The sequence below is a fragment of the Ranitomeya variabilis genome, chromosome 8 (genome assembly GCF_051348905.1).
Source record: "Ranitomeya variabilis isolate aRanVar5 chromosome 8, aRanVar5.hap1, whole genome shotgun sequence".
Classification (NCBI taxonomy): domain Eukaryota; kingdom Metazoa; phylum Chordata; class Amphibia; order Anura; family Dendrobatidae; genus Ranitomeya; species Ranitomeya variabilis.
The window spans coordinates 63,946,783-64,001,052 of record NC_135239.1 but is presented as its reverse complement, the minus strand read 5'-3'; the positions used below and the strand labels follow the sequence as shown (position 1 = coordinate 64,001,052).

The following is a 54,270-nucleotide window of genomic DNA, read 5'->3' as shown; positions in this document are numbered from 1 at the left end:
CAAATGCCAATCGTCCTGCATGGTGTTGGGCTGTGAGCACAACCCCCATCTGTGGACATCGAACACTCAGACCATCCTCATGGAGTCGGTTTCTAACAGTTTGTGCAGACACATGCACATTTGTGGCCTGCTGGAGGTCATTTTGCAGGGCTCTGGCAGTGCTCCTCCTGTTCCTCCTTGCACAAAGGTGGAGGTAGCGGTCCTGCTGCTGGGTTGTTGCCCTCCTACGGCCCCATCCATGTCTCCTGGTGTACTGGCCTGTCTCCTGGTAGCGCTTCCAGTCTCTGGACACTACGCTGACAGACAGCAAACCTTGCCACAGATCGCATTGATGTGCCATCCTGGATGGGCTGCACTACCTGAGCCACTTGTGTGGGTTGTAGAGTCCGTCTCATGCTACCACGAGTGTGAAAGCACAACCAACATTCAAAAGTGACCAAAATATCAGCCAGAAAGCATTGGTACTGAGATGTGGTCTGTGGTCCCCACCTGCAGAACCACTCCTTTATTGAGTGTGTCTTGATAATTGCCAATAATTGCCATCTGTTGTCTATTCCATTTGCACAACGGCATGTGAAATTGATTGTCAAACAGTGTTGCTTCCTAAGTGGATAGTTTGATTTACTTGGAGTTATATTCTGTTGTTTGTGTTCCCTTTTAGTTTTTTGAGCAGTGTATATTGGTTTAGTTCCCCCTTTGCCGCTATAATGGTTTCCAATCTTCTTGAAATGTTTTCTACAATATTTTGGAGGTGACTGTGGGAATTTTTGACTAGTCATTCAGAAGAGTATTTTTGGGGCCAGACATTGATGTTGGACATCCCAATGATGTTCGATGGGATTGAGGTTTTAAAAATGCCTTTTGAATTGATGTCTTCATAAATCAGCAGCGCAAGAGAGATCCACAAAACTCACATATGGATATTCGTTGGTTCTTGACAACCCGTGGATCCGCAGCAGCTGAACATCAAACTTAAAGCGCTTACTACTACAGATCAGGTTGGCACAATCTGACTAAAAATATTTTTTAACGTTGGATAAAACTCTTTGTGCTACTTTCTCCCTAGTGTTTTACGATGGCATTGAGGTCAGAGCTAAGTTTGGCCAGTCAAATTCTTCCATACCAACCCTTCCCTTGCTTTATGTATCTGGGCACAGTACAAAGCTGCCATCCCTCTAATTTGTCACTTCACTAGAAGTAATGGCCTAGGCCAACCCCTTTAAAATAGCCTAATAACATCTAATTTTACATGTTTTAATCTTAGAGGTGGCACGATGCAGTCAGGTAACATTCCCCTGGCATTTGCCAAGTCCAGACTTGGCCATCAGTCTGTCAGATGGAGAAGTGTGATTCATCTCTCCACAGAACACGTTTCCTCTACTCCAAAGTCCTGTGGCTGCCTGCTTTACTCCACGCAATCTGAAATTACTCATTACGCTTGTTGATGTTAGGCCATGAGCAGATAATGTCTCTCATGCTGAATGCTCCTAGAACCTGCAAAAAATGAACATAATGCACAGCAATGTCAAAGTGACATTTCTGTGCACACATTCTGTCTTATGTCACCTCTTTTACCTCGTTTAGGACCCATAAACCTTGAAGTGGTTGAGAAGAAACATTGGGCAGCTATGTTTGGAAACAGCCCTCTCTATTTTACCTCAGTATTTGTAAGCCAAAATCAGGAGTGGGTGATGTATAATAGAAATACGTCACCACTTGTGTAGTTATTATACTTTTCCTCTGATTGTTCCACTCCTGATTTTAGCTTACAATTACTGAGGTAAAAAATTCTCCAAATACTCATGTGCACATGGCCTAAAGCAAGGAGGCACTTCGCCGCAGGAAAAACTGAAGAGACGCATCAAGTAAATGACCACTGACATGTTCCTTACGGCTAAGTTCACACTGGGCCTATTTGCTGCTTTTTCTTTCTGCAGCAAAACCTTAGTGGCAGGAAAGAAGCTGCAGCAAAATGCAGGTTTTGGTGTGGGTTTTTTTTCATTCAATTCAATAGATGAAAAACGCTGAAAGAAGTGACATGCTGTATGTCCAAAAAAACAAGCAAAGCACAAAATATTGACAAAAAACAAACTGTGTGCCTTAGATTTGAGAGCTGGTGCTGTCAAATACGGCTGAAAATTAGCATTAAAAAAACAGCAAAAACGCCCATTGTGAAATTAGCCTTAGGCTGGTTTCACGTTTGCGGTTGTGTCCACAGCGTTTCTGACTCATACGTGCATGCGTTCGCCCACGTTTGCTTACGCATGCATTTTTTCGCGGTGTGCGGCTGGGCACGGCTGACGCACCATGTTAGAATTTTTTGGGCGTCAAATTTCCGTTGCCATACGCATGCGGACGCTTGCAGAAGGAAAACAACGCATTATAGTCTATAGGAACGCAAGGACATGCGTTCGCTTGCATTTGCACAAGGGTCTACATACAGAAATCCCATGAGTCACACCCATTGGGCGTGGCTTGTGCCAAGGAAATTCTCCTCGAAAAAATGTTTTCATAACAAACGCATGCACATAAACAACGCGAACGCATGCAAATGTTGCGGGGTTTTTTATCCGTCATGCGTAAGTTGATGCAGATAAAAAAACGCAGCGTTATCATGTGTTTGCATGCGTTTTGCTATGCGGTTGCGTATGAAACGCTGCGGACTCAACCGCAAATGTGAACCTAGCCTTAGTGGTTTCACTTTGGAAAACTCGGCGATTCCACAGCCGTCTTTAGGGTGCCGTGTGCACATACTCTAGGCATGCGGGTTCTCTGCCATGGAAACTCGTGTCATGAAGCTCCGGACACACAGGTTTTCCTTCTGATGTTATTGCCAGAGGAGGTTGTAAGGCTGTGTGCGCACCTTGAGGTTTTTATGTGTTTCCGCCATGTTTTTGCTGTAGCGGAAACACTTAAAAAAACGCATTCCCATGCAATCCTATAGGATTCCGCAGTTGCTGTGCCCATGCTGAGGATTTTCCAGCTGCGGAATCGCATAGCTGTAAAATCCGCAGCATGTTCATTATTTCTGCAGAATTGCAGCGATTTGGCCGCCATAGGATTGCACTGAAACACTCACTTTACGCATGTGGCTATGCCCACCATGCTTAAAGTGAGCGCTTCATGTGCGGATGGTACCCAGGATCTGGAGGAGAGAAGACCCTCCTTCAGGCCCTGGGATCCATATTCATGTAAAAAGAAAAGAAAAAATAGGGATACACTTACCATCTGATGGCCCCCGGAGTCCTCCCGGCTCTCAGCGGTGCCCGCGGCGGCTCCGTTCCCAGGGATGCATTGCGCGAATCACCTGAGATGACGTCGCGGTCACATGACGTCACAAAGTTCCTTCGCGCAAAGCATCCCTGGGAACGGAACCTACCGGGAGCGCCGCTGAGGAGATCGGTCGGATGGTGAGAATAACCATATTTTTGTATTTTTTTTTGTTTTTAACATTCTATCTTTTACTATTGATGCTGCATCGACAACATCAATAGTAAAACGTTGGTCACACTTGTCAAGCACTATGCTTGTGTGACCAACCTGTCAATCACTTTTCCAAGCGATGCTTCAAATCGCTTGTAAAGCGCAAGCATTCTGCAAGCTAAAAATGCTTGAGTTTGAGTTTTTACCCGCGGCAGGGAATTGTGGAAATGCTGTGGACATTTCCACCGCAGCATTTCTCCAACGTGGACATTTCCACCGCAGCATTTCTGCAACGTGGGCACATAGCCTTACTCTGTAAATGTACTTGGTCTCCACTTCGTGACTCTTCGATAATACCATTTAGGCTATGTGCCCACGTTGCGTTTTTTAAGCAGTTTTGCTGTTATTTTCCGCTGTGGAAATGGTTAAAAAAACGCTTACAAACAGCATCCCATTCATTCATGCTGCGTTTTTTTTCCACGGCGGAAACCGTTCAGAAGTATGCGCTCGCCAATCACCCCATGTTAAGTTTACAATACATTGTGGCAGCGATCATGGACCTGGACATTACTCATTGTGATCTGAAATGCTTATGGCTGTAATGGGGAAGTGTATGAGACTGCCCAATTATTCCATACACCACCTTTTACCTAATTACTACCCAGAAAACTATGCATCTCATTTTTCAGACCTGCTACTGTCTCTTCTTCAAAAATAAAGGAGCTGAATAGTAAAATTTGGAGAGCCTGTGCACAAAAGGTGACTATTACAGATAATTTGCACCTTTTTTTTTTTTTTTTTTTTTAATAAAGTGTTTTGTAAATAAAATGTTTACTTAGTCACATTTGCTTTTTTTTAGCATGTGTAAAGTGTACAAAAACACAAAATAAATATTTATTTTTTTAAGTGTACTTTGTGGGTTTAATCCACTCATTACATCTCAGTGATGAAACTCCTAAGTGCTTCAAAATGCAGTTGTGTTCCTCCCAGTAATACATGCTGGGCATGAAGTTTTTTTTTGGTCCAGGAAGCTTCTGCTGCCTCCACCAGCTCTCATGTGTCAACATCACAATTCTGTTGTAATTTTCTCCTTATATGGTTTCCTCCCGGTGACTATAGATGCTTTTTTCCTCTCTATACATGCAAATCAATGTATGATGTAACCAGTGAGGAGAAGAACATAAACACTGCATCAGCCATTAGAAAGTAGGTTAAAGAACCTGTCCCAATCCTTTGTTTTTTATTAGCCGACCTGTGTAAATCTGTGTGGGTGTGTAAAGTAAGGGCTCATTCCCAAATCAGATTTTTCCATGTACGAGAAAAACAGACCAATTATTCTGATTAGTGTTGTCTAAGTATCATCTGTCTTTCTTGTATGTGGAAAAATAAAAAAAAAATTCTCCACCAACTCTATTGCACTTTGACAGTCTGTGAAAATGGTTTTTTTTACAGACTCATTTACTTGCATTGCCAATTTTGATCCAACACATTGATCGAAATTGGACTTGTGACTGGCCCCATACACTATCACGGCTCATTAAGGTAATGAATATTCACTCCACGCCTAGGGGAGCGGAGAGAGGTGAATATTCATTACCTTATTGAGCGGGGTACACGTGATCGCTCGACCGGAAGAGCTGCTGGCATGGAACAAGATGCAGCGAGGGCGCACAGCGAAGGTAAGTAGGATGTGTGCTGGAAGCCTGCGGCTGTAACTGTACGCGCTATAAAAGAAATGAATATTCATTGCCAGCGCAGTGAATATTCATTTCTATTTAGCAGTGGGCACAGGCTTTAGTCGCAGCTGCCGGCTCCTGCCTCTGTGACCCACTGCTCCGCCACTCCCCCTCCCCCGCCATCTTTCTGGGACAATGACTTGTGTATAAGCCGAGGGGGGTGTTTTCAGCACAAAAAATGTGCTGAAAAACTCCGCTTATACACGAGTATACAGTGGGGCAAAAAAGTATTTAGTCAGTCAGCAATAGTGCAAGTTCCACCACTTAAAAAGATGAGAGGCGTCTGTAATTTACATCATAGGTAGACCTCAACTATGGGAGACAAACTGAGAGAAAAAAATCCAGAAAATCACATTGTCTGTTTTTTTATCATTTTATTTGCATTTTATGGTGGAAAATAAGTATTTGGTCAGAAACAAAATTTAATCTCAATACTTTGTAATATATCCTTTGTTGGCAATGACAGAGGTCAAACGTTTTCTGTAAGTCTTCACAAGGTTGCCACACACTGTTGTTGGTATTTTGGCCCATTCCTCCATGCAGATCTCCTCTAGAGCAGTGATGTTTTTGGCTTTTCGCTTGGTAACATGGACTTTCAACTCCCTCCAAAGGTTTTCTATATGGTTGAGATCTGGAGACTGGCTAGGCCACTCCAGGACCTTGAAATGCTTCTTACGAAGCCACTCCTTCGTTGCCCTGGCGGTGTGCTTTGGATCATTGTCATGTTGAAAGACCCAGCCACGTTTCAACTTCAATGCCCTTGCTGATGGAAGGAGGTTTGCACTCAAAATCTCACGATACATGGCCCCATTCATTCTTTCATGTACCCGGATCAGTCGTCCTGGCCCCTTTGCAGAGAAACAGCCCCAAAGCATGATGTTTCCACCACCATGCTTTACAGTAGGTATGGTGTTTGATGGATGCAACTCGGTATTCTTTTTCCTCCAAACACGACAAGTTGTGTTTCTGCCAAACAATTCCAGTTTGGTTTCATCAGACCATAGGACATTCTCCCAAAACTCCTCTGGATCATCCAAATGCTCTCTAGCAAACTTCAGACGGGCCCGGACATGTACTGGCTTAAGCAGTGGGACACATCTGGCACTGCAGGATCTGAGTCCATAGTGGCGTAGTGTGTTACTTATGGTAGGCCTTGTTACATTGGTCCCAGCTCTCTGCAGTTCATTCACTAGGTCCCCCCGCATGGTTCTGGGATTTTTGCTCACCGTTCTTGTGATCATTCTGACCCCACGGGGTGGGATTTTGCGTGGAGCCCCAGATCGAGGGAAATTATCAGTGGTCTTGAATGTCTTCCATTTTCTAATTATTGCTCCCACTGTTGATTTCTTCACTCCAAGCTGGTTGGCTATTCCAGATTCAGTCTTCCCAGCCTGGTGCAGGGCTACAATTTTGTTTCTGGTGTCCTTTGACAGCTCTTTGGTCTTCACCATAGTGGAGTTTGGAGTCCGACTGTTTGAGGGTGTGCACAGGTGTCTTTTTATACTGATAACAAGTTTAAACAGGTGCCATTACTACAGGTAATGAGGGGAGGAAAGAGGAGACTCTTAAAGAAGAAGTTACAGGTCTGTGAGAGCCAGAAATCTTGATTGTTTGTTTCTGACCAAATACTTATTTTCCACCATAATATGCAAATAAAATGATAAAAAAACAGACAATGTGATTTTCTGGATTTTTTTTTCTCAGTTTGTCTCCCATAGTTGAGGTCTACCTATGATGTAAATTACAGACGCCTCTCATCTTTTTAAGTGGTGGAACTTGCACTATTGCTGACTGAATAAATACTTTTTTGCCCCACTGTATACGGTAAGTATTTGATCCCTTGCTGATTTTGTAAGTTTGCCCTCTGACAAAGACATGAACAGTCTATAATTTTAAGGGTAGGTTAACTTTAACATTGAGAGATAGAGTATCAAAAATAAAATCCAGAAAATCACATTGTATAAATATATTTGTACTTTGCAGTTAGAAATAAGTATTTGATCCCCTACCAAACAATAAGAGTTCGGGCTCCTACAGACCAGTTAGAGGCTCCTAATCAACTCGTTACCTGCATTAAAGACAGCTGTCTTAGGCTATGTGCACACAATGCAGATTTAGTGCAGATCTGCAGTGTTTTTTTCTGCTGCAAAAACGCTGCAGAACTGCACTGTGATTTACAGTACAATGTAAATTAATTGAAAAAAAAAAAAAAAGCTGTGCACATCGTGCAGAAAAATCCGTGCAGAAACGCTGCAGATTTCAAAGAAGTTCATGTCACTTCTTTTGTGTGTTTCTGCAGCGTTTCTGCACCCCTCCATTAATAGAAATCGGCACAAAAACTGCATAAAAACGCATCAAAACCGCGCAAAAAAACGCATCAAAAATGCAGCTGCGGATTCTGCCAGGAGATGCAGATTTTGTGCAGAAAATTCTGCACCAATTCTGCACCAATTCTGCATTGTGTGCACACAGCCTTACATAGTCACCTTTATAAAAGACTCCTGTCCGCAGACTCAATTAATCAGTCAGACTCTAATCTCTAAAAAATGGGCAAGACCAAAGAGCTTTATAAGGATGTCAGGGACAAGATCATGGACCTGCACAAAGCTGGAATGGGCTACAAAACCATAAGTAAGATGCTGGGTGAGAAGTAGGCAGCTGTTGGTGCAATAGTAAGAAAATGGGAGAAATACAAATGACTGTCAATCAACATCGATCTGGGGCACCATGTAAAATCTCACCACATGGGGTATCCTTGATCATGAGGAAGGTGAGAGGTCAGCCAAAACTGCACAGGGGGGACTTGTTAATGATCTCAAGGCAGCTGGGCCCACAGTCACCAAGAAAACCACTGGTAACACATTACACCATAAAGGTTTGAAATCCTGCAGAGCCGGCAAGGTCCCTCTGCTAAAGAAGGCACATGTTCAGGCCCGTCTGAAGTTTGCCAATGGATACCTGGATGATTCTGTAAGTGATTGGGAGAAGGTGCTGTGATCAAATGAGACAAAAATTGAGGTCTTTGGCATTAACTCAACTCGCTGTGTTTGGAGGAAGAGAAATCCTGCCTATGACCCAAAAAATACTGTCAAGAATGGAGGTAGAAACATTATGTTTTGGGGGTGTTTCTCTGCTAAGGGCACAGGACTACTTCACCGCATCAATGGGAGAATGGATGGAGCCGTGTACCGTAAAATCCTGAGTGACAACCTCCTTCCTTCCGTCAGGACATTAAAAATGGGTCGTAGCTGGGTTTTGCAGCAAGACAATGACCCAAATCATACAGCCAAGGCAACAAAGGAGTGACTCAAAAGGCACATTAAGGTCATGGAGTGGCCTAGCCAGTCTCCAGACCTTAATCCCATAGAAATCTTATGGAGGGAGTTGAAGCTCCGAGTTGCCAAGCGACAGACTTAAAATCTTAATGATTTAGAGATGATCTGCAAAGAGGAGTGGACCAAAATTCCCCCTTGACATATGCGCAAACCTCATCATCAACTACAAAAAATGTCTGACTGCTGTGCTTGCCAACAAGGGTTTTGCCACCAAGTATTGAGTCTTGTTTGCCAGAGGAATCAAATACTTATTTCTCACTGCAAAATGAAAATACATTTTTATATAATTTATACAATGTGATTTTCTGGATTTTATTTTTGATATTCTATCTCTCAATTATAGACCGTGCTCATTTCTATTAAACCATGCTTGTTTTCCCATGACAATTGCCCACCAAAATTAATACCCTTTCTGGCCTTTGTTTATACCAAAATCTTGCAAAAATACATGAACATACCTGTAAGTTTTTTTTTCTTTTTTATAAAATCAACTTCTCAGTTTTGTTTTTTAATTAGTTTATAGGAAACAATAAATCTTCTGCATCACCGCACATATCTTACAAGTGAAGAAAGGAACTTCAGGAAACCAGTGGAATATACCTCCCCAAAAAAAAAAAATAACCAAGCCCCAAACCGGTTTCTTACACTGCCACACCCAGATTTACGTAATGCAGAGAGAAAATTAACTTTCAAAGCAGAAGAGTAGGAAGATGTTCAGGGATCATGCAAGCTGCCGTCTATCTCCTGAGTGTAGTATCAATGTACTGGACTTTACAGGTAGTATCAAGTGTGCAGCTCCGAGATCATGGCTATGAGAATGTGATTATTGCTATTCACGCACAAGTGCAAGAAAATCCACAAATTATCACAGTAATTAAGGTAAGGAGCAGAAGATTCTGTCATTATCCAGTCACTGCACTTAAGATGTCAACCTGATCCAGTGTATGCAGAATGTACATTTCTAAAACTTTGAACCTTTGAGTGAAACTTTTGAAATTCAACTTTCCAATTGCACCAAATTTTGGGAAAAATATTATTTTGTGTTAAATCAATTTGCTACAAATGTAAAGCACTGCAAAAACTCCCATTTTATTTATTATTACTTTTGTCAGATTCAAGTTATTTCTGTGACCATTTTGGGTTTTTCTGTCATTAAGTGAGGGGTACCAACAATACCACGTGTGTAAACTGTATTGGGTGTGTTTATGTATATGTGTGAAATATGTACTACATGTTTAATGTATGTGTATATTTTTGTGTAATATGTATACTCAGCATGTATAGTTGTGCTCAAAAGTTTACATACCCCGGCAGAATTTTTGCTTTCTTGGCATTTTTTTTAGAGAACATGAATGATAACACCAAAACTTTTTCTGCACTCATGGTTAGTGGTTGGGTGAAGCCATTTATTGTCAAACTGCTATGTTTTCTCTTTTTAAATCATAATGACAACCCAAAACATCCAAATGATACTGATCAAAAGTTGAAAAGGGTGAAACTCTGTCAAAGGAGCACTGAAAGGAAACTCTGACACCAGAATGGGGTTAAGCCACAGCGCGTTTCAACGGAAGTACCGTCTTCATCAGGTATACATTTATTGGTAACAATAAGGAGGCAGTATATAAATACAAAACAACCAGTCACAACACTATTAAAATTACATATGCAAATTATTTAAAACAACAGTCACATATAACACAGCCTGTCACAAAATATGGCCATGAACTTGTATTGAACACATTTGGAAACCTGTAAGGTAAATGCAATGGAATCCTAATTAAACAAAGCAATATAAACAAAGCAATATAAAAAATAATAAAAATGAATAAATAAATAGTAAAAAATAAGAACAATAAAGGAAAATAAAAAATAAATAGAAGAAATAAAATAATGTTTATCTGGTCACTTTTTCTATCATAAGATTCAGTCCCTCGGGGGCCAAAGTGCCGAGCTTAAATATCTTGAATCTTATTCAAAGAAATGCCACCCCACACCATTACTGACCCACTGCCAAACCGGTCACACTGAAGGATGTTGCAGGCACCAGATCGCTCTCCAAGGCATCTCCAGACTATGCCACATGTGCTCAGTGTGAACCTGCTTTCATTGGTGAAGAGCACAGGGCGCTAGTGGCGAAGTTGCCAATCCTGGTGTTCTGTGGCAAATGCCAAGCGTCCTGCATGGTGTTGGGCTGTGAGCACAACCCCATCTGTGGACGTCAGGCACTCAGACCATCCTCATGGAGTTGGTTTCTAACCATTTGTGCAGATGCACATTTGGGGCCTGCTGGAGGTCATTTTGCAGGGCTCTGGCAGTGCTCCTCCTGTTCCTTCTTGCACAAAGGCTGAGGTAGCGGTCCTGCGGCTGGGTTGTTACCCTCCTACGGCCCCCTACACGTCTCCTGGTGTACTGGCCTGTCTCCTGGTAGCGCCTCCAGCCTCTGGACACTATGCTGATGGAGCGCCCCCAAGGGCAGTGGGGTACTCGGTACCGGGCCCTTCGGTTCTCAAGGGGGATGTCACGGTGGCTGACCCGGTCCGTGGGATGTCCGTTGTAAATGGGGAAAGGTCTTTAAAGGGGAAATGTTTATGTTCATGACGCCACCTGTGGTATTCGGTCAGGGTGACCGATGCTGCTTACGGGTCCACTGGGGTGATGTTATGGCAGCCAGATGGTATACCATCCCACAGGTGAAGTGTATCCCCAGGGCTTCCCAGTGTGTAGATGGTGAATGATGTGAGGCGCAGTGAAAAACAAGGACACAAGGTTGCAGTCTCTTTACCTTTTTACTGAAGGCTTCAGCATCCACAGTCCAGAGTACCAGATCACAGGGCAGGCAGAGTCCGGCCGGTCTGAAGGCAAATCCAGAGTCCCCTTATCCAGGTGGAAATCAGTAGCCTTCCTCTAGCGCCTGGATGTTGTAGTACCTTACTGCTGAGCCTCTCATAAAGTCCTCACAACTGTTGTAGATGTTCTAGATGTTATGTTTTTCTCTCTGTCCCCCAGATGGATAGGAACAACCCGTATGACTGATGGCCTGAGGCTTTTTACAGGGACTCTAGCACGCCCCAGCCACCACAAGTTGCCACCGTGCCTCCTGGGTATAGGTCGGGCAGGTAACGTGGAATTATCTGTCCTGCCGGTCTCTGGAGCAAGGCTTGGAGACTGTTGCTCCCTCGGTGTTCTGGCTACCGGATCCTGCGCCTCAGAAGGAGGCAGCCTTTTTCAGGGCAGAACTCCTTCTGGTTTCCTCTCCTTTTGCTATGACTTCGTTTCTCACCCTCTACAATACAATTCGCTGTTCTCGTCTCTTTCTTAGGATGCTGCCGCATGCCGGGTTGACACAGCTCCGTGGCCTTCTGTCTAGGCCTCTGTCAGGATCCCACCCCTGTCAGGGCCAACTCTGTCTGCCTGACAGGTACTGCCTGGGTGAAGCCCAGTCAGCTTCTGCCTAACTTCCTATCCAGACCACCAGTTTTACCTAATTATGAAGAGTGCCCTAATAGATAGGAGCATAGCTCCCCCTTGTGGACTGGAGTGTGAAGTGTGTTGTATGGTTTGTGATACCTGGTAAAGAGATCTCCTTTATTGCCTCCCCCGATGGAAGAATGACATTACTGCAACGACCAGGACCCTGGGGCACTGCACTGACACACAGCAAACCTTCTTGCCACAGCTCACATTGATGTGCCATCCTGGATGAGCGGCACTACCTGAGCCACTTGGGTGGGTTGTATCTGTCTCATGCTACCACGAGTGTGAAAGCACAACCAACATTCAAAAGTGACCAAAACATCAGCCAGAAAGCATTGGTACTGAGATGTTGTCTGTGGTCCCCACCTGCAGAACCGCTCCTTTATTGTGTCTTGATAATTGCCAATAATTATCATCTGTTGTCTATTCCATTTGCACAACAGCATGTGAAATTGATTGTCAATCTGTGTTGCTTCCTAAGTGGACAGTTTGTTGTCACAGAAGTTTGATTTACTTGGAGTTATATTCTGTTGTTTAAGTGTTCCCTTTATTTTTTTGAGCAGTGTATGTTTTTGTGGAACAGGGAGAAGCATAGTTTCAGAGTAAAATATTGAAGGATGCAATGTCACAGTTGAGCTCTGACTGATACTGCCATGGTTCAAGCAGCATGAATCAGATGATCGGTTCATACAAATATTTTTGTGTTCTACCTCCAACTTTAAAGATACTTAAATTTTTAGTTCTGAGTCTGACAATTAGGCTAATATCACAGGAGCGTATATTCTCACATTCAAGAGATTCGGGCCAATTGTGCAAATCACACTCTGATCAGACTCTGCTGAGCGTTTGATCAGAGTTTGATCATAGTGTGATCTGATCCTCTAACAAGAGGAGAAAAAAAATTCTCTATTCGATCAGTCTGTGAAAATCAGAATGCACTCAGATGTTATCCGAATGCAGTCCAAGCTTTCCATGGACTCACTGACTTTCTTGGCCGAGTGCTATTTGAATATTGGATCAAACTCAGGCATGCAGCGATTTTTCTTCCCCCCGAGCTGACTCTGAGGGAAAAAAAAATCAGACTTTTGCATGACCCCATAGAGCAATGATTTTTCAGATTGCACACAAACCAATAATACGGCCATCTGCACGAGCTCTTAGATATACTATGACCTTAATTAGAATTTTCCACCTAAAAATAAAATGGCATTCACACTTGGAGGTGCACATTTGTTCATGATTTCTTCTGTTTTGAGGATCTGATTTCCGAGGCCTCGCTTTACCTTTTCAATGCCACAAAGAGAAGATTCTTTTACAGAGAGGTAACGATTCTTATACCACGTACATGGCAATCCTTACATTTTCAACGACCGCGATATGAAGAACATCAAAAGGTATTTTGCTGTTATGTTTTTCCCTTTCTCTTATGTTGTATAATGTAAATTGGAGCATGTATTACCGTACTAGGCTTTTTTCGAAAATGCGAACGTTAATGAACACTTGCATGATCACCACTTCATTCAACTGCGATTGTGGAGGAAGAGTGGCTCAAGACCTACAGCTCTGACAAAAATTAAGAGACCACTGCACAGTTTTATAAAATCAGCTTCTATACAAGTCTGACAGCCATTCGATTCCAGTGTCAGTTGAATTCCAACCAGAGTACACCTCATTCTACTTAATGTGCTTCTGATTAGGTGATCACCTGAACCAAATCTTATTTAACGAAGGAAAGTATAAAAAAAACCCTGCTGTGGTGTTCACAATTCTCAATATTCGCAATAGGACAAGCTGGATGGCAAAACAAGTGCTAGTAATATCCCAAAAGTAATAGGAATGAAAAAATAACTTTTAACCATGCCAAAAGAGTTGAAAAGAAAAGTCTTGAGTGAGGAAAAGAAGGGCTCAATTCTGGCTTTACTAGCAGAGGAATACAGTGAGCATCATGTTGCCTTCATCCTTAACATTTAAGACGGCAGTCCATTACAACAAGGTCAAGCAGCAGACATTGGGGACAACAAAGCTACAGACTGGCAGAGGGCAAAAATGACTCTCCACTGACCCGGATGACCATCATCTTATTCGAATGTCACTCAGCAACCGCAGGATGACATCAAGTGACCTACAAAAGAAATGGCAAATGGCAGGTGGGGTGAAGTGCATGGCAAGAACAGTTTGTAACAGGATCCTAGAGGCAGGACTCAAGTCTTGCAAAGCTAGAAAAAAGCTTGTCATCAATGAGAAGCAAGGGAGAGTGTTGTGAATTCTGTTTGTGGGCTCCCCCGGTGGTGTTTTATGGTAGTGCCACTTATTTGCCTTCTTCTATCCTTGATCACCTGTTGACACCCATTAGGGGAGTTTCCTATTTAAGGCTGCTTGGCTGCTGGTCCGATGCCGGCCAACAATGTATCAGTAGCATTCTGTTGCATTCTCCTGCCTCAAGATCCTGTTCAGCTAAGTTGAATTTTGTTTCTAGTTAATGCTATTTTTGTCCAGCTATTTGCAATGTGACTCTCTGTAGCTGGAAGCTCTCGTGGACTGAAATTGCCACTCCAGTGGCATGAGTTGTCACTGGAGTTTTAAAGTAATTTCAGGATGGTGTTTTTGAGTAGTGTTTTGAAGTTGACCGTGAAGTGACTCTTTCCTGTACTTCTGCTATCTAGTAAGCGGACCTCACTGTGCTAAATCTGCTGTTCATCCTACGTGTGTCTTTTCCTCTTGACTCACCGTCAATATCTGTGGGAGGCTGCTATCTCCTTTTGGGGTTCATCTCTGGAGGTAAGGCAGGCCTGTATATTCCTCTGATAGGGGTAGTTAGATCTCCGGCTGGCGCGTGGTGTCTAGGGCATCGTAGGAAACACTCCCCGGCTACTTCCAGTGTTGTGTCAGGTTCAGGTCACGGTCACTTTAGTTCCCATCACCCGAGAGCTAGTCCGTTGGTATTTTGATTTCCCTGCCATTGGGAAAATCATAACAGTTTGGCCGGCCCACATGTGTTAAAACTATGCACTAAAGCAGGAAAGGATATGAAAAGGTTTTTTTTTCCTTCTGTGTTTGGAAAGTGCACCTTAGTGCTTATTTGTACTCCTTGCTTAAACTGCAGTCTTCGGCCTTTTTTTTTTTTTTCCTCTCCTCTTAATCTCTGAATGGCTTTGGTTACACCTGTTTGAATCATGGATCCACAGAGTTTGGTTGCAGGTCTGAATAACTTGGCTACAAAGGTCCAGAACTTACAAGATTTTGTTTTACGTGCTCCAATGTCTGAACCTAAGATCCCTATGCCTGAATTTTTTACCGGAGACAGATCCCGTTTTTTGAATTTCAGAGAGAATTGTAAATTGTTTTTGTCTCTGAGATCTCACTCTGCTGGTGATCCTGCGCAACAGGTTAAAATTGTTATTTCTCTATTGCGGGGTGACCCACAAAGTTGGGCATTTGCATTGTCGCCAGGGGATCCTGCGTTATTAAATGTAGATGCGTTTTTTCTGGCTTTGGGGTTGCTTTATGAAGAACCTAATTTAGAGATTTTGGCTGAGAAAGCCTTGATAGCTCTTTCCCAAGGGCAAGATGAAGCTGAGATATACTGCCAAAAATTTCGTAAATGGTCGGTGCTTACTAAATGGAATGAGTGCGCTCTAGCAGCTAATTTCAGAGAAGGTCTCTCTGATGCCGTGAAGGATGTCATGGTGGGGTTCCCTGTGCCTACAGGTCTGAATGATGCCATGAAATTGGCTATCCAGATTGATCGGCGTTTACGGGAGCGCAAATCTGTGCACCATATGGCGGTATCTTCTGAGCAAAAATCTGTGCACCATATGGCGGTATCTTTTGAGCAAAAACCTGTGCACCATATGGCGGTATCTTCTGAGCAAAAACCTGTGCATCATTTGGCGGTGACCTCTGAAAAGGCACCAGAGCATATGCAATGCGATAGTGTATTGTCTAGAGGCGAATTACAGGCGCAAAAATGGGTTGTTCTTCTATTGTGGAGATCCAGCTCATGTTATATCAGCATGCTCTAAACGCATAAAGAAGGTTGATAAAAAGGTTGATAAATCTTTTTCTATGGGTACCTTGCAGTCTAAATTTCTTTTGTCTGTGACATTGATTTGTACTTTATCATCTGTTACTGTGGATGCTTATGTGGATTCTGGCGCCGCTCTGAGTCTCATGGATTGGTCCTTTGCCAAGCGTTGTGGGTTTGATTTAGAGCCTTTGGAGGTTTCTATTCCCTTAAAGGGTATTGATTCTACACCTTTGGCTAGCAATAAACCACAATATTGGACACAAGTGACTATGCATCTGTCCCCAGACCATCAGGAGATTATTCGTTTCCTTGTGTTATATAATCTACATGACGTATTAGTACTTGGATTACCATGGTTACAAATTCATAATCCAGTCTTGGACTGGAGATCAATGTCTGTGCTGAGCTGGGGATGTCGGGGGATTCATGGGGATGCACCTTTGGTTCCCATTTCTTCATCTACTCCCTCTGAGATCCCAGCATTTCTGTCAGATTTTTATGATGTCTTTCAGGAGCCTAAAACTGATTCTCTCCCCCCTCACAGAGAGTGTGACTGCGCTATTGAGTTGATTCCCGGTAGTAAATTTCCTAAGGGTCGCTTGTTTAATTTGTCTGTACCTGAACATACTGCTATGCGGGAGTATATCAGAGAATCTTTGGAAAAGGGTCATATTCGCCCCTCTTTGTCTCCACTGGGGGCAGGGTTTTTCTTTGTGGGTAAAAAGGATGGTTCATTGAGACCTTGTATCGACTATCGACTTCTGAATAAGATTACAGTTAAATACCAGTACCCGTTACCTTTACTGACTGATCTTTTTGCTCGCATAAAGGGGGCGAAGTGGTTCACTAAGATCGATCTACGTGGTGCGTATAATTTGGTGCGGATTAAGCAGGGGGATGAGTGGAAGACCGCATTTAATACGCCTGAAGGCCATTTTGAGTATTTGGTAATGCCTTTCGGTCTCGCGAATGCCCCTTCCGTTTTTCAGTCCTTTATGCACGATATTTTCCGTGAATATCTGGATAAATTTATGATTGTGTATTTGGATGATATTTTGATTTTTTCGGAGGACTGGGAATCTCATGTTCAACAGGTCAGGAGAGTTTTTCAGGTTTTACGAGCTAATTCTCTATTTGTGAAGGGCTCAAAGTGTATTTTTGGGGTTCAGAGAATTTCCTTTCTGGGATATATTTTTTCCCCTTCATCTATGGAGATGGACCCTGTTAAGGTTCAGGCTATTTGTGATTGGATACAACCTACTTCTCTAAAGAGTCTTCAGAAATTCTTGGGATTTGCTAATTTCTATCGCCGATTCATAGCGGGTTTTTCTGCCATTGCTAAACCTTTGACTGATTTGACCAAGAAGGGTGCTGATGTTGCTAATTGGTCCTCTGCGGCTGTGGAGGCCTTTCGGGAGCTTAAGCGCCGCTTTTCTTCTGCTCCTGTGTTGCGCCAGCCTGATGTTTCGCTCCCGTTCCAGGTTGAAGTAGATGCTTCCGAGATCGGAGCAGGTGCAGTTTTGTCGCAGAAAGGTCCTGACTGCTCAGTGATGAGACCATGTGCGTTTTTCTCTCTAAAGTTTTCGCCCGCTGAGCGAAATTATGATGTTGGAAATCGGGAGCTCTTGGCCATGAAGTGGGCATTTGAGGAGTGGCGTCATTGGCTTGAGGGTGCTAGACACCAGGTGGTGGTCTTGACTGACCATAAAAATCTAATTTATCTTGAGTCAGCCAGGCGTCTGAATCCTAGACAGGCGCGCTGGTCGTTGTTTTTCTCTCGATTTAACTTTGTGGTTTCATATCTGCCTGGGTCTAAGAATGTGAGGGCGGATGCCCTCTCTAGGAGTTTTGAGCCTGACTCGCCTGGTGATTCCGAACCTACTGGCATCCTGAAGGATGGGGTGATATTGTCAGCTGTCTCCCCAGACCTGCGGCGCTCTTTGCAGGAGTTTCAGGTGGATAGGCCTGATCGCTGTCCGCCTGGTAGACTGTTTGTCCCTGATGACTGGACCAGTAGAGTTATTTCGGAGGTTCACTCTTCCGCGTTGGCAGGTCATCCTGGAATTTTTGGCACCAGGGATCTGGTGTCTAGGTCCTTCTGGTGGCCTTCCTTGTCTCGAGATGTACGTATTTTTGTGCAGTCTTGTGATGTTTGTGCTCGGGCTAAGCCCTGCTGTTCCCGGGCCAGCGGGTTGTTGTTGCCCTTGCCTATTCCTAAGAGGCCTTGGACGCACATCTCTATGGACTTTATTTCTGACCTTCCTGTTTCTCGTAGGATGTCCGTCATCTGGGTGGTGTGTGACCGTTTTTCCAAGATGGTTCACTTGGTACCTTTGCCCAAATTGCCCTCCTCCTCTGAGCTGGTCCCTCTATTTTTTCAGAATGTTGTGCGTTTGCATGGTATTCCTGAGAATATAGTGTCTGACAGGGGTACTCAGTTTGTGTCTAGATTTTGGCGGGCGTTCTGTGCCAGGATGGGCATCGACTTGTCTTTTTCGTCTGCATTCCATCCTCAGACTAATGGCCAGACTGAGCGTACTAATCAGACCTTGGAGACTTACTTGAGGTGTTTTGTGTCCGCTGATCAGGACGATTGGCTTGATTTTTTGCCATTGGCAGAGTTTGCCCTTAACAATCGGGCCAGTTCTGCCACTTTGGTTTCTCCATTTTTTTGTAATTCAGGGTTTCACCCTCGCTTTTCGTCCGGTCAATTGGAGTCTTCGGATTGTCCTGGAGTAGATGCTGTGGTTGATAGAATGCATCAGATTTGGGGACAGGTTGTGGACAATCTGAAGTTGTCCCAGGAGAAGACTCAACAGTTCACTAATCGTCATCGGCGTGTCGGTCCTCGTCTTTGTGTTGGGGACCTGGTTTGGTTGTCTTCTCGATTTGTTCCTATGAAGGTCTCGTCTCCTAAGTTTAAGCCTCGGTTTATCGGCCCTTATAGGATTCTGGAGGTTCTCAATCCTGTGTCCTTTCGTTTGGACCTCCCAGCATCTTTTACTATTCATAATGTTTTTCATCGGTCATTATTGCGGAGGTATGAGGTGCCGGTTGTTCCGTCTGCTGATCCTCCTGCTCCTGTGCTGGTTGAGGGTGAGTTGGAGTATGTGGTGGAAAAGATCTTGGACTCCCGTGTTTCCAGACGGAAACTTCAGTATCTGGTTAAGTGGAAAGGCTATGGTCAGGAGGATAATTCTTGGGTGACAGCATCTGATGTTCATGCTCCTGATTTGGTTCGTGCATTTCATAGTGCTCATCCTGATCGCCCTGGTGGTTCTGGTGAGGATTCGGTGCCCCCTCCTTAAGGGGGGGGTACTGTTGTGAATTCTGTTTGTGGGCTCCCCCGGTGATGTTTTATGGTAGTGCCACTTATTTGCCTTCTTCTATCCTTGATCACCTGTTGACACCCATTAGGGGAGTTTCCTATTTAAGGCTGCTTGGCTGCTGGTCCGATGCCGGCCAACAATGTATCAGTAGCATTCTGTTGCATTCTCCTGCCTCAAGATCCTGTTCAGCTAAGTTGAATTTTGTTTCTAGTTAATGCTATTTTTGTCCAGCTATTTGCAATGTGACTCTCTGTAGCTGGAAGCTCTCGTGGACTGAAATTGCCACTCCAGTGGCATGAGTTGTCACTGGAGTTTTAAAGTAATTTCAGGATGGTGTTTTTGAGTAGTGTTTTGAAGTTGACCGTGAAGTGACTCTTTCCTGTACTTCTGCTATCTAGTAAGCGGACCTCACTGTGCTAAATCTGCTGTTCATCCTACGTGTGTCTTTTCCTCTTGACTCACCGTCAATATCTGTGGGAGGCTGCTATCTCCTTTTGGGGTTCATCTCTGGAGGTAAGGCAGGCCTGTATATTCCTCTGATAGGGGTAGTTAGATCTCCGGCTGGCGCGTGGTGTCTAGGGCATCGTAGGAAACACTCCCCGGCTACTTCCAGTGTTGTGTCAGGTTCAGGTCACGGTCACTTTAGTTCCCATCACCCGAGAGCTAGTCCGTTGGTATTTTGATTTCCCTGCCATTGGGAAAATCATAACAGTTTGGCCGGCCCACATGTGTTAAAACTATGCACTAAAGCAGGAAAGGATATGAAAAGGTTTTTTTTTCCTTCTGTGTTTGGAAAGTGCACCTTAGTGCTTATTTGTACTCCTTGCTTAAACTGCAGTCTTCGGCCTTTTTTTTTTTTTTCCTCTCCTCTTAATCTCTGAATGGCTTTGGTTACACCTGTTTGAATCATGGATCCACAGAGTTTGGTTGCAGGTCTGAATAACTTGGCTACAAAGGTCCAGAACTTACAAGATTTTGTTTTACGTGCTCCAATGTCTGAACCTAAGATCCCTATGCCTGAATTTTTTACCGGAGACAGATCCCGTTTTTTGAATTTCAGAGAGAATTGTAAATTGTTTTTGTCTCTGAGATCTCACTCTGCTGGTGATCCTGCGCAACAGGTTAAAATTGTTATTTCTCTATTGCGGGGTGACCCACAAAGTTGGGCATTTGCATTGTCGCCAGGGGATCCTGCGTTATTAAATGTAGATGCGTTTTTTCTGGCTTTGGGGTTGCTTTATGAAGAACCTAATTTAGAGATTTTGGCTGAGAAAGCCTTGATAGCTCTTTCCCAAGGGCAAGATGAAGCTGAGATATACTGCCAAAAATTTCGTAAATGGTCGGTGCTTACTAAATGGAATGAGTGCGCTCTAGCAGCTAATTTCAGAGAAGGTCTCTCTGATGCCGTGAAGGATGTCATGGTGGGGTTCCCTGTGCCTACAGGTCTGAATGATGCCATGAAATTGGCTATCCAGATTGATCGGCGTTTACGGGAGCGCAAATCTGTGCACCATATGGCGGTATCTTCTGAGCAAAAATCTGTGCACCATATGGCGGTATCTTTTGAGCAAAAACCTGTGCACCATATGGCGGTATCTTCTGAGCAAAAACCTGTGCATCATTTGGCGGTGACCTCTGAAAAGGCACCAGAGCATATGCAATGCGATAGTGTATTGTCTAGAGGCGAATTACAGGCGCAAAAATGGGTTGTTCTTCTATTGTGGAGATCCAGCTCATGTTATATCAGCATGCTCTAAACGCATAAAGAAGGTTGATAAAAAGGTTGATAAATCTTTTTCTATGGGTACCTTGCAGTCTAAATTTCTTTTGTCTGTGACATTGATTTGTACTTTATCATCTGTTACTGTGGATGCTTATGTGGATTCTGGCGCCGCTCTGAGTCTCATGGATTGGTCCTTTGCCAAGCGTTGTGGGTTTGATTTAGAGCCTTTGGAGGTTTCTATTCCCTTAAAGGGTATTGATTCTACACCTTTGGCTAGCAATAAACCACAATATTGGACACAAGTGACTATGCATCTGTCCCCAGACCATCAGGAGATTATTCGTTTCCTTGTGTTATATAATCTACATGACGTATTAGTACTTGGATTACCATGGTTACAAATTCATAATCCAGTCTTGGACTGGAGATCAATGTCTGTGCTGAGCTGGGGATGTCGGGGGATTCATGGGGATGCACCTTTGGTTCCCATTTCTTCATCTACTCCCTCTGAGATCCCAGCATTTCTGTCAGATTTTTATGATGTCTTTCAGGAGCCTAAAACTGATTCTCTCCCCCCTCACAGAGAGTGTGACTGCGCTATTGAGTTGATTCCCGGTAGTAAATTTCCTAAGGGTCGCTTGTTTAATTTGTCTGTACCTGAACATACTGCTATGCGGGAGTATATCAGAGAATCTTTGGAAAAGGGTCATATTCGCCCCTCTTTGTCTCCACTGGGGGCAGGGTTTTTCTTTGTGGGTAAAAAGGATGGTTCATTGAGACCTTGTATCGACTATCGACTTCTGAATAAGATTACAGTTAAATACCAGTACCCGTTACCTTTACTGACTGATCTTTTTGCTCGCATAAAGGGGGCGAAGTGGTTCACTAAGATCGATCTACGTGGTGCGTATAATTTGGTGCGGATTAAGCAGGGGGATGAGTGGAAGACCGCATTTAATACGCCTGAAGGCCATTTTGAGTATTTGGTAATGCCTTTCGGTCTCGCGAATGCCCCTTCCGTTTTTCAGTCCTTTATGCACGATATTTTCCGTGAATATCTGGATAAATTTATGATTGTGTATTTGGATGATATTTTGATTTTTTCGGAGGACTGGGAATCTCATGTTCAACAGGTCAGGAGAGTTTTTCAGGTTTTACGAGCTAATTCTCTATTTGTGAAGGGCTCAAAGTGTATTTTTGGGGTTCAGAGAATTTCCTTTCTGGGATATATTTTTTCCCCTTCATCTATGGAGATGGACCCTGTTAAGGTTCAGGCTATTTGTGATTGGATACAACCTACTTCTCTAAAGAGTCTTCAGAAATTCTTGGGATTTGCTAATTTCTATCGCCGATTCATAGCGGGTTTTTCTGCCATTGCTAAACCTTTGACTGATTTGACCAAGAAGGGTGCTGATGTTGCTAATTGGTCCTCTGCGGCTGTGGAGGCCTTTCGGGAGCTTAAGCGCCGCTTTTCTTCTGCTCCTGTGTTGCGCCAGCCTGATGTTTCGCTCCCGTTCCAGGTTGAAGTAGATGCTTCCGAGATCGGAGCAGGTGCAGTTTTGTCGCAGAAAGGTCCTGACTGCTCAGTGATGAGACCATGTGCGTTTTTCTCTCGAAAGTTTTCGCCCGCTGAGCGAAATTATGATGTTGGAAATCGGGAGCTCTTGGCCATGAAGTGGGCATTTGAGGAGTGGCGTCATTGGCTTGAGGGTGCTAGACACCAGGTGGTGGTCTTGACTGACCATAAAAATCTAATTTATCTTGAGTCAGCCAGGCGTCTGAATCCTAGACAGGCGCGCTGGTCGTTGTTTTTCTCTCGATTTAACTTTGTGGTTTCATATCTGCCTGGGTCTAAGAATGTGAGGGCGGATGCCCTCTCTAGGAGTTTTGAGCCTGACTCGCCTGGTGATTCCGAACCTACTGGCATCCTGAAGGATGGGGTGATATTGTCAGCTGTCTCCCCAGACCTGCGGCGCTCTTTGCAGGAGTTTCAGGTGGATAGGCCTGATCGCTGTCCGCCTGGTAGACTGTTTGTCCCTGATGACTGGACCAGTAGAGTTATTTCGGAGGTTCACTCTTCCGCGTTGGCAGGTCATCCTGGAATTTTTGGCACCAGGGATCTGGTGTCTAGGTCCTTCTGGTGGCCTTCCTTGTCTCGAGATGTACGTATTTTTGTGCAGTCTTGTGATGTTTGTGCTCGGGCTAAGCCCTGCTGTTCCCGGGCCAGCGGGTTGTTGTTGCCCTTGCCTATTCCTAAGAGGCCTTGGACGCACATCTCTATGGACTTTATTTCTGACCTTCCTGTTTCTCGTAGGATGTCCGTCATCTGGGTGGTGTGTGACCGTTTTTCCAAGATGGTTCACTTGGTACCTTTGCCCAAATTGCCCTCCTCCTCTGAGCTGGTCCCTCTATTTTTTCAGAATGTTGTGCGTTTGCATGGTATTCCTGAGAATATAGTGTCTGACAGGGGTACTCAGTTTGTGTCTAGATTTTGGCGGGCGTTCTGTGCCAGGATGGGCATCGACTTGTCTTTTTCGTCTGCATTCCATCCTCAGACTAATGGCCAGACTGAGCGTACTAATCAGACCTTGGAGACTTACTTGAGGTGTTTTGTGTCCGCTGATCAGGACGATTGGCTTGATTTTTTGCCATTGGCAGAGTTTGCCCTTAACAATCGGGCCAGTTCTGCCACTTTGGTTTCTCCATTTTTTTGTAATTCAGGGTTTCACCCTCGCTTTTCGTCCGGTCAATTGGAGTCTTCGGATTGTCCTGGAGTAGATGCTGTGGTTGATAGAATGCATCAGATTTGGGGACAGGTTGTGGACAATCTGAAGTTGTCCCAGGAGAAGACTCAACAGTTCACTAATCGTCATCGGCGTGTCGGTCCTCGTCTTTGTGTTGGGGACCTGGTTTGGTTGTCTTCTCGATTTGTTCCTATGAAGGTCTCGTCTCCTAAGTTTAAGCCTCGGTTTATCGGCCCTTATAGGATTCTGGAGGTTCTCAATCCTGTGTCCTTTCGTTTGGACCTCCCAGCATCTTTTACTATTCATAATGTTTTTCATCGGTCATTATTGCGGAGGTATGAGGTGCCGGTTGTTCCGTCTGCTGATCCTCCTGCTCCTGTGCTGGTTGAGGGTGAGTTGGAGTATGTGGTGGAAAAGATCTTGGACTCCCGTGTTTCCAGACGGAAACTTCAGTATCTGGTTAAGTGGAAAGGCTATGGTCAGGAGGATAATTCTTGGGTGACAGCATCTGATGTTCATGCTCCTGATTTGGTTCGTGCATTTCATAGTGCTCATCCTGATCGCCCTGGTGGTTCTGGTGAGGATTCGGTGCCCCCTCCTTAAGGGGGGGGTACTGTTGTGAATTCTGTTTGTGGGCTCCCCCGGTGGTGTTTTATGGTAGTGCCACTTATTTGCCTTCTTCTATCCTTGATCACCTGTTGACACCCATTAGGGGAGTTTCCTATTTAAGGCTGCTTGGCTGCTGGTCCGATGCCGGCCAACAATGTATCAGTAGCATTCTGTTGCATTCTCCTGCCTCAAGATCCTGTTCAGCTAAGTTGAATTTTGTTTCTAGTTAATGCTATTTTTGTCCAGCTATTTGCAATGTGACTCTCTGTAGCTGGAAGCTCTCGTGGACTGAAATTGCCACTCCAGTGGCATGAGTTGTCACTGGAGTTTTAAAGTAATTTCAGGATGGTGTTTTTGAGTAGTGTTTTGAAGTTGACCGTGAAGTGACTCTTTCCTGTACTTCTGCTATCTAGTAAGCAGACCTCACTGTGCTAAATCTGCTGTTCATCCTACGTGTGTCTTTTCCTCTTGACTCACCGTCAATATCTGTGGGAGGCTGCTATCTCCTTTTGGGGTTCATCTCTGGAGGTAAGGCAGGCCTGTATATTCCTCTGATAGGGGTAGTTAGATCTCCGGCTGGCGCGTGGTGTCTAGGGCATCGTAGGAAACACTCCCCGGCTACTTCCAGTGTTGTGTCAGGTTCAGGTCACGGTCACTTTAGTTCCCATCACCCGAGAGCTAGTCCGTTGGTATTTTGATTTCCCTGCCATTGGGAAAATCATAACAGGAGAGCCAGTCTGAAGTTTGCCAAAGACCATAAGGATTGGACCATAGAGGACTGGAGTAAGGTAATCTTGATGAGTCTAATTTTCAGCTTTGCCCAACACCAGGTCGTCTAATGGCTAGACTGAGACCTGGAGAGGCGTACAAGCCACAGTGTCTTGCACACACTGTGAAATTTTGGTGGAGGATCGGTGATGATCTGGGGATGCTTCAGCAAGGCTGGAAGAGGGCAGGTTAATCTTTGAAAAGGACGTATGAATCAAGCCGCATACAAGATTATCCTGGAAAAACAGTTGATTCCTTCTGCTTAGGCAATGTTCCCCAACTCTGAGGACTGTTTTTTCCAGCATGACAATGTGCCATGCCACACAGCTAGGTTGATCAAGGTGTGGATGAAGGACCACCACATCAAATCCCTGTCATGGGCAGCCCAATCTCCAGACCTGAACCCCATTGAAAACCTCTGGAAAGTAATCAAGAGGAAGATGGATAGTCACAAGCCATCAAACAAAGAAGAACTGCTTACATTTTTGTACCAGGAGTGGCATAAGGTCACCCAAAAGCAGTGTGAAAGAGTGGTGGACAGCATGCCAAGACGCATGAAAGCTGTGATTAAAAATCATGGTTATTCCACAAAATATTGATTTCTGAACTCTTCCTGAGTTAAAACATTAGTATATATAGCAAAAAGCAAAAAAGTTGAATGGCACTGCTTATAATCCTCCAAACGAAGAAAGCCGGTATACAGGACAAGGGATCTTTACTCCAACAGCAGCCACACTGAACGATTTTGGGTGCACATCCATAGAGAAATAACCACAATCCATGAAATGTATTTAAGAGAAAACGGAGTGCACTCACCAATCTTCAAATAATAAGTTTTATTGAATCTTCATAAAAATTTCCATTGCCGGGAGGACGAGAAGTGGGGCTCCAGCGAGCAGGACAAGACTACGGCCGTTTCGCGCAGTGCTGGCGCTTCAACGGGTCTGTGCGAGTGGAAAGCTGAGCAGAGCACAGGATATGCCGTGAAGCCGGCACTATCCCCGCCCAGATCTTTCCCCCCGTGCAGCGAAATACATAAAGGTAAAAAGCACTGATTAAAATCAAATTATCACATTACCAGGAGCATAAGGATATTATATATATTATGCGAACTGGGGCCATGGGTCCGCTTGGCTTCAACGATAGAGTTGACATGTCTATTTTTCTGTAATATATGTCATTTATATATATATAAATGCATTTTTTTGTTCCAATATTTTGTTATTATATCCTATTGAGCCTGATGTTGATTATGATTTATTGGTTATAATTTCTTATATTTTTCTGTAGTTTTTTGGCCGATATCTCTGCTATTCATTATATCGCTGGTAGTAACTTTCATGATGTCGCATATTATGTAACAACCAGTTAAGAGATCGACAGTAACAAAAGAAAGACATTGATATTGAGCATTCCTCTCCGATTATAATATCCTTATGCTCCTGGTAATGTGATAATTTGATTTTAATCAGTGCTTTTTACCTTTATGTATTTCGCTGCATGGGGGGAAGGATCTGGGCGGGGGTAGTGCCGGCTTCACGGCATATCCTGTGCTCTGCTCAGCTTTCCACTCGTACAGACCCGTTGAAGCACCAGCACTGCGCGAAACGGCCGTAGTCTTGTCCTGCTCACTGGAGCCCCACTTCTCGTCCTCCCGGCAATGGAATTTTTTATGAAGATTCAATAAAGCTTATTTTTTGAAGATTGGTGAGTGCACTCCGTTTTCTCTTAAATACATTAAAACATTAGTATTGTTGTTTCTAAATGATTATGAAGTTGTTTTCTTAGCATTATTTGAAATCTGCAAGCAATGCATTTTTTTTGTTATTTTGACCACCTCTCATTTTCTGAAAATACAAAATGTATTGCTTGGAAATTCAAAGACATGTTGTCAGTAGTTTATAGAATAAAAGAGCAATTTACATTTTAATAAAAAATATACCTATAAAGGGAAAAATCAGACAAACTGAAAATTTTGCAGTGGTCTCTTAATTTTTGCCAGAGCTGTATATTATAGTAAAAGGTTTGGGGTCTCAGCATTAAGTCACTTTGTGATCATACATTTATCACTCATATTGTGTCTAGGTGATAAATGTCCCTTACACCACAACCTCTTTAACGTGAACCTGTCACATCCACAGATGATATTTATCATGTATCTCCTGCTTAGTCAGCTTACTGGATAATCTGCAACAGAGAGAAAATGCAGTTATATTTTCCCTGCAGCTGCTTGCTTCCAGTCATTGAGGCAGTGCAGGGATCATGGGTGTAATCAGTCCCAGAAACTCTGATTGACAGCCTGCTCTGCAAACACATACACTGCACACGCACAGTACAGACCAAAAGTTTGGACACACCTTCTCATTTAAAGATTTTCCTGTATTTTCATGACTATGAAAATTGTACATTCACACTGAAGGCATCAAAACTATGAATTAACACATGTGGAATTATATACTTAACAAAAAAGTATGAAACAACTGAAGTTGTCATATTCTAGGTTATTCAAAGTAGCCACCTTTTGCTTTGATGACTGCTTTGCACACTCTTGGCATTCTCTTGATGAGCTTCAAGAGGTAGTCACCAGGAATGGTTTTCCAACAATCTTGAAGGAGTTCCCAGAGATGCTTAGCACTTGTTGGCCCTTTTGCCTTCACTCTGCGGTCCAGCTCACCCCAAACCATCTCGATTGGGTTCAGGTCTGGTGACTGTGGAGGCCAGGTCATATGGCTTAGCACCCCATCACTAGTTACTGAACTAGTTGCACTCAGTCCTTTAGTATGTTTTTGGTCCATATGCACATGCACTTTTTTTTACTTGATTCACTTTAAGCACTGTGCCTTCTATTGATTTATCCATGGTGGGTTATTATTGATGTTATTTGTACAAGTATCATTATTGTTGGACCTGATGCATACCTCTGCCCATTGTTTGCTTGTCCTTTTTGTATGATGTCATTCATCCCTTTTTTAATTATGTTTTAAATATGGCTCAATAAAAACTATATTTTTATATGATCTCTTTGGAGGACTTTCTCTGTAGGTTTTCCTAATTGTATAGTGAGCCAAGACTGGAACTGTCCCTGCACCGCCCCAATGGCTGGAAGTGAGTGGCTGCAGGGAGAATAGAACTTCATTTTCTCTCTGTAGCTGCTGCTCCAGTAAGCCGGCTAAGCATAATTTCCATGCCATTTACCTACAACTTACCATTATACCTGCATGTAAATAGCATTTTTGGATGTGACAAGTTCCCATTAAAGAAGACCTGTAATATATATATTTTTTTTTGTGGTGTAAATGTTGTGGTTCTCCTAAATCTCCCATTGCTTATTTTTTTGCTCCTACTTCTCTCCATTCCTGAGATATGTATATAATTCTTGTCCTTATTGGCCAGCTCGGCGTGGTCCCAAAAAAACACCCATGGAGAAGAATTGAGGACCACCCCCATTTAGCTAAAAGACTAGATTTATATACTGGGAAGAGGAACCAAACATCAGGAGTGGAGAGGTGTGGAAACAAAAAATAAACACCCGATTCCTCAGAACAGAGGCACTAAGGTCAAATTAAACCACTACCAAATTATGTATTACTCACTGGATTTCATGCAGCAGTTGTAATAAAATCGCAGTTTTTCTCTTCTGCACAGAGCTGTGCTTTATTTTTCTTATTACTTTTCTAATATACTTGTTACATTACTTTTAAGGCAAGTGTAATTATCAGCAGCTCTAATATAAATTATGGAAATGATCCATACACGTTACATTATAAAGGATGTGGAAATAAAGGGAAATACATACATTTCACTCCTGAATTTTTAACGGATGATAGTCTCCTTCCAGTTTATGGACCAAGAGGTGAGAAACTAAATAATTTACTACTCCCATAGGGCCCGATTCATCATTTACAGGTTTATTTGTCTTTTTTTTTTGTCTTACAATATTCTCTGATTATTTTTTTTTGCAACAAATTTGAGATGGCGCATGCAGTTCACAAATTTTGTACAAAATAAAAAAATGTTCATTTTTTTGTCTAACAGTTTTTGTGACTTTAACTTAAAAAATTCACACAATTTTCAAAATTTCACAATATTGTTCAAAAAATTCCTAGAGTACATGGAATCTGTCCAAGAGGGAACTGGTGTACAAATTTAGCAAATTTTTAAAAAGTTGCAAATGAAGAATCAGATGAAAACACCTGGAAAGCATAAACTCTGACCACAGTGGGAAACTAATAAAATAGGCAAACACTGATGAAATAGATGTAAAAAAGGCTTCACAGGAAAGAAGAATTTGGTGCAAGGATAAAATAAGGGCATAAAACACTAAAAACTAGACAAAAACAGATGCAAATGCAATGAATCGGGTCCTTAGTGTGTTTTTTTTGTCTCTTTCTGTATAAATATCTACATTTTTTTTTTTATAGAATCCACACATTAATCTTGGTTGTATTTTATTTAGTAGACATTATCTGTTTTATAGTTTTTATCTTCATTTTCGTCAGGGAAGGTGTTTCTCCATGAATGGGCCCATTTTCGGTGGGGTGTATTTGATGAATATGATTATGAGAAGCCTTTCTTTATTTCACCTGACAACAAAATTAAAGCAACACGGTAAGTTGTTGAGGTTTTTTTCTATAGTATAATATTGGATAAATGAAGAGTATTTATGGCATTTTGTATGATCTTGTTGATAATCATTATTAAAGGGTTTGTCTCATCTTATTAAATGTGCTGCTGAGAATCATGATGTTTTAAGTAGGGCAAAAGATTATTTCACCTGACGACCGAGCGTTCTGCTCCTACGTATGGTGATCGGGAGCCTGTATACACTTCAGGACTATCAGAAAAATAGGTTTCAGAGGAATGCTCGTTCCTGATAATAAAATATACTTTTAATCTTTGTGTATTACCTTATACCTAAAAAGCAAGACACTGGACAATGATGCAAGAATGTGTGATATTTTGAGCCATAGAGATAGTCACGTATTTTGCGTATTTTATTAGATTTTTTTCATTATTTTATTTTATGCTGTATTTTGTGTTAAGGTGTTCCTCTGAGATGGTGGGCATGTATATTTGCAAGAAACGCTCATGTTCAGATGGAGAATGTATCGTTGACCCTCAGACTGGGAATTTAGAGGAAGGCTGTATGTTCTTAGTGAATAGCACTCAAAGAGTGAAAGCATCGATAATGTACATGCAATCTTTATCTTCGGTAAGTCACTACAATGTATGACTCTTTGGTTTTACAAAAAAAATAACACCAATACATTAAATTTGGTTAATTGACATTATTTGAAAATCTTAATTGCCCAAGGTTATAGTAAGAGAAACAAGAAGAGATCAATATCAGTATTACACTTTAAGAGGTGCCATAGCAAATCTTAATCGGTGACACCATCAAACACCTAATTTGGACGGGAAGATTTGGCATTTGCTATGCTATAGTCATCTTTACTTTAACCTATAATACAGTCATGGCTGAAAGTGTTGACACCCTTGAAATTGTTCCAGAAAATGAAGTACTTCTCCCAGAAAATTATTGCAATTACAGATGTTTTGTTATTTTCTTTTTGTGCATTGGAACAACACAAAAAAACAAGAAAAAAGGCAAATTGGACATAATTTCACACAAAAACCCCAAAATGGTCAGGACAAAATTATTGGCACTTTTCCAAACTTGTGGGTAAACAACTTTGTTTCAAGCATGTGATGCTCATACAATCACACCTGTGGCAAGTGACAGGTGTGGGCAATATGAAAATCACACCTGAAACCAGATACAAAGGGGAGAAGTTGACTCAATCTTTGAATTGTGTGGCTAAGCATGGAGAGTAGAAAGAGGAGAAGAGAAATGTCTGAGGACTTGAGAACCAAAATTGTCGAAAGATATCAACAATCTCAAGGTTACAAGTCCATCTCCAGAGATCTTGATGTTCCTTTGTACATGGTGTGCAACATAATCAAGACGTTTACAACCCGTGGCACTATAGCTAATCTCCTTGGACATGGACGGCAGAGAAAACTTGATTAAAAATTACAATGCAGAAAAAGCTATGGCTGGAGACACAGAAAGACCCCACTGCTGACATAGAGACATATGCTGCTAGACTGCAGTTTGCCAAAAATGTACTTGAGTAAGCCAAAATCCTTCTGGGAAAGTGTCTTGTGGACAGAAGAGACCAAGATAGCTCTTTTTGTTAAAGTGCATCATTCTACTGTTTAACAAAGATGGAATGAGGCCTACAAAGAATAGAACACAGTACCTACAGTTAAATATGGTGGAGATTCAAAGATGTTTTGGAATTGTCTTACCGCAATCTAAATCCCATTGAGCACCAGTGGAGAGATTTTATAATTTCTGATGGGAGAAGGCACCCTTCAAATATGAGAGACCTGGAGCAGTTTGCAAAAGAAGAGTGGTCAAGAATTCCAGCTAAGAGATATAAGAAGCTTGTTGATTGTTATAGGAAGCGACTGACTGCAGTTATTTATTCTAAGAGGTGTGAAACTAAATATTGAGTAGAGGGTGCCAACAATTTTGTCCACCCCATTTTGAGGTTTTGTGTTAAATTATGTTCAATGCACACAAAGGAAATAAACATGTGCATAACAAAACATGTGCAATTTCAATAATTTTCTGAGAGAAATATTTAATCTTCTGGAACAATTTCAAGGGCACAAGCACTTCAGGCCATGACTGTTTATCTAAACCTTTATGGGCATATTCATGCTTCTTTCAAAATATTGTCAATATTTTCTATTTCATAAAATATTAATAAAAAAATATATATCTTGTATATCCTGTCACCAGATTTCACAATTCAAACGGCATACATTATTAAATAGACATCTTAGATCCAATGAGTCATTCATGTCAGATTGGCTGTAAAATTCTGATATAAACACATTAAAATTCTATGACCTATACATCCACCATGAACACTTGTCAAGTATTGCTCTATGATGGATATTAGTGATGAGCGAATATACTCGTTACTCGAGATTTCCCGAGCACGCTCGGGGGTCCTCCGAGTATTTTTTAGTGCTCGGAGATTTAGTTTTCATCGCCTCAGCTGAATGATTTACATCTGTTAGCCAGCTTGATTACATGTGGGGGTTGCCTGGTTGCTAAGGAATCCCCACATGTAATCAAGCAGGCTAATAGCTGTAAATCATCCAGCTGTGGCAAAAAAAAACTAAATCTCTGAGCACTAAAAAATACTCGGAGGACCCCCGAGCGTGCTCGGGAAATCTCGAGTAACGAGTATATTCGCTCATCACTAATGGATATATATGTTAAGTTGGTCACATGGTTACTGTCTGTGTTACCCTGCTATCAGCTGCAGGACCCTGACTGATATACATAGCCAGACACCTGCTGAAACTGTGGGGACTTGTGAGAAAACTGATCCCCATGTTTTAAGTTTTTAGATGTCCATCAATGAGCTAGTATTGCCTTAGGTAATTGTTCTCTTCAATGTGAAGATTCATGGATTTGTTCTCATCGTAACCCCCCTCAATTATTTGCCCTTATTGTTATCTGAAGTTGGTCATGATCTCAGTCACTATTCCTATATGATGGTATGATTTATAATGAACCACAGAAGTTCTCCACAGTGGACAACAGAAACTCCTATCTCAGTCACTGATGATGAGTATACAGCTCCTTTCATACAGTTATAATGTAGAGGATCATAGTTCATCTTTATTTATAAGGGAGAATAATCAGATATAGATACTCACGCTTGCTGGCCATGTGATGCTATGCTAATGTACCATGGGATTTATAGCAGAGCCTAGAGGAATAAAATGCAGGGTAAACTCTGAGAATTGAGTTAGAGGCTGAAACAAAGAAGAGTAGGGAACTGCAGAGAAGTAAGTACACTGTATATAGGAGAAGTCTAGAGCATGCTAGACAAATGAACTCTCTTTCCTAATACACAGACAGAATATTGCTACAAGGAGTGTTTTTCTACAAAACGGGAAGCTCACATTACACTTTATGCAAGGCTTTCTGGATCTACAGAAAAAGCAATAGATTGCCTGTTTTAAACAGTGCTAGTATGCTTCTGAGAAAAGCCGATTCTCTTTAATAGTAGTTGGTTAGCTTGAATCTATATTGTGTAATATTGGGGGGGATAGAGGAATATCTACCAAATAATTTTTGCATAATCTTTCTTTCATCAATGCAAATATTGTATATGACAAAAATCACAATCTCGTGATCAGTTGGTCTTAGGCCAGGTTCACATTGCGTTAACAGCAGCCCGTTCAACACATGCGTTAACGGGCTGCTGTTAACGCAAGTGCCGACGTGTCATACCGCTAGCGCAGATAGAGCTAGCAGATGCTCTCTCTGCGCTAGCAGTGACGGACCCAGAAACGCTGCAGCCCGCGTCCCAGGGTCCCTCACTCAATGACAGCACATTGATAGCGCATGCCCACAATGGGCGTGCGCTAGCGATGCGTCCGACATTGGACTAAATGGTGGCGTTAACGGACTACGTTACATCGCGGTGTAACATAGTCTGTGTAACGGACGCCAAAAACGTAATGTGAACACAGCCTTAGAGACACAAATTCTTTAATAGTGATATGTCTTAAGATTTTAATACTCCTTTTATTACTTTTTTTTGTAGGTCGTAGAATTTTGTTCTGAACATGACCACGATAAGGAAGCTCCAAATATGCAAAACAAAATGTGCAGCTATCGAAGCACATGGGATGTTATAAGAAGTTCAGCGGACTTTAAAGCCACAACACCAATGCCAGGAACAGAGCTCCCACCACCTCCGGCCTTCTTATTACTACAGTCCACAGCGAGAGTGATTTGCCTAGTTCTGGATGTCTCTGACAATATGGTAACACTAATTACCACTCTTACTGTGTCAGAAATCTTTATGCTAGAGAAATCTAAAGTGTTGTCCTGTACCTAGATATTAATGGCATAGTTAAAGGGAATCTGTCACCCTAATTAATATGGGCATACTGGCGCCAACTTTAAGTCCACCACCTCCATAGCCTTCCAGTCTTCCCACCTCGGCACTGAAGAACAAGCTTGCTCTTTAAGTTGACCAATATCTCATCCCATCTAATGCTTGAACCCTCAGCATTTCTGGTTTGTGCATCCACATAATGACGCCAAATCTCATTGTTATTTGGGTTCTCTACTTGGAAACACAACTCTTCCCCAGATAATTCTCATTTCTTCATCTGGTCACAGCACCTCACAGAACCCAGCTTTCAGCAGACCTATACGATAAAGCATAAATAAAGTTATGGAAATGAGTAGATGATTATGTGACTTGTATATTTAAACAATGTTTTGTTTTCTGTTTTTGTTGCTAATTCTGATATGTTTCACTGTTCTATGTTTAGGGAACACAATTTCACAGACTACGACAAGCAGCAGCCATCTTTATTCAGCAATTGGTTGAGACTGGCTCCTATGTTGGCATTGTAATATTTAATGAAACAACGCAAGTAATAAGTCCCTTACTCCAGATTGTCAATGATGATGTACGATGGAATCTTACGTCAAGCCTTCCTGATACATTTAGTGGGGGTATGTCTATTTGTGAAGGCATCTCAGCAGGCTTACAGGTAAATATCTGAATGCAAGTCTGCATTTGAAGAAAACGGCAGATCTCCTGCTAACAGAGTTGAAACTTGGATTCACAAGCCAAATTTTGCCAGGAAATTCGATCTGCAGCAATCAATTCACCAGGAATCGAAAGTAATCCAATGGCTCCAACTGCCCTGAAAAGAGGTGTGATTGAATTGCATCAGGCCTATGACCACAATGATCAAGCAAGTGACAGAGCCTGACATCTGTGTCCCTCCCTGGCCCTTTTTCCGCACACACTAATCTAATGTTATGTGCTGTGGTATACTAGGTGTACAGTTTCTTCAATATTTTTTGGCCTACTTTTCTTATCTCAATGGCTAAGCTGTGAGCTCTGATGTCCTCTTACTATGTACATTCACCGCAGAATAGCTGCTGCATTTCCTGCTTATGTTTTTATACAGGCTACTATAGTCCCTCCTGGCTATGTGATAACATGTGATATAATAGCTGCAAGTTATTATGGGAATACCTGCCTGGCCCAGGTGTTATGATCCTTCTCTGGCTGATAAAATCTGCAATTTGCACAAAGTAGATCACATATTATTTGAACGCCTCAGGTTCAGACACAAATTCAATTTGCATCGTATCGTTTTGCTCATCTTTACCTGTCGGCTAACATATGATTGGTAATACCATCACTCATTTTTTAAAATATTTTTGCTAATCGGATTGCATTTTTTTTTTTTCTTTTACAAACCATCCTTCAAGAATATCATGGTTGCTGATAAATGTCTTAATTATGCACTGACATCAAGAATCTTTTACAACTAAATCTATAAAAGTATTAAAAGCTTGTGATTTGCGAAAAAAAAATTAATTCCTGATCATACAGGAGTCTTTGGTAGGTCATGTGATTAACACACAGGTGCTGTAGTGCACAACTGCAAATGCAAAAAGACAGAGAGTGGCGCACAAAGCGCGCAATGCAATTTTTTACCCCTCATGTACAGCGCTATACAGAATTTAGGATACTGTGTTATAAGAAACGGCGCTGTATATCGCAAGAGGATACTGTATAATATGGGACAGCCCTATATATAACAAAAGGGAATGCTATGTAATGAGGAACTGCTCTATACATAACGAGGGCATGCTAAATAATATGGGATCGATCAGTGCATGCCTCTTAATAGTCTGTTTAAACAGACAGCAGTAGATGATTGCCCATCGGTAATGGTTTACCAATCGGTGGTCATTTAGTGCCGCCTGTTGGTTCGTGTAAATGTATTTCTATACAGTACCCCTATACAGAATAAATATTTACATCCTGTAACGTGCCGCTGACGTCTTGTCTGATTACAGCCTTTCTTCTTCATCTTGTCAAACCTTCATGTTGACGTCCTGACACTGGGACTTGATCACTGCTGACTTTTGCTTCACTGATTAATGCTCCCTTAACCCCTTTCCGATATCGGGCATAAGAGTACACCGATACCGGACTCGCTCCCTTTGATGTGGGTTCCAGCGGTGAGCCCACATCTGTCCGGGGACCTATCAGCTGTTTTGAACAGCTAACATGTGCCCGCAATAGCCGCTGGTGGAATCGCGATCGGGCCGGAAATACGCTCACCGGTGACCCTTGTCACGTGATCGCGGGTCACCGATGTGTTGGCATGACCTCTATGGTTGTCAATGCCAGCTTGCTGTGAGCACCACCCAGTGGTCCGCGCTCATAGCAAGTCAGTAAATCTGCTATATAGAGGCATTCTGAACATCGCCTCTATGCAGCAGAGCCGATGGGGCTATGTCAGCTTCTAGTCTCCTATGGAGGCTATTGAAGCATGCCAAAAGTAAAAAAAAATGTTTTTAAAAATATAAAAAAATTTAAAAAATATAAAAGTTCAAATCACCCCCCTTTTGCCCCATTCGAAATAAAACAATAAAAATAAAATCAAACATACACATATTTGGTATAGCTGCATTCAGAATCGCCCAATCTATCAATAAAAAGAATTATCCTGATCGCTAAACGGCGTAGCGAGAAAAAAGTCAAAACGCCCAAATTATGCTTTTTGGTCACCACAACATTGCATTAAAATGCAATAAAGGGCGATAAAAAAATTGCATCTGCACCAAAATGGTATAATTAAAAACGTCAGCTTGGCAAGCAAAAAATAAGCCCTAACCCAAACAAGTGCATGCATGATGGCTCAGTGGTTAGCACTGCAGCTGTGCAGCGCTGGGGTCCAGGGTTCAAGAGCAGCAAGAAAACATCTGCAAGGAATTTGTATGTTCTCCCCATGATTGCGTGGGTTTCCTCCGGGATCTCTGGTTTCCTCCCATACTCCAAAGACATAATGATAGGGAATTTAGAATGTGAGCCCCAATGGGGACAGTGATGTCTGTATATCGCTGTGGAATATGATGGCCAAAGTAACATAAATGGTTTTTCTTTTAAATCATAAAAGCTATAATACGCACAATAAAGAGTATTCATAAATTTGTTCGGACACTTAAAGCAAAAATAGCACAAATATAAATTCAAAAAACAAAAAAGGAAGTGAGATATTAACTAATATTCTCTTGTGTTTTACAGGTGATCAAAGGTCTTGATGGAATTACGGAAGGCTCTGAAGTCATCTTAGCAGTCAGCGGAAGGGACGCAAATTTGCGCACATGTTTACCCAAGGTTTCAAGGAGCGGCTCAGTTATTCACACCATTGCCATAGGGCCTGATGCTGACCCTGAACTAGAAACCTTAGCAGAGAGTACAGGTGTGTATGTAGAGACCTATTACAATTTACACTGCTGGTTATACTGGTACCTGTGAATTCTGGCTGCGATGCTAAGCTATGAATGAGTGAAAAGATAATCCTCCCAATGTTATGTTGGTGTAGGAGCTAATATTGGATTATCTGCATATTTCAGCGCAACATTCTAGAAATATAAGTCCTGCTGTCAACTACAATCTATTGCTCTACTCCAAGCCGGCAAGGTGTGATGAGGCAGTGGCTAGAAGTGCACTGCAAAAATGTTGTAGGAAGAACACTTTTTGTAGAAGATTTCTAATATAAGTGAGAAAATAAAATCAAATCATGGCATTAATTTTCAAAAGATTTCTTCTGTAACATACACAACAACATTTATGACATTTGCATACAGCAAGGGACACATTTCAAATTCTTTGGCTTTTTTAACACTCCTGTAAACAGCACTGACAATCATCTGTCCTCATCAGGAGAATCACCTATCTTTTAAATCAGGTTTTAATTCTACATCTTTTTAAAATGTGTCATTTTTTTTTCCAAAGCGATCTGAATTGTTAAAAGCAAAATAGTCAACTTGTGATTTTTTTTGGGAATATTTTCGACTCATACCTCCTGTTCTTTCAGGAAGAGTTTACAGCAGTTTCCTTATCATCGGAGGCAGGATTACAATGACAAGTAACACCTCTATAAATAATTACAATAAGCAATGTCCCATCTGACCATGCTCTCCTCCCTTCACAAAGAACTTTGCACACCCTCATTAGATATTTTAATATAAAAGATTGGGTCTAAGTCAGTGGGTTGCTGCTAATGTACATGTGTTGTTTCCTGAAACAGGAAGTTAGTCTAAAATAGCTCCACTGATCCATTGCATAAATTGCAAGATTTCTAATTTGTATTCTTAATGTGGATTGTGACATGTAAAAAAAATAGTAACATCTTTAAAAAATGTATTTAACACATCAACCTGATTAAACAGGAAATTTTCTGATGACAAATTCCCTTTAAAGGGCCTGTCCTAACTCGACAACCTACATTAGAATGCACCAGCTCTGGTGATCAACTGATCTGGTGGGTTCATTTGCTGTAGCATCCTTAGAAATTGTGTGTTATCACCACGGGAAGAAATGGATGGCCACTGCAAGGTCAATCAAATTGACAGGTGACCATGAAATACTCTGGTTTATGGTAGGATCCCTTTTAGGACATCCACATACCCAAAAAGGGAAAAGTTCTTTAAGTATAGAATAAATGACATGCAATACATGGTTTCCCTGTGTTCAGGAGAGTGAGAGTTGACCTGTGCAGAAGGGTCTCAAGATCCTCTACGATGTGCTTATATTGCAGGAGGTCAGAGGTTGCCCCACTGGTATGACCCATGAACCTTTTATTACTTTCAATTTTTTACAGACATTTGTTAAAGCTTATACATTATTTTTTTAGGAAAATTACAACTTTTATTAGTAGACATGATAAGACAATGGTTTAAAGTCTACTATGTATATGAAGAACATGTCCTATGAAACCCTAATTTTTTTGTGTTTGCTAAATGTAAGGAGGAAGAACGTTCTTTACTTCACATGGTTATGATTCAGACCATTTGATTGGAGCTTTTACAGAAATATTTCCTATACATCGAGACACAGCAGATCTATTAATAAAGGTGAGGCTCTACAGACGTTTCGTATCTGTCCTATTACCAATACTGTCTTTTGTTCTATTAACTCTTACATGTCTCTGGTTGTAGATAATAAGTGTCCGGAGACTTATTCAGGCTGAAGGTCAATTATCTGGCTCTGTCATCATGGACAAGACTGTGGGAAATGATACAAAGTTCATTATTACCTGGCAGGCTACTGATCCTCCTAATATTATGATCCAGGATCCATCAGGATATAATTATATCAATGAAAACCTTGACCATGACTTAACATCTAAAGCGTCCTATCTAATAGTTCCAGGAACTTCACAGGTATATACAAACTAAAAATCAAATTAGAAAATATTGATAATCTGCTTCGGTTTTTGTCTTAAATTGTAAATTAAATATTTTTAAAAATTAATTGAATAAAAAATTTATAATGCTAAGTTAATGCTATAATGTTACATATGACTGTACTTCCTTATTTTCATATGTTGTCAAGAAGGGATGACGTCCATAGAAATGGCAGATGATCATCATGATACTAGTGGTCAGAGCCAAATCATAGAAGTAGGAAAAGTTATACTGCTTCGATGCCTCCACTACTTAGGGGCCTCTACCAACCAGGTGCATCCAGTCCTGTCCAGCAACATGCCAGGAAAGTTTTAGATATTTAAAAAGGAATCTTCCTCTATATGGACATGCAGGTCATAGAAACTTTATTAAAATGATAACTTGATATCTGTCATCGTGTAAAGGAGTAGAAGCGCTGTTGGCACCCTTTGTGGAGATCTTTGTATGAATGTAATGTATTGACTTGTTTTTATTTGTGTTTTATCTATTTTGAGCCTGTACTAGTTAGCCTGCCATAGGGTTAACTGTAAGGCCAGCCCATGGTGGGAGACATTAACTGGGCATAGGAACTGGTTTTCCTGTTAGTTAGGAGTGTTGGACAGAAGCTTCTGAAGGAGTAACAAGTATTGCTGTGGAGAGTGTGTTTACTCCAGGTAAACTAAAGATAGCAAGTTCGAGAACAAGTTTCTATCAGCAACTGACTTTTATACTTATAGTGCGGAGATTGAAAGAGGATTAAGAAGGTATCTTCCATCTGCAGTAAGTACAGATGTAGAATATCAGAGCCGTGGGAGGCAGAAATCCCCAAGGTAGTTAATAGCAGTGGGCTACAAGGACACCATGTTAGCCAGTTCTGGAATATAGGAGTTTTCTATTCTGAGCAGGAGGGAACACCAAGGTACACCTGTAATGGAGGATAAAGGAAGTGAATGCTAGAAATAGAAAGCTTGAGAAGTATTCTGACACTCGTGCAGAATATCACGAAATGGTATCTCTGAAATGCATAAATAGAGAACCTCTGGATAACACAGAACATTTGTACCAAAAGTATTGTGTTTGCTATCGTTTGTAGCAGTTATATTTAAGGCATTCCAGTAAAGGTGTTTTTATCCTTTTACATACGGGTCTCCTTGATTTGTCGAATGTTGTCAAGGCCCCCGTACCATCTAGCCACTTGTGGCCTGAATAGGGGAGGACAGCAAACCCCAACTATATCAACACACACACACAAGGGTTCCTTCATCGTGACTTGGACCATGAAGTAAACCTCAACACAAATGGACCTTTACAATCTGGTTTTTAATACTGGAGTAATCCACGTTTTTCTTAATATGTAAATGATGGGTTAAGCTCTAAGGGCGACCACTGATCCGCATGAGAATCTGCTTCCAGAAGTTATTTTAAATTAAAGGATGAATTAGCAGTGTGAGGCATGTAAAGACTGACAGGCTGCATCGCCTGATTTCATTGCAGAGCTGGGTGATTACAACTTAGACAGTACAGCAGAACTGAGCTTTGTCTCATTACAAATACATCTGCAGCTCTCCTCTCATAGTGCTGTCATCTCAGCTGTACTGCCCCTTCCCCCACACTGACTGCTGGGAGATGGAAGCTGAAGAAGTGTTAGTTATAAGCACACAGAGCACTGCAGTGCTAAAAAAATCTGGAGCGCAAGCATATATGTTTATTGCCATAGTGGGAAAGTGATAAAAAAGTACAATATTCATCTGGCCTCATTTGTTTCCTGGTTCAAGAAAGGCTTGTTCGTGTTAAAACCCAACATACCGAGTCTTGTTACCATCAATAGCAGACGTGGCACATCAGAATCTGCTGGCAATTATCTAATGGGACTAATATCTGTATAGCTAAATTAACTTTCTCACTCATTACATAGCATTAATTTCAGGGAGCTAACCTCTGCCAAGGGCCTCTACAAATTTGGATCTGGTTGTGTTTCAAGTAATGAGATGGGATTCGGAATGAATAGGTCCTGGTGTGGCCACATCCAAACATTTTGCTTTTTGTCTGTGTGGTTATTGTTTATACTAGTCAGAATAGCTAAAGTGTGTGTGTACAGTCCCCTATCACAGTCATGTGGAAGGATAAAATCTTAAGCTCTTACAGGCTCACCACAAGATAGGTTATGTGACTTTTTTATTGGTCTGGGTCTTTCTACAATACTTTTTTTTGTCGTATTTAGGCTGGCTCTTGGACTTATACAATAACAAATGTGTTAAACATCAGCCAGATTCTTGGGATTTTAGTCCTTTCAAGACCCTCATCATATACAATACCTCCTGTGACTATCACTGGTGAAAGGATTGATGAAAGGATCACTTCTCCACAGCCGGTAACCGTCGTTGCAGAACTTAAGCAAGGACATGCAGCAGTACGGGGAGCTAATGTGACGGCTGTCATTGAACCAGAATTTGGAGATCCTGTCATTCTGATACTTAATGATAATGGTGCAGGTAAAGCATCATATTTAAAAACATTTTAACTTCTAAGGTACTTGACGTTTACTGCGCCATAGTTATAAATGGGGGCGACATTTTACAGTCTTCCCAAAACCTGTGTGCCTCAGGTGCAGGTAAGAGCCACTGCTGCAGTAGACAACAGTCTAATTTTCATCAGACTACTTCCCATAGTCCAAAATTATGATCTACCCTCTATGTATCCACGGACCTTATATAAAACTTAATGATCACTATGTCATTAATATATTTAATCATTTTTTAAGTATAGTAATAATTTACATATGGAAGCAAACAAGTCGACAAGCTAAGCGAATAAGCCAGAGTTGGAGTGCCCTTCTCCTTTTTGTTGGATCATCTCTGATGGCATTTACATTTGATTATTAAACTGATGTTCATACATCCCCAGAACCCCCACTGATTTTGAGAATGACTATCCCTTGTTCTCATATGAATGGAGCAGAAGTGCGCATGTGTGACCACCGGTCTATTCATGCTCTATAGGAGTGGTGGTGGTGGGACAATATCTCTCATAAAGACTCATAGAATTGAATGGAATTGTGGTCACACCAACCATAGAACCATCAAAGTGAATAGAATGGGATCATGACTGTGTACTACAGCTCTATTCACTTGGAGGAAGGAGATCTCTATTCTCAAGATCATTGGGGGTCCCAAAATTCATACATTTTTCACCTATCCTATCAATTGTTCTTGGTGGTATAATCCCTTTAATTACAAATGTATTGGATTGTACTATCCATATATCAAATTGTGCTGACTTTGCAGGGTCATGGTGCTCTAAACAGCAGAGATGAGTGAATCGATTTGAGGGTCTCTGGTCCATGGTCCATATCAGTTGTACCTGGCGGCTAGTTGTGAGACCCACAAATCTCTTACCTTTCGGTCTCCCCTGTGCGACATTTCATTTGTTAGGGCTGACGCCAGAGATAACGTTGCGCCAGCCCTGGTTAGTCAAACCCACACCAGACAGGTTGGAAGCTAAGGGTACCGTCACACAGTGCAATTACGATCGCTACGACGGTACGATTCATGACGTTCTAGCGATATCGTTACGATATCGCAGTGTCTGACACGCAGCAGCGATCAGGGACCCTGCTGAGAATCGTATGTCGTAGCAGATCGTTTGAAACTTTCTTTCGTCGCTGGATCTCCCGCTGTCATCGCTGGATCGTTGTGTGTGACAGCGATCCAGCGATGAGTTCGCTGGTAACCAGGGTAAACATCGGGTAACTAAGCGCAGGGCCGCGCTTAGTAACCCGATGTTTACCGTGGTTACCAGCGTAAAAGTAAAAAAAACCAAACAGTACATACTGACCATCTGATGTCCGTCAGGTCCCTTGCAGTCTGCTTCCCGCTCTGACTGTGAGCGCCAGCCGGAAAGTGAGAGCAGATCACAGCGGTGACGTCACCGCTGCGCTCTGCTCTCAGTGTACGGCCGGCACTGTCAGAGCAGGAAGCAGACTGCAAGGGACCTGACGGACATCAGATGGTCAGTATGTACTGTTTTTTTTTTTTTACTTTTACGCTGGTAACCACGGTAAACATCGGGTTACTAAGCGCGGCCCTGCGCTTAGTAACCCGATGTTTACCCTGGTTACCAGCGAACCTCGGCATCGCTCCAGCGCCGTGATTGCAAAGTGTGACCGCAGTCTACGACGCTGGAGCGATAGTCATACGACGCTGCGACGTCACGGATCGTGCCGTCGTAGCGATCGTAATTGCACGGTGTGACGGTAAAGAAGATTTAAAAAGAGATTTACAAGCTTACCACCTAGATGCTAGGTACCGCTGACCTGGACGCTGGACTGGAGTCCCGCAAATCAATCCTCTCATCTCTACTAAATAGTTTTAATTCAATCACAATTAGGGCTAAACTCACACACAGTTGGATGCACACCTAGCTTACAGACATTGTTGGCTAGCACATAAATGTTTTCTCGTTGACACACGTCTTCAGGGATTCTACGCCATAGACTCTGTAGTGTGTATTGGATTCCCTTAAAACCCTACATGCTAACTACACACTGGTTATCCTATGAACTTTTTATACTCCTATGCAATATAGGTGCTGACAATGTCAAGGATGATGGCATATATTCCAGATATGTATTTTGGTTCCCTGCAAATGGCAGATACGCACTAAAAATTCTAGCCACGTGGACAAATGTTACCTCACTGGTGCCGGTAATGAAGAACCGAGCTATGTATGTTCCGGGATATATTGAAAATGGTGAGCTTAGATTACTACGAAAATTGTTGTCCTCAAGGAAATTGAACTAAATGCAGTACATACTATACTATATCATGATATTGCAAGTAGTTACTTGTTTTGCTTTTTTTTTGCATACCCAAGAGATATACATTTCAGGTTATTCCTTTTCTTTTCCAGAAATTCTGTAAAAAAGTAAAATGTTGTAATTTGATATGTTTCATTGGCATCTATTCTACTTTTCCTTGTAACATTTTAGATAGACCGCCATATGTTCTATATTTGATTATTTGTGTTTATTGCAGGCACCATCAATATGAATCCTCCTAAACCCCTAATCAATACTAAAGTGCTAAGTTCCCATGAAGCATTCAGCCGAATCCTCTTCCTTGGAAGTTTTAAAGTGACTAATGTCTTCGACCACACAGTGAATAAGGATATTTTTCCTCCATGTAAAATAATTGACCTTGAAGCAAAAGAAGAAAATGACTATGTTGTCTTATCTTGGACGGCACCAGGAGACAACTATGACCAGGGATCTGGTAGGTTTTTCGTGATATGTCACATTTATATGAAATTTTTACTATATAACACTATATTAAATTATTCTTTCATTGTGGTTTGTCCTGGTGAAGAAGTAAGTCACTTTGAAATGCGTTAACAAGTAAACCGCACCTCTTTAATTACCACCTCCTGCTCTTTACTGGACTACTGGCAGGGCATATTTTAACCCACTGCTCCCAAGAATGGAGCTCTAAGGAGGGCAATTTGAATGGATCGTTCCTTGGCCTGGTTGGCTATTCTCACAACTGCTCCTTTATCTGGAATGCACCAGCAGAAGAAATATACTCTAGTCAGGGAATGGAGTATATTTCTGTTTTAATTTACACCACTCCTGTGATGTAAATGATGATGATTTTTTGGGTGCACCTAGCCACCTTTGTCCCAGTGGAGCTGGCCAGAATTGTCATAAACACGCCAAATGTGGCAACATTTTGATTTGAAGAAACAACAACAGTTTGATTTGAAGAAATTTTAAACAATAAATCTAAAAAATGGTTGATGAATTGATGTTTCTTCCATTTGGAAACATTGTGAACACTGCAGCCAATTAGTGGCCTCTGACTGGTTGCCAGTTGTAGATGTTTAATTCCTAGGAGCTGACCTACAGGTTGTGGACTGCATCAGCTAAATATTGAATGGTGTTATTGTATTTAAATCAATCTGATAATAAAAAGTTTTAGTTTATGTGCACACGTCAGGATTTCTTGCAGAAATTTTCCTGACAAAAACCGGACATTTCTGCCAGAAATCCGCATGCGTTTTTTTTCATGCGTTTTTGACACGTTTTTGACTTTTTTTGTGCGTTTTTTTTTTCAAATGCATAGAATTGCGGGAAAAAAGGGTATGTGCACACGTTCAGGTTTTTTCGTGTTTTTTTTCGCATTTTTTCGCGATAAAAACGCTATAAAAACTCATTAAAAACGCATACATTATGCATCCTATCATTTAGAATGCATTCTGCATGTTTTGTGCACATGGTGCATTTTTTTCCGTGAAAAAAAACGCATCGCGGTAAAAAAAGCAGCATGTTCATTAATTTTGTGGATTTTCCGCGTTTTTCACGCAATTCTATGCATTTGGAAAAAAAAAACGCACAAAAAACGCGTCAAAAACGCATGAAAATTTCTGCAAGAAATCCTGACGTGTGCACATACCCTAACGCGGAAAATCCGCAAAATTAATGAACATGCTGCTTTTTTTTACCGCGATGCTTTTTTTTTAGGGGAAAAAATGCACCATGTGCACAAAACATGTAGAATGCATTCTAAATGATAGGATGCATAATGAATGCATTTCTAATGAGTTTATATAGCGTTTTTATCGCGAAAAAACGCAAAAAAACCTGAACGTGTGCACATACCCTTAAATACAAAGGTTAGGTGTTGCAGGAAGGAACTATATATAGTTAAATAGTCAAATAACCATAAGGTGCGGTTGCATCAAAAAGTGCAAGTGCTTAAAGTTATAAAGTCACTATAGAGATTCTAAAAAGATAAACAGCAAACCCTTATAATATGGCACTGGTAATGAATAAAACCATCTTAAAGCAGATGAAAATGACACATATGATATATAAATATTAGTGATGAGCGAATATACTCATTATCATTACTCGAGATTTTCCGAGCACGCTCGGGGGTCCTCTGAGTATTTTTTAATGCTCAGAGATTTAGTTTTTATTGCTGCAGCTGAATGATTTACATCTGTTAGCCAGCATAAGTACATGTGGGGATTCCTTAGCAACCATGGGACCCCCACATGTACTTATGCTGGCTAACAGATATAAATCATTCAGCTGCTGCGATAAAAACTAAATTTCCGAGCACTAAAATGAGCACTAAAAAATACTCGGAGGACACCCGAGCATGCTAGAGAAATCTCGAGTAACGAGTATATTCGCTCATCACTAATAAATATCAAAAAACTGATCGGCACATGCAAACAAACAGACAAGTGTGAACTGGTGCAAGTTAAGAGAACCACTCTATATAGTGAACAAATTGAAGCTGCACTCTGAAACGCTATAATATGTAAATATTGAATATATGAAATTGGCTCTGCATTTCTGCTGTAGAAAACATGTTAAAAAATGAATATACTTAGCGCACAAATTGGGCAATTCGTGTAAGCCCAACATCCAGTGACAAAGTATAGCCCATTGTGGAGACCCTGAACCTAAAGTGAAGCCTCTTCTGGGCTAAAAGCCTACAGTTATATGGGCAGGTAGGATCAAGCTCAATTTAAAAATGCCTTAAGCTTATGGGAGGAGTGTTCGGTCAGAAGGTGTGTACTATAAATATAAAAAAAAATGATTGTCACTTCCAAATAGAAAAAGACAAGTGTGAACAGGTGCAAGCTAAGGCCGGAGACACACTGGTGCGAGATACGGCCGAGTCTCGCTGGTTAAAAGCAAGCTGTGGCACCGGCACTCCGGAGCGGAGCGTGCGGCTCCATGTATTGCTATGCAGCTGCACGCTCCGCTCTGGAGTGCCGGTGCCACAGCTTGCTTTTAACCAGCGAGACTCAGCCGTATCTCGCACCAGTGTGTCTCCGGCCTAAGAGAGCCACTCTATATAGCTAACAAATTAACCCCTTCACGATATGTGCCATACATGTACTGCACATGTCCTGTCTCTCCCTTTGATGTGGGTCTGATGCTGATCCCACATCTTTCCTGGCACATGTCAGCTGTTTTGAACAGCTGACACGTGCCCCTAACATCCACAGGTGGAATCACGATCCACCCATGACTGTTAACCTGTTAAATGCCACTGTCAATCTCTGACAGCGGCATTTAATGTGATCGCACCAGAAGTGCGTTACTAATCCTGCCCATCAGTGCCCGTGTCACATGACCGCGGGTCACCGATGGGTTGGCATGACAACCCGGGGTCTGCAGCAGACCCCAGTGGTTGTCGTTGTCAGATTGTTCATAGCAAGTGAGCATTTCTGCTACACACAGGTGATCTGATCATCACCTGTGCGTTGCAGAGACGATCGGATTATCGCAGCTTCGAGTGTCCCATGGAGACTATTGAAGCAAGTGAAAAGAAAAAAATGTTTTTAAAAATATAAAAAAATAAAAAATATACAAAAGTTCAAATCACCCCCTATTAGTCCCATTCAAAATAATACAATTTGAAAAAAATAAAAAATACACATATTTGGTATCGCAGGGTTCAGAATCACCCGATCTATCAAGATATAAAAAGAATTTATCCGATCGGTAAACAGCATAGCGAAAAAAAAGTAAAAAACGCCAGAATTAAATTTTTTTGGTCGTCGCAACATTACATTAAAATGCAATAACGGGTGATCAAAAGATCGTATCCATACCAATATGGTATCAATAAAAACATTTCCTTGGCACACAAAATCATAAGCCCTCATCCAGCCCCAGATCATAGAGACATTCCGGGTCTCAGAAAATTACCAATTTTTTTTTTTAACAAACTTTGGATTTGTTTTTTACCACTTACCATATATACTTGAGTATAAGCCGAGATTTTTAGCCCAAATTTTGGGGCTGAAAGTGCCCCTCTCGGCTTATACTCAAGTCACGGTCGGCGGCAGGGTCGGCGGGTGAGGGGGAGAGGGTGCTGAGGCATACTTACCTGCTTCCGGGGCTCCTGGCGCTATCTGTTGTGAATTCCGCTCTTGGGCTCCCTCCGGTGGTTGTAAGTGGCACTTTTGTGAATTCTGCTCTTGGGCTCCCTCCGGTGGTTTTAAGTGGTACGGCTGCTTCTTGGATTTAGCAGCCGTTCCACTGCTTCCACTGATTGTCTTTCTGGCTCGGCTATTTAACCTGGTTCTATCCTTCAGCCTGTGCCAGTTGTCGATGGTTCCTGCTTGGATTCACATCTCTGCTTGGATTTCCCTGATATTCTGACCAGTTCAGCAAAGATAAGTCCTTGCTTGTTCTTTTGCAGTCCACTTTTTGTGGACTTAATCGTTCTGCACTTTCTATGTTTTTTCTTGTCCAGCTTGCCAGTATGGATTTATTCAGTTAAGCTGGAAGCTCTGGGAAGCAGATTTACCCTCCACACCTTTAGTCAGGTGTGGAGATTTTTGTAAACTCTGTGGAGGATTTTTCTAGTTTTTAATACTGACCGCACAGTATTCTGTCCTGTTCTATCTATCTAGCTAGACTGGCCTCCTTTGCTACATCCTGGTTTCATTCTGTGTATGTCATTTCCCTCTCCACTCACAGTCAATATTTGTGGGGGTCTGCCTATCCTTTGGGAATTTTCTCTGAGGCAAGATAGCTTTCCAGTTTCTATCTTTAGGGGTAGTTAGTCCTCCGGCTGTGACGAGGTGTCTAGGGAGTGACAGGAACATCCCACGGCTAACTTCTAGTGTTGTGCTAAGCTCAGTAACTGAGGTCAGTACAGGTACCACCTCCTCCAGAGCACGTTCCATGTTGCTCCTAAACCACCAGATCATAACAGCTATCCCTGCAGTCCCATGGTCTCCGGGTGCCGCAGCTCTTCCCCTTTTCAGCGGTCACATGGGACCGCTCATTAGAGAAATGAATATGGACTCCACTCCCATAGGGGCGGAGCCGCATATTCATTCCTCTAATGAGCGGTAACGGTGACCGCTGACAGAGGAAGAGGCTGCGGCACCGAAGACCAGCTGTCCGGGGGAAGGAGCGGGATGCCGGGAGCAGGTAAGTATCTCATAGTCACCTGTCCGCGTTCCACACGCCTGGCGCCGCTCTGTCTTCCCGGCGTCTCTCCGCACTGACTGTGCAGGTCAGAGGGCGCGATGACGCATATAGTGTGCGCGCCGCCCTCTGCCTGATCAGTCAGACTCAGTGCAGAGAGACGCCGGGACGGGACGCTGAGGAGCTGCAAGCAAGAGAGGTGAGTATGTCATTTTTTTTTTTTATTGCAGCAGCAATGGCACAGCTTTCTATGGTACATCTATGGGGCAATAATGAACGGTGCAGAGCACTATATGGCACAGCTATGGGGCAATAATGAACGGTGCAGAGCACTATATGGCACAGCTATGGGGCAATAATGAACGGTGCAGAGCACTATATGGCACAGTTTTCTATGGCACAGCTATGGGGCCATAATGAACGGCATGGAGCATCTATTTTTATTTTTGAAATTCACCGGTAGCTGCTGCATTTTCCACCCTAGGCTTATACTCGAGTCAATAAGTTTTCCCAGTTTTTTGTGGCAAAATTAGGGGGGTCGGCTTATACTCGAGTATATACGGTAAATAAAAAAGAACCTAGACATATTTGGTATCTACGAATTCCTAATGACCTGGAGAATCATAATGGCAGGTCAGTTTTAGCATTTGGTGAATAAGGTATACAAATAAGAAAAACAGTTGTGGAATTGTAAGTTTTTTTGGGATTTTTTTTCCTGTTTTCTAGTACAGGATATGGTAAATCCAATGGTGTTGTTCAAAAGTATAACTCGTCCCACAAAAAAAGCCCTCAAAAAAAAAGTTATGGTTCTGGGAAGAAGGGGATTGGAAAACAGAAACACAAAAACAAAAAAGGGCTGCGGTGTGAAGGGGTTAAAGGTGCACTGTGTAACGCTATAATATGTAAACATTGATTATATATCGTATTATAGCATTTCACAGTTTTAATTTGTTAGTTATATAGAGTGGCTCTCTTTGCTTGCCCCCATTCACACTTGTCTCTGTTTGGAAGTAGCGGTCAGTTTTTTTGATATTTATAGGACTGCTAGAGCACCATAGTCCCTTCAATCAGTTGATTGTCCTGCGTGCTTGGAAGATAAAAAATAATAATAAAAAAATAGGATGAAACATCACGTAGACTCTACATCATGTTGTAACTTTCTAGCGTTTAATAAATCAATATTATAACCACCCATTTTATTTTACCCTTTTAGTGTCTAGTTATGACATCCGTATGAGCAGTGACCCATTAGAATTACTACAACATTTTTCCAGAACCGTGTTCATCAATGCGTCGTCTCTACAACCGAAGATTGCCGGCAGCAAAGAAACCTTCTCTTTCAGACATGATAACGCGACTGCTCATAGCGGCACCATCAGTTACATTGCAATCCGCTCTACAGATAAAGCATCACAACAATCAGAAATCTCAAATCTGGTTCATGTGACCATACAAGCGCTCCACGAAGAAGACATAAACGTTGACTACTCATCAGCTATTACGACGTCTAATGCAATAACTGTCATTATTATTACTCTATCTGTTCTTACCCTATGTCTTATATTAGGCCTTGGCCTGTACCGCTGGAGAAAACGGGCCTCCAGTAAATCATCGAGCCATACAAATAGTATTGAGTTACAAGAAAAGAACGGCTCATTGGAGGAAGCTCAAACTAATCTTAAAGGCCAAGATAAAACATTGTCTTTGGATGAGATTTCTGAGGATGATATTAAGGAACAAACTGTAATAATTGTTCTAGAGGAAAGAACAGATGTATAACTAAAGCTTTGTCACATAGGTGACTGAAGTGTTACATACTAGGAAAATTGAGTTAAGGGATAATTAAATTATTGCAAACCACAGATACCCCTTCATTGTAAAGTGTAACATAGCTCCTTGTGTTCAGTAGGTTCCTTATTTCTGAGCTGGGTTGTGTCTTCCTACAAGCATGGTGGCAGCAAAATCATACTGTGGTTGGTACGTGGAAGACTTTGTCAGATGAATGCAAAGTAGTTGTGAAGGAATATCTACTGCGGTCTACAAGAAAACTGCTGCTACAAAAGACATAACCCAAACATTAAGTCAATGCTTCAGAAGAATGGATTAAAAATAAAAAGATGTCATACATTATATAAAGTGGTTATGTGGAAAAATTACGTTATTGCAAAAAACTGATACCCCTTGACCTTGAAGTGTGAAACGTCTCTATGTATGTTCATACATCGGAATTGGATTGTGTCTTGCCTAAAATCATGGTAGCAGTAGCATCATACGGTGGTTGGTAGATACAAGACTTTGTCCAATAAACGCAATGTAATTCTGGATGAAAACCTGCTGCAGTCTACAAGAGAACTGATACTGTAGAAAAGACATAAAGAAACCCAAACATGAAGTTTAGGGTATGGGCACATGACGTCTTTTTCTGCTCAGGAACCTGCTTGAAAAAGCTCTTTACAAATAGTAAAAAGAATGAATCTATGCATTAAAATGTTGAAATGACTTGCTATGTAAATGTTCAGTCTTATGAGCTTCTTTAACCACTTAATGCTTAAAAAACTGTGAAACGGCTAAAAGTCGTTAGAGGTTCATTCTTCAAGTGACTTTCATTTGGAAGCTGCTCCCTACTTTATACAGTGGCATGTAAAAGTTTGGGCACCCCTGGTCAATATTACGGTTATTGTGCACCCCTTTAAGATATCTAGACCCTAGGCCCCTTTCACACATCTGTATAAAACTAGTACAAAAAAAAAACCGTACCAGTGTCATCAGTGTTTTGGATCAGTGTGCCATCAGTGTGTCATCAGTATTTTGGATCAGTATGCCATCCATGTATCATCGGTGTTTTGGATCAGTGTGCCATCCATGTGTCATCAGTGTTTTTATCAGTGTGCCATCCATGTGTCATCAGTGTTTTTATCAGTGTGCCATCCATGTGTCATCAGTGTTTTGGATACCAATAGAAACCAAGGAAAGACCTGCCCACAGGCCGCCCTGAAGCACAAACAGTCTGTCTCACTCTCTGTCTGTCATGATTAATTTTTGGATTTGTGGCAGCTCTGGTTCTGCTATAATTTAAATGTAGCTTTTTTTCTTTTGGGGCTTGCAAGGGTTAATGTCACTTTCCTTGCTGGTAGCTGCATTGTTACTGGTCAGCTGATATGGGTGGTGACCACTCCCACCAGCCTTTTAAGAGTCACATGATCCATCAGCTGACTGTTGGTGATAGTTTTCTTTGCAGACCAGCCTAGTAGTGATGGGCAGTCAGGCTCTTTTTGGTGATCCGGCTCTCATGGCTCCTCTCACCAAAAAGAGCCGGCTCTTTCGGCTCGTGAACCGACTCTTTTTGGATCGTATTAGATCCCTATTGAGTACCTGTTCATGCGTCCGAAACTCCGCCCACCTACCGCAGAAACTCCGCCCACTTCTTAGAGAGCCAATTAAATTGAAGAGTGGGCGGTGTTTTGCTCAGGTGGGCGGAGTTACGCCCCTCCAAGTCCGGGATTTTACGCCCAGTGAGAGCCATTCAGGGATTTTAGTGGCTCTCACTGGTGTGCCGGCTCCCATCGTTCACAGCAGGGAGCCGGCTCTTTGTGTCGGCTCGTTCTTTAACGACACATCACTACAGCCTAGGAGTTTGGAGCTTCCTGGTGTCAGTGGTATAGCTGCTGCTGCTGCTGGAGGGTTTGTGGATCTCTGGAGTCTTATCTTCTGCTGTCTGGAGCTTGGCAGCAGAGCAAGTTGTTGAGTATAATTTCCCTTTACTATGTCTGTGTCGTGTTTGTCACTTCCCCTGTGTTATTGCCATCTGCAGTGGTGAGGCTAGTGATGGTGATGAGTGAGTGTACTTGTTGCTCGGGTGGTCTCCGAGTATCTGTTAGTGTTGGGAGTTTTAGTTTTAGTCGCTGCAGCTGCTTGATTTGCAACTGTTAGCCAGCTTGATTACATGTGGGGATTCCCTAGCAACCAGGCAACCGCCACATATACTCAGGCTGGCTGGCAGCCGTAAATCATGCAGCTGCGTCAACAAAAACTAAATCTCCGAGCAGTCACAAATACTCAGAGACCACCTGAGCGTGCTTGGGAAAACCCGAACAACGAATAGATTTGCTCATCACTAGCTAGCGACCTTGCCAGCCAGTGCACTAGCCAGGGTAAATTTAGGTGACAATCAGGGACCAGGCACATGACGGCGGCAGAGGGAAGGACCCGCATAGGGTGCTAGGGGAGTTTAGGGACAGGCACAGGTTGGAGTCAGGAGGTGCCCCATCCCTCACTGCCTACTCTTAGGGCCTTCATCTCCCCATTCCATCCCTTTGCTGATATATGTTGTGTCGTCCACTGAACTTACCTGTTTCGGTCGTGACACTGTCTCTATGATGATGAACATGTTGGTGCTTCAGGGTGGCCTGTGAGCAGGTCTTTCCTTGGTTTCTCTGGCTTAGAGGAGGAAGGTAAGACTCTGCAACAGTCCTGCCCCGGAGCATGGACATATCATTAACTGAAAACTTCTAGCACTGATTACACAAGAACCACAAGACGGATTTGTTCAGGTATCATTTTAATCAGCGTAACAGCGCCAGCCTGACAATGCCTGTAGTTTACTTAGCAAGATCCTGCTTTAAACAATAATATTTAGGATATATTGGACAACTGTCTGAAAAGGAATATGTATTGTAAATTCCCAACATCCCAACACCTCTGTCCGGCAGAGAAGAATGACACATTGTGAAGTCATCTCTATGAAACATACTAATACATTGTAACTACAGTATACACAAGACTGAGAGCTTTCCATTGTACGCATGACATCTAATGGTGAAATAAAAGTATTAC

At 42.1% G+C, this 54,270-nt stretch overlaps 1 protein-coding gene across 1 annotated transcript; it reads left to right on the top strand.

Moving 5' to 3' along the window:
• The first annotated feature begins 8,912 nt into the window (after window positions 1–8,912).
• Window positions 8,913–51,487, top strand: LOC143788690 (calcium-activated chloride channel regulator 3A-1-like). Its single transcript, XM_077278510.1, has 14 exons — window positions 8,913–9,373; window positions 13,225–13,362; window positions 28,871–29,021; window positions 29,668–29,776; window positions 30,212–30,380; window positions 33,808–34,029; window positions 34,547–34,771; window positions 37,333–37,510; window positions 39,061–39,167; window positions 39,252–39,476; window positions 41,701–41,971; window positions 44,064–44,228; window positions 44,513–44,749; window positions 50,651–51,487. The coding sequence occupies exons 1-14, from the start codon at window positions 9,218–9,220 to the stop codon at window positions 51,214–51,216; spliced, it is 2,919 nt and encodes a 972-aa protein (XP_077134625.1). The 5' UTR covers window positions 8,913–9,217; the 3' UTR covers window positions 51,217–51,487.
• The last annotated feature ends 2,783 nt before the right edge of the window (window positions 51,488–54,270 follow it).

Excerpts from the sequence above, each read along its gene's own strand:
- LOC143788690 (XM_077278510.1), top strand. The coding sequence starts at position 9,218 with ATGCAAGCTGCCGTCTATCTCCTGAGTGTAGTATCAATGTACTGGACT. Across the intron at positions 30,381-33,807 it reads ACATGCAATCTTTATCTTCG|GTCGTAGAATTTTGTTCTGA; the intron begins GTAAGTCACTAC and ends TTTTTTTTGTAG. Across the intron at positions 44,750-50,650 it reads CAACTATGACCAGGGATCTG|TGTCTAGTTATGACATCCGT; the intron begins GTAGGTTTTTCG and ends TTACCCTTTTAG.